This window comes from Stenella coeruleoalba (genome assembly GCF_951394435.1).
Source record: "Stenella coeruleoalba genome assembly, chromosome: 20".
Classification (NCBI taxonomy): Eukaryota; Metazoa; Chordata; class Mammalia; order Artiodactyla; family Delphinidae; genus Stenella; species Stenella coeruleoalba.
The window spans coordinates 38,358,711-38,429,462 of NC_137166.1; the positions used below are offsets into that span (position 1 = coordinate 38,358,711).

At 50.5% G+C, this 70,752-nt stretch overlaps 2 protein-coding genes across 4 annotated transcripts in view; both read left to right on the plus strand.

Annotated features, from left to right (window-relative positions):
- Positions 1–11,739: 11,739 nt before the first annotated feature.
- Positions 11,740–37,567, plus strand: VSTM2B (V-set and transmembrane domain containing 2B). 2 transcript variants are annotated; one of them, XM_079906997.1, is made up of 5 exons: positions 11,740–12,127; positions 12,680–12,864; positions 13,915–13,944; positions 15,216–15,687; positions 37,373–37,567. In XM_079906997.1, exons 1-5 carry the CDS (start codon positions 12,046–12,048, stop codon positions 37,459–37,461), a joined length of 858 nt encoding a protein of 285 aa, XP_079763123.1. In that variant the 5' UTR covers positions 11,740–12,045; the 3' UTR covers positions 37,462–37,567. The 2 variants fall into 2 exon arrangements, with proteins under 2 accessions (XP_079763123.1, XP_079763124.1); XM_079906998.1 differs by lacking the exon at positions 13,915–13,944.
- A 29,730-nt stretch (positions 37,568–67,297) lies between these two features.
- Positions 67,298–70,752, plus strand: part of POP4 (POP4 homolog, ribonuclease P/MRP subunit) — an 8,877-nt gene continuing 5,422 nt past the window's right edge. Inside the window, exons 1-3 of one of the 2 annotated variants that reach the window (XM_079908401.1) lie at positions 67,298–67,532; positions 69,266–69,318; positions 70,691–70,752. The exon at positions 70,691–70,752 is cut by the window's right edge and continues 96 nt beyond it. Coding sequence is in view for 1 of the 2 variants with exons in the window: in XM_079908400.1 (XP_079764526.1) it covers positions 67,526–67,532; positions 69,266–69,318 (60 nt within the window). In the remaining variant the exon portion in view is untranslated. The remainder of the gene's footprint in view (positions 67,533–69,265; positions 69,319–70,690) is intronic. The other variant, XM_079908400.1, reaches the window with a different exon arrangement.

The window sequence follows — 70,752 nt, forward strand, 5'->3', positions numbered from 1 at the left end:
CACTTCCCACCCCTCCAAGGCCACTGCTTCCCTGCAGCCAGCACCTCCCCAGACAGTCTTTGGGCTCAAACACTCTGGCGCCAGCACAGGTAAGAGACCTAAGCAACTGCAAAAAGAAAAAAGCCCGATTCAAGAATAACATTCTCACCTGAACTTGAAATGGAGAGAAAATTCAGGTGAGTCTGAAAAATCCACGAGTGTCGTACCTCATAGATACCTCCGGTCTCACAAGTGTCCCCACAGCTGGCACAAGGGTGTCAGTGTCAGTCCTGCGTCAGTGTCTCCACAGTTCCAGTGGGAGGGTGAGGGCCACATCAAAAGTGTCTTGCCTCTGGGGCCTCGGCTGGGACTGCTAATGAGGCATACTGGACCCCGGGGTCACATTTAGCCTGAAGACCCCGTAGGGTTTATTTTTGTTGTGAAATCAACTTTTAAAAATTAGATTTTTCATAAAAACCTGGATTTCTAGCTTCATCTAAAACACTAGAACATCAGGCCTCTCAGGGTCTGCACTGAGCAGTGCCCCCCACCAAGGTGGGGTGTGACAGCGAGGGCTGCCCTGTCCTGGGTACTCCCCAGCACCTCTGGGACCAGCTGCCTCACCCCTTCCTCCTCTGCCTGGCCCCGCAGGCCGGAGAATCCACATGCTGAGCTTCAGGCCTCCAAGAGAGGCCTGGGACTCAGCATGAGGGATGAGGGAGTATCCATGCTCTGCAGGCAGGTGGGCCCTCTTCTGGCCACCCCAAGCCTGTCCAGAGTCCCCATCCACTCCCCCAACCAGAGCCGCCAGGCACAAGATGGAATGGCCCAGAGGAAGGAGGAGGAAGGGAAGCTGGCTCAGACTTGCAGTCCTTGGAGAGAGGAGAACCATTAAAAGGAGAAGAGGAAGGAAGAAAGGAGTGAGCTAGAGTCAAGGGAGGGAGAGAAAGAGGAGGAAGTGAGGGAGGGGGAGGGGAGGCAGGACAAGGAGAGCAGAGTCTCCTGCTTCCTGTTCGCCAGCCCCCTGGCCACAACTTGCCTCCCTGCCTATGTGTGTACCACACACATGCTCCACTTGCACACACACTGTGCACACACTGTCTGGGCATAGGCACACCATTTACACACACCCATGCTGTCTGCTCACACCAGCAGTCACTCATCCAGGCAAACACTGCCCGTGCGCACAGAGGGCAGTCTGTCTGTGCACAAGTGCCCCATCCACACACACAGACACACACACATCCTCCCTGCACATAAACACACCCAGCACGTGCCTACCACCCCTGTCCTGAGGGCGCAACCTGGGACTCCAGTCCGTGGAAGAAGGGTTGGGGTAGGAGGTCGGGCCCATCGGAGACTTGTGGAGACAGAGGCTGCAGGATGTAAGAGGACGCGCACAAGCGATAGGGCCTGGCCATGCTGAAGGCGGAGGTGGGGTGGGCTGCCGCCCCAGTCTGAAGGCCAGGCCCAGGACTGCAGGCAGGTGTGGGGAGAGCCATGTTCCTTCGTCACCCCAGCCCGGGTTACTCCAGGTGCACGCGGCCATTCTTTCTTACCACGGAGCACTGCCAGCTCCTCAACCAGAGCGCCAGACCTTTCACAGCTATACCAGCCCCTCAACCTGGCCACCCTGGTCTCCCTCCACCACCCTCAGCCGGGTGGGCTCTGGAAGCCCTCCTACCTCAGAGAAGGCCCACAGTGGATGCTGCTGCACTCCCGTGGGGCCAGACCTCCCCGTCCCCGCACCAGGGAGCTCCACACGTACTCAGAGCCCCTGCGCCTGCTCCTCTGTGTCTAGGCTTGATTTTCCCCCACTGGGCCATGCACACAGCAGGTGCTCACTAAACACTTGCCAGGCTGAGCTGAGTCTCTGAATACCACCTCTCTAAATGCCACGGCACAGATCAAAACCTGACAAAAATTCTTGCACCCACACTCCACCCTGGAATGAGTAGGACTGGAGAGGGCAGGGCCAAGCCAGAGAGAGGAGGAGAGGGGCACAGGCTAGTGAGGGTCGGGGCCTGGGGTCTCCCCAACTCAGACCTCTTCCCAAACCAAGAATCTCATTCAACAGTTTTGTTTTGGTTTTTTTGGAAAGAGAAAAATGACATTTTGAAACATGACTGTGAAAAATTAATTTAGGTCTGAAGCATCAAAGACATTTTGTAAACAAAACCAGGGCATTTTGTGGCTGGCCACTGCCTGAGTTTAAACCCCCAGGCGCCTTGGCCCAGCCATGAGTCCCCACAGGGAGAAGCAGCCGCACCCATCCGAAACTGCTCTCCTGGGGAAAGTGCGGCCTGACTCCAGAGCCCAGGGGGACAGAAGAGTAATCACACACGTTCGAAGCCTTGGCAGCCCCTGGCTCCCCAGGCAGGGTGTCCTTTTGTCAACTTCGGACAGGAACACAAATCTACCTACCACCACTCTGGATTGGCCTTGATTGGATCAAAATCCCATTGGAAAACAGGGGTGGGGAGACAATAAAACCTCCAGAATTGATATTAAACCACTGACATTTCACAAACCGAGCAGCACACCGGCAGCTGCCAGTCTAACGGCAGGAGGAACTCTAAAGGGGCAAGTCAGGCATGAAGGTCACCGCTGTGCTGTGGAGCCTCTCCCAGGCCCAGGCGTTAGCACCGAGGGGGCAAAGGGCTTAGATGGCCAGGGTGGGAGCTCCTGCGTGACAGATCTGTCCCTTCTGCACCCTGTCTGTGCGCTTCCCCAGGTGCACCCAGGCAGGGGACGTGAGCTGACTTCCAGAGTCTCCCAGACCAGACGCTCTGAGGCTCTGAAACCAAAGATGATGTTGAACTCAGAACTTGTGCCCATTCCCTACTGTACCTACTGTAGCCCCAAAGCGGGGAGGGGCCACCATCTAGTATGAAACCGGGAAAGGTCCTTCAAAAACAGCCTGGCTCTGAAATTCTCCGCGAGCCGTGTAACTGCCCGAGCTTCCTGCCACATGCCAGGCAAAGTGTCCAGGCAGGTACAGACAAGCGTTCTTTTTCTGCAGATAACTCCACTTGGGCAGGAGCAGGGAGGCAGGCTGAAATATGGTGCCACCAGGACCCTGGCACCGGTCCCTGCCGCTACAGTGAGCCCTCCGGTTCACTCCCAGGCTCTGCCAATCCCAGGCACAGACCTTCGTGTGCTGGCCTTGAGGGGAAGCAAGAAGAGGAAGCTCTGTCCAGAGATCAGGGAGCCCAGGAATTCACTCCAGAGATGGCATATCCCCTGCTCCCTCTCAGCGCCCCCATGCTGTTGGCAGACGTCACCAATCCATGACAGCACGCTTCCCTGCAGAACCCGGCTGTGCACCCCTGCTCTCCTCAACCAGAGCCCCAGCAGGCACCACCACCTCACAGGAGTCAGCCTGTGAGATGAGAGCAGGTCTAGGCCTTCCTGAGAAGAGAGCTTAACCCAGGCACGATGGACAAAACGCAAGGGCAGCCAAGGGGAAGGAAGAGACCATGAAGAAGGCTTACTGGAGGAAGAGGGTCTGGCTGGCTGGAATCAGCCAGAAGAGTGGGGTGGACAGGCAGGTGAGCAAGCCTGAACTGCTTTGGCAGGACCACAGGGGGCTGTGAAACGGGACTCGAGTCAGCATCCTGAGCTCAGCCTTGGGGCTTCTAGGTGGGGCCAGAAGTGAGCCTTCCCCCAGACCTGCAGGGGCTGCCTCAGCCCAGGATGGTCTCAGTGATGGAGAGCCCTGCTGCTTCCCCTCACCCTTCAGAGCCACTCACGACACCAAGTCCAGCACCACTTCAGCCCACCCTGCAGGGAGGGAGAGGGAGCCGCCAAGCACCCGGGAGCCTCCTGTGGGCCACAGTGCCTCTCACTGGCCCCAAGGCCCCCATAGGGATGCTCTGGGCTGAAACTTCTAGGTGGTGGCTCAGAAGGATGTGGAAGGAAAGATGCCAAAACCTTAGGGACCTGGAAATGAAGCCATCTGTAAGCCCAACTGGCATTTCCTGAGTGGCTCCTGAGACCCAGAAATGCAGAGGATACTGGACCATAGTCATCAGCATAAATCCCCCACCATGACAATTCACAAAGCTGCTTCCCAGACTTCAGCTCATCACTTCCCACAGCAGCCCCGGGAGGTGGGGATCCTGGTGACCTCTGACAGGGGGAGCTGAGGCTCAGCTCAGCATGGCAGAGAAACAGCCAAGATTCCCAGCTTTGACCATCCCATCACTGCCTCCATAGCACTGTGCCCCAGGCCTCTGGGCTCTGTGCCTGTCTTGGTTCCCTGACTACATGATGCCGAGTCTTCAGAAGGCTGACTGGTCAAAGGTACTGGGAGGTCACCAGAGGGGTCACCTCTGGCCCCCAACAGCATCTCCAGTGGAACCATCAAACAACATCTCGCCAAGGGGGAGATTCTCATGGGTCTAGAGAAAGCATTGGAGCCAGAGACCTGTTTTCTAATCACCATCCTCACCATTAAGGTGAAGAACACTCATGGGGAAATGAGAGTTTTACCTCAAGCAGATCGATCCACTCAGATCCATCTGCCCCAGCCTCTTAATTCTCCATAATGTCAAAGCAACTTTTGGTTAAGTATACAGTCTGTCCTGTACTAAATTAAACTAATAGATCCAGTGGGAAATAAAACCCCAAGTGTATTGCAAATATTAAAAACACACAACTCTCCGTGGGTCTGTAAGATTTACTCTGGCAAATAATTGTGTACATAACACACACAAAGGCTATAATAAAATCCATCAGAGGACACTCAGCTCTACTTATCACCTCCCCCAATAACACCATCCCTCCCAAGTGCCCAGGCTCAAGGAGAGCCAGTCAAGACCCTGAAAAGCCCCATCCAACATTGTCACAACACCAAAGTCAGATAGGCATGCACTTTAAAATGTGAACTGTTGCTGTTAGTACTACATCCCAGGTGCTGAGTGATCTGCTGTAAACACTTTATCTTAAAATCAATCCTTCTATTCACCCTCTGCAGTCAGCACGGCTGGTATACCCTTTTTACAGATGGGAAAACTGAGGTTCCAAGAGGGCCAAGGCAAGACCAGGATCTGAACCAAAGCCCATCTGACTCCATAGCCCTGGACACCACCTTGCTCTGCTTTGTTTTGTTTTGCATTTGTCTTAACCATTGAGCAATGGATAGCCCAGGCCATGAGGATGATGCTCATCAGAGATGGTATCTAGAGGCCCTGGAGCCTGCCCACATACTACTATTCCTGCCAACTCTGGCCTAGCACCATGGGCATCTCCATGGAAGGTGGGGGAGGGAGAGCAGATAGGGCAGAAATTAGAACCCATATTGCAGTTGGAGAACCTGAGGCTTGAGGGCTTTCCCAACCAAGCCCAGAGGTCCAAAGACCTCAGCAGGTCAAGGACCTAGGAAGGATAGGGTGAGGCACTCTGCTGGGGACTCGGGCACCATGTGGTTCACCTGAAACCCTCACACCTTTTTTGGGCCAGGTGTGCTGCTATTTTGTCAGAGCCAACTCTCAAGTGCAAAGGGAGTGGAGAGAAGAGAACAGTGACAGGTGAGGACTCATCAAAGGCCCCTCCTTGGAGCTGTGTCCAAACAAGGAGCGGTCTGTGGCAACTGCCTTGCACCTGCTCCCAGCTTCCAGACCTTGTCCATCTTTGAGACCTCCAGTTTCCCTGCTCCCACCCCTACCTCATGCTGCCATCAGGGTCAGATTTCCTCCTTGTCACCTCCAAGCCCAAAGCCTTAGCCTGTCCTGTCCCTCAACTCCACCCGATGATGCTGTCACTGGACTCTTCTCTTTGTCCCCAGACCTGCCACCTCCCATCCTTGCACCGGCAGCTACTTTGGGATGCTGATGCACCCAAACCCTGCCCCCACACTCAGTCAAAATCCTGCCCTGCGCTCAGGGCTGAGGAGTTCAGGAAGTCTTCCCAGGTGGGATCCACCTACCACCTCCCTGAAGGTCCCCTGCCAGGGCTGGGGTCACTCTGGACTGGATTTGTATTCCCACTGGGCTCTGAGCCCCACTCTTCTAGGCCCAGAAATCCTTACTGTGGCTACAAGGCCCCGCATGCCCTCACCTGCCTGCCCTCCTAGCCCCACCTGAGCCCCTCATTCACCACGCTCTGCTGCCTCATACCCTCCAACCCCCTTTACCCTACCCTTGGCCTCGGCATTTGCCATGCCTTCTGCCTACAGCACCCTTCCTCTCCCAGGTCTTTGCCTGGCTGACACTTCATATCTTCCCTGACCACCGGGACTCCCACTGTGTGTGTCTGTGTGTGAGAGCATGTTCGTGTGCGGGCTGTGGGCTGCACGTTACACATCACTGGCTGAGAGGATGAGGCTTAGTTTTTGTTTCCTCTTTGCGGGTGTGTCTCTGCCCCCTTCTGGGCTGAAATGCAGGCAGGATGAAATGTAGGCAGGATGCTGTGGGCTCCCCAGCACCGGGCACACAGTTAAATTGGTGCCCACAGATATGCATTGGATAAATGAATGAGGAGGTTCTCAGGACACGTTGGCTAAATAAATGTTTGAGGTGAAACAGGCTCTGCCTGGAGTTTCTCTCCCTTATTCCATCTCTCCAGACAGTCTCCAAGTCCCAGCAATCCTGTCTCTGACGCAAACAAATAGCCCCAGGCTCAGGGAACCCAGCGTGGTGACACTGACACAGCATCCATGGGCCAGACCCTGGGGCCTGATAGCTATGGGTCCCCAACTGCTGCCAACCCAGAACAAGCTGACTGCAAGTCAGGCCCACTTTGCGGTGTGCACACAGGCAGGGGCGGGCTCACCTCCCTGGCGGCCATGAGGCCTGTGAGAGCAGAGGGCCCTCTCTTGCCTCTGTGCCATTCAGGGGCTGACGCCCCACTGTCTTTCTCCTGGAATTCAGGGCAAAAGAGGGCAACAGGAACCCAAACTGTGAGCTTCCCCACTTGCCCTCCCCGCCTCGGAGGCACTCCATCATCAGCTCCCTCTCATCATCCAGGACAGAGACCACCAGGGCACAGAGAGGGCCATGCCACTGCCACCCCCACCACCCCTCAGCTGCTGCAGCTGACCTGAGGCGTGCCCTTGGAGGGGAGTCTCTTGGGGCTAGACTTCAGGCCTTTATCCCCTGACACTAATGGCAAGTGAATGACTAAACTGGCCAAAAATAAAAGTCCCCATAAATCTGATCTTTTCCTTTAAGCTGTAGGGGACACAGAGTGTGGCCGGGATTATTGATGGAAAAGTTTATGGATGGACTGAATCTTAAAATCAAAATACATTACGCAAAATCAATGTTGCTGTACGTGGTATGGGGAGGACAGGAAAGGTCAGCCGAGAGAAGACTATCGAAACCAAAACTCTAAGAGGGCCTGAACATTAAAATAAATTTTGAAAGTGAGTTCCAGGAAAACCATTTACTCAGGGCTGTAATTTAAGGGTGCTTTCATGAGAGGCTGGGCAGTCTTTCTAACTAGCACTTTTGAAGCATCTTTGAGAGTCCGGTGAATTCATCCACAAAATGGTATTGACAAGCACTGCATACCTCAACTCACAGCCCGATCAGAACAGCGTGTGCTGACGGTGGGCGTGAGTTAGAGAGCTGAGGATGGGCACAAGCAAGCCCCCAGGCACTGCCAGACCGTGGGTCAGGTGGGTTGAGTGATTATTGATCACATTACAGGAGGGCTCACCTCCAAGTCCCTATACACAGCGATTCTGAAGGCATTTCAGAGCCTGTGGATGGAGAGAGGGAGGGAAAAACCGTGTAGCGCAAAGGATGGTTGTCACTACCTACTGATGAGCACTCAGGACTGGGGATGCAACGGTTCTGAAATGCTCTCTCACAAATCCATCTGTGGGAAACGAGCTTCATTTCACATGGCCAACATTACCTCTAAAGAGGGCATCTTTGTGGAAACGCAAGGGACACTAGCAGTTGGTAGGGTTGAGTAGCTGTGTCCCCAGAGAGTAGTTTTCCTTAGGAGAAGCAACACACATACTCCATCACAGATGCCTTCCTTAGAGCTTCCAACTGAGACCACATCCCACCCTGACTCAGTGAGAAGGAACTGGCTTCCTTGCAGGAGTGGGGGCCAGCCAGGCATCGGCAAGGACTGGTGGGGGCTGCTGCCTGGTTTCAGCTCACTGATCCTCCAAATGGCCAAAGGGCTATAGGTGAAAGAGACAGAAGTCCCTGCCCTGCCCATCAGGAAAGCAGGAGCAAAGCACTGCTTCTTGACACTTCCTAACAGTGCTCCTGGTTCCTACATTCACGGAGCCCTACGTGTGGGTCAGCCCCAGCTGGGAGTTAAAGACACAGGGAAGAAAGATGCAGCCGTGGCCTCACAGTCTACGAGACAGGACAGAAGAGCAAACAGACCCTTTCGATACAGAGCTGCTGTGCACCACTGAAAAGCAGGGAAGAAGATGCACAACTAGCTCAGACCTCACCGGGCTGCCATCAATCAAGGCAGAGGGGCATTACCTTCTATACCAACTCCAGGTACAAGGACCACAGTCTCACCTGGGGTAGGGGTGTTTGGGTTAAGAATTAGGACCCCAGAGTAAGACAGACTTGGGATGAAGCCTTACTTAGCTGTGTGACTTTGGGCTAATTCCTCAAGCTCTCTGAGCTCAGCCACCACATCTCTAAGATGGGTGAAATCACAGTGTCTACCCACTGTTATAGGGTTTACATGAGCTCATTCATTCACTCCACAACTATGTATTGAGTGCCTACTGTATGCCAGACCCTATTCTAGGTGCTGGACATACATCAGGGAACAAAGCAATCAAAGAGCCCCACCTGAGTAGAATCTACAGACCACAAACAAGAAACACCATAAATAAGGATATTGGATCGTATGTTGGAAGGAAGTCAGCACTAAGGAAAGGAGAAAAAGAAGAGCAAAGAGGGATTGGGAGTGCTGGAGGTGGGGGGTGGAAGAGTGCAAATTGCAATATTAAAATGGTGGTCCCAGCAGGCCTTATTGAGAGGTGACTTCTTAACAAAAATCAGAAGAACGTGACAGAGTTAGTGAACCAGGTAACAGAGGAAGGATCATCCCAGTCAGACGAAACACCTGGTACAAAGGCCCTGGGGGTGGGAATACACTATGTGAGTGGTATTGTAGGAAGGAGGCCAGTGCGGCTAGAGGAGTGTGATCAGGAAAAAGACAGAAAACATGAGATAAGGACAGAGGAGGTGGAGGTGGAAGGCAGATGGTTTGACCTTATCAACCACTGCACGGTCACTGATGTTTGTCCTGAATGAAAAGGGAGCCGCTGCAGGGTTTTGAGCAGAGGAAGAATAATCTGAATTCTGTTTGAGAAGGATTGCTCAGTTGTCATGTTGACAACTAATGCATGGAAAGCGCCTGGTACATGAAGAGTATGTAAAAAAGTATAGCTATTATTCTTATTAATAATAACACCAACTCATGCAGTGGGAAAGAAACACCTTACCCCACAAGGTGGTACAGGTTTACAAGATTCACAAACCTTAAAGTAAGCGAGGTATAACTCCCTCTAGCTGCAGGAATTCTCCCCATGTGCATCCCTGATCACTGGCCATCCAGCTTGACTTGGAGCTGGTATCAGGACAGGAGATCGCTGCATCTCCAGGCAGGCCACTGCACAGCAGGCAGCTCTTGCCATCATAATCCTGCTTGGACTCAGCCCCCAAATGAATCTGCTTTCCTAGAATCCCACTGGTGTCCTGAGTCTGTGTAGTACAGTGCAAGTCTGCCCCCTCCCTTTAGAAGTTGAGGACAGCAATGGGGCCCTGCAGGGTTTTACATTAAGCGATCCAAGGGTAGTTTCTAAAGGAAGGTGGAATTATCAAGGGAAAGTCCCCTCTTGGGGGGTGGGGGGTGGGGGAAGTTGAAAGGGCAGAAGGCAGCTGGCAACTGCTTCCTTGGGGCACCTGGAGAGAAACTGTAGGAAGAAAAGGAAGTCCCTAGACATTCCTCCCTTCGTAGCCAGAGACCTTGGCTAACAAGGGCTCAATAGATGAGCAACAGTGGTCTGAGTGGCCCAGATGAGATGCTGAAACCCAGGCCTAGGAGGGGTAAATGGCCCTGCCCAGGGCACCCCGCTGGTAAAGACATGGCTTAGAAAGGGCCTACGGCTTCTTCCCCCCACCTCCGCTTCCCCCCACCCCCCACCGTGAGCATCCTGGACCAGGTCAGCTGCTGGTATTTGCCCAGTCGTTTTCCTTCTCCTTAGTTCTTGGGGAGCCCTCTGGCAGAGCCTCCAGGAAGGTTAGTGAGCAGGGATAGCAGCCTCGTGAATCTGCAGGAGCTCCTCTCACCCCAACCTTAGGTCAGAGCTAAGAGGTTACAGACCAGGGATAGCGACAGAGATACTGAACTCCACGGACTGGGGTCTCCCTTGAGGAAGGGAAGCAAGAGAGAGCCAAGCCGAGGTGTGGGAGTCGCCCCTACAGCAAGGTGCCCCTCCAAATCACAAGCCCACCCCACGCTTCCCTTTGGGGACCAGACTGCACCCCCGCAGACGGCTGAGGAGGGAGAAGGCTCCGGGTGAAAGCTGTGAGAGGTGCGGGTTGCGGGGGGATGCGAAGCCAGGGGATGGGCTCCGGAACGCGGCTGTGGACCCGACCTTTGCCTCCTGCCTCTTCGGGATACTCCCCTGCACCTGGTAAAGCGAGGGCCGCGACCCGCGAAGAACAAGTGGGGACGCAGTGGTCAGCGAACAAGGTGCAGGAACCCCACCCCCGCCCGGAAACCTCCGGGGCCTTGAGTCGTGCCGGGCGCTCCCCCACCCCACCCCACCCCCGCCGCCTCTGCCGTCACTCACGGCTGCTGCTCTCTGGCTCGCTCTTGCGCTCTCCGCGCCACTGGCACCTGCTCGCCGGGCGCTCTGCGCTCACTTCTCGTTCGCACACTGCAGACTCCCGGCGCTACCGCCGTCACCCAGCCTCGTCCCCGGCCCAGCACAGCGCTCCGCCCTTCTCCCGGGCCCACGGCGCCCACCCACCCGCCATGGCCTGGGCCTGGGACAAAGAGCGGGGCAGCTTATTGCCCAAACCGGGGTAAGAAGTTGAGGGCGGGGGTCTGCGGAGAGGGCCTCGGAACCCGCGGGGCGCAGGGATAAGCGGCTGTCTCCGGCTCTGGAGGCTGGAAAGAAGCAAGGGAGAGTTTTGGTGGGAGGACCCCCAGCCAAAGCGGGTGCGGGGCGCAGCTGCGCTCCAACCAGAGAGACTGTGGTCCCTCCAAGCGACCGGGGTGGGGGGGGAGCGCTCCGGGGCGGGGGCGGTGCCTGCTGTGGAAGGGGAGAGGAGGGGAGGGGAGGGGAGGGGAGGGGAGAGGAGAGGGGAGGAGAGAGGAGGAGAGGGGAGAGGAGGGGAGGGGAGGGGAGGGGAGGAGAGGGGAGGGGAAGGGAGGGGTGATGCAGCGGTGGAGGTGGCACAGTGCCCAGCCACTGACAGCCCCCTCCCTTTCTCTTTCCCCTCCCCCACTCCTGCCTCTCTCCGGCTCTGGGTCGGCCGCGCCGGACCCTCTCTCCCCGGCGCTGCGCTGGGTCGGACGCCAGGTCTGCGCGCCGCGGCTGAGCGCCCACTTGCCTTGCAGAAAGAGCCGAGGAGGGACCGGCGGAGGCGACAGCGGGAGGGCTGGGCGGGAGCCGGAGGAGGTGGCAGTCGGGAGCCAAACCAGAAGGAAACTGAGAGGCAGAAGCTCACGGCTCCGAGGCGCACACTCTCTTGGCCAGGGATGGGTCCCGGGGCGGCCCAGCCCCTGACCGGCCCGCCCGGCAGAGACTGAATTGCGGGTCCCCATCGGTCCAGTGTATAACCAGAGAGAGGGAGGCACGGACCGATCGCCAGTAGCCTCCCGGCGGGACCTCGCGTTCTGCGCACCCGGAGCAGCGCCCCCAGCCGGAGCCGCGCCGGGCAAGCCGGCGAGGGAGCGGGGCTGATTGGCGGCCGCCGGCGGCCGGGGGAGGGAGCGCCGCGCGGGGCCATGGCAGGCTCGGAGGCGTCCTAGCCCGAGCCCGAGCCGGATCCGAGCCCGAGCTGCCGCCACAGCCGCCTCTCCGCGCCCGCGCTCCCATCGCCGCCGCGCCCCCTGCGGGAGATGGAACAGAGGAACCGGCTCGGTGCCCCCGGATACCTGCCGCCGTTGTTGCTGCACGCCCTGCTGCTCTTCGTGGCCGACGGTGAGCGCGGGAACTTTGCTGCCGCTGGGGGCTCGGGGGTCCTTGCCGGGGCCGCCAGAGCCAGCCTGCCCTTGTCGCCGAGGAGGAGGAGAAAGAGAAGGGGAAGGCTTCACAGTCTCCAGCAATCCCGGTGTGCAGCCCAGGCCCGGCGGGGTAGGGGGTGGAGAGAGGCAAAGGGTCGCCGCATCGCTGGCGCCCGCGCCCGGGTCGTTCGGAGCCGGACCGGGGCTCCAACAGCGGACAGGCTGCTTGCGGGGTGCCGGGAGCTGGCGCGCCCCAGCCTGGCTCTGATAGTGCGGCCAGGCGCGGGGAAGAAGCGTAAGCCGCCCCTGCTGCCCCTCGCGATCTGGAGGGAAGCAGCCTGCAGCTGTAGCCGGTCTCCCCTGCGGCCCGGCAGCTGCTCGACCGAACTTTGCCAGCGCCTGGGCCACACTAGTAGCTGGGGGGTGGGAAGCACACGGCCAAGCGAGCCGGGGACCGACCGTCTCTCCTGGGGTTGCCCCAGGCCTCCGCCCCACAGCTGGTCACGCCTCTCTCTTCCCCCGCCCCCAGCTACATTTACTGAAGTCCCCAAAGATGTGACAGTACGGGAGGGAGACGACATCGAAATGCCCTGCGCGTTCCGGGCTAGCGGAGCCACCTCGTATTCGCTGGAGATTCAGTGGTGGTACCTCAAGGAGCCGCCCCGGGAGCTGCTGCACGAGCTGGCGCTTAGCGTGCCCGGCGCCCGGAGCAAGGTAACCGGCCGCCCACGCGGCGCCCGTGCTCACCCGGCTCGTGTCGGGCGGCTGGGGTAACCCGGGCGAGGAAGGCAGGGCGCCGCCCTGTGGTGCAACCCATTTCCTACCCTCCCCATGCCCACAGCACCTTCAACAGCAGCATTTGTTACCCCCAGATCCTGTTAATTCACTTCCTTCGCCGGAAACCTCCCCGAACTCCACGCCTAGCCCCTAAGAAGCCGCACCTCATCCAGTTCACCTGCTTTTGCTGGCTGCAGGCCCAGAGGCTGATGGGTGCTGGGTGTTGAAAGAAGACCCCTTGCTGGGGCCGGGCTTTCCCTGCCCTCTGCCACTTTGAGGTCCCCAGGGCACAGGGCCAAGGAGTTAAGCTCCTCTGGGCTGCGTTCCAGAGGCCGGCAGAGCACGGTGTACAGGTTACCTCCAGCCCCCGCAGGATCAGAGGGACTTCCCCCACTGCCCATCTGCCTCTTAAACCACAGTCTCTAGCACTGGCGCTCTCTCATTCTCATTCTCTCTCTCTCTCTCTCTCTCTCTCTCTCTCTCTCTCTCTCTCTCTCTCTCTCTCTTTCTCTCTCTCTCTCTCTCTCTCTCTCTCACACACACACACACACACACACCACCTACCTACCCTCTACCCAGAGTCCCACCCTTAGTTGCTGCTCACGTCTCCCACTGGGTCCTGTCCAGATACACCAGCCCCTCCATCCAAGGGGTTTAGAGAAACACAGCAGGGAATGAGGATGCTCCTCCGGAGGGAAATTGGCCTTTCTTCCCACCGGGTGGCAATCCAGCCTCCCCTCTTTGGCAGGCAGGTGTGCTAGGGCAGCCCCTCCTTGGCCGGGCGCCATGCTAGCTGCAAGCCCTGCTTCCTTCAGGGTAAAACTCCTGAAAATCCTGATGTCCTTCGTGCCCTCAGCTGTGGCTACCTCCCGAGCGGTTTCGAGTCCCAGCCCGCCTGCGGAGGATCCTCTTGCAGGAGGCTCATCTGAGTTCCCTGAGCCTGAAGGCCGACAGCCTAATATCTCTCTCTCCCTCTTTGCATTTTAGGTAACAAATAAGGACGCAACTAAAATCAGCGTAAGTGTTGAGCCCAGCGCGGGCCGCGGGAGACCCCTTCTGGCCGCTTTGCGCCCCGCAGCTTCCTCCCTTTTAGAAAGGCTCAGCGGACGTGCGGTGTAGGGCCGTGCTCGCAGCCTTGCATTGTCGGCTGCTTGGCGTGTCGGAGCGCCGTCCGTCACCGGTAGCGGATAGGGTTCTCTTTCGTGTAAATCAAGGGTCCCAGGCCTGAATCTCCTTCCTCCTCTGTACAGTCACCTGTAAAATTCCCCTTCAGTCTCCTTGCCCTAGCTGCGACCGGTGCTTAGGCTTGTGGCCCCCACTCGTGCCCTGCACACACCCGGCGCTCCGCTGCAGCCCTCTCCTCCGCCTGGGTTGCGGGTCGCGGTGCCGGGGTGTTGTGGGCTGGCTTGGGGAGTTGTGGTAGGGGGAGGAGTCTTGCCAGTGTTGGGGAGGAGACGTGCCCAAGCTTTCCCAGCTGGAGCGTGGAAGTATCAGGGCCTGGAGACGACCAGGTCTTACGCTCGGTTCAGAGGTGACGGTTCTCTGGGCGCTCGGTGAGGGCTACAAAGCTGTTGCTCCCTGGCGTCTCCACCAGGCGGCAGGGAGATGAGCTTTGTCCGGAGCTTCATGCTGCCGCGGAGAGGCAAGTTCATAAGTAGCAGGGACGGAGCGGGTCCGGCAGCAGCCTCTGCATCACCTGCCTCCTTGGGAGGGCGGAGGGTTAGCTGAGAAGGGCTGGAGCCGGGAGCAGGTATATATGCGCACTCTGAGGGCAAGGCGGCTTTCCTACGGACACCACCCCGGTCCACCGGATTCTAGAATTAAGGAACGTTAGTGCGAGTAGATGTGGAGGACCGGACGTAAGGCCATACCTCACAGTGGATGCGGGGCCGAGCCTGAGGTTTCTCCAAGGTGCCAGAGGGAGGAAGAAGGGGTGGGTTCTGCGGCTCTGAAGGGAAAGCTATGGGAAGACGCGAAGGTAGGTTTGTATGAGCAGTGGGTGCAACCTGAGGCACTCCTTTAAGATATGGGGCAGCTGGAGACTCGATGCAATGGGCAGGGCCACCCAGGGTCCACTCAGAGTTGGGAGCTCCATACCACTGGGGAGCCACGGGGGTGAAGGAAACCTGAATCGTGATGATGGGCAGAGCCGGGTCTGAGAAGTGTTGGGGTGCTGTGGCCTGGGAGCGCCCTGCGGGGCTGGGCACAGCTGCACTACGCTGGCCAGGAGCGCGGATTACGGGCCTGTCCATCCCGGCCTCTGACCCCAGCCCCCCGCTCTCTTGCAGACCGTGCGCGTCCAGGGCAATGACATCTCGCACCGGCTGCGGCTGTCGGCCGTGCGGCGTCAGGACGAGGGCGTCTACGAGTGCCGCGTGTCGGACTACGGCGACGACGACACGCAGGAACACAAGGCCCAGGCGCTGCTGCGCGTGCTCTCACGCTTCGCGCCACCCAACATGCAGGCCGCCGAAGCCGTGTCCCACATTCAGAGCAGCGGCCCGCGTCGCCACGGTTCCGCCAGCGCCGCCAATGCCAACAACGTCGGCGCCGCGGGCCGGGCCACCTCGGAGCCCGGCCATGGCGACAAAAGCCCGCCTCCCGGGAGCCCTACCGCCGCCCCGGGTCCCGGAGTCCCCGAGGCCGCCGCCAACTCCGCGGCCCACGCAGCCGCCACCACTGTCGCGGCCGCGACCGCTGCTTCCTCAGCGTCACCGCCACCCCGTGAGGCGGTCCTTCTGCGCCAGAGGCACGGCTCAGGTAAGGGCGGCGCCGAGAGGGCGCGCTCGCGCGGGGGTGGCTCTCGCCGGAGGGGCGGTCCAGCTCGGGTAGTTTGCGGATGCAGAGTCTTTGGTGGTTCATCTGGGTGCGCCCGGGAGCGTTTTCCGCAGCCTCGCTTCTGCGCTCTTCCTGCTGTTTTCCTGCCTTCACTGTTGGCCGCTTGGAGCATTCGGGACGTGTGTTTATGAGTGTGCGCGCTGCCCAGCCAGCGACTTCCCGCTACACACGGGCTGGAGGGAGGGGAGCCCTCCTTGCGTTGGGAGAACTGAACCCTGCGGGCTGCCCTCCGACGGCAGTGGGCCTGCTTTTCTCCTGGAACCCTTAGCGCCTAAAGGGTGGGCACTAGCACCCAGTCTAGAGTGAGAGGAGGTGGTTACAACTCAGGTCTGGTAAGTCTGGCTGGTGCCTGACCGGACTGAACAGACATACTTTGTTCAAGCCAACAAGGGTGGCCTGGCTGTGTAGGCTCTGCTCTCCTTGGCTACCTCCAGGCTGGTCCTAGACACAAGCTCTGCTATAACTCACCACTCCAGTCTGCTTTAGGCCCTCGTCGTGGGGGGTTGGAGGTGAGGATGGAGCCCTGCTATTGTTAGAAGGGCACCCAGAGGTTAAGGCCTGCTCTCCTAGGGAGCTGAGAGGGTTGGGGGAAGGGGAAGGGAGTGATGTTGAGAAGGGAGTCAGAGAACAGAGAGTAAGGACAATGGACTGACTGCAGAGCAGGCAGGTCTGGAGAAGGAGGGGCTGCTTAGCAGTGGTGAGGTTTTATGGAGGGTGGAAGGGCCTACTGCCCAATGTGCCCTTCCTCCCAAGGCATCCCCCACTCCCAACTCAAAGATGGGGCCTCAGAAATGAGCTCAGCCCCAGTACTCACTCTCTGTGTCTGACTTTAGGCTCATCACTCCCTCTCAGTTTTGTTTGATGCACAGTCCCATAGAGAGCATCTCTACTGTCCTTGCATCACTGGGAGGCTGGGCTCTGGGACAGTCGTATATAAACCTACTGGGGGGCAGGGAGCACACTGTCATGCCCTACTCTCATGGTTCTTAAAGTACAGACCACCTGCCACCAGCATCAGCACTTTATAAGGATGCAGGCTCCTGGGATCTCCTGCTGAATCCGAGGAGACAGGCATCCTAGCCTCCCTCCCTGGCTGATTCTTAAGCCTTCAGACCCTGCCAGTTGTCTTCCACATCGGTTCAGTTGTTTCTCACGAAGTTATACTCCCTGTGGGAGCTTCTCCATGTGGCTCAGACTGCTGGCTACATCTGGAGGCCTCGTCCCCCTTAGGGTCCACAAGACCTTCCCCCAGACTGTGGGGGAAGGTGGGTCAGCTGGGAACCTGTGGAGGTCCTCTCCCCAAACTCCCCCACCTGTCTTGGAGCTTTCCCCCATATTAGTTTAAGATAATACCAGTTTCTGTGCAAAACCTCAAAATGCCAGAGGCTTAACACAATTCAAATGTATTATTTCTGGTTTACATCACGGGGGGGGGGGGGGGGGGGTGGGGGGTGGGAGGAGTGGCTCTGTTCCATGCAGTCATTCAGGGACTCAGGCTGACAGAAATTCTACCATCTTTAAGAGGTGGCTTCCAAGCTCACTCTGGGCATCAACATACAGCCCACAAACAAGGGAAAAGAGAATGGAAGCAGCTCTTCTCAACCCAGTTCCCTGAGCAAACCAAGCCCTAGGGCTCTAAGGCACACATTGCATGTGATGAATTGACTTCTTTCTTATGCATTTAGAATGGATCTAGTTATCTGTCATTCTTGTAAGATTGAGAAAATGGCCACTCAGATCATTTTGGTAGGGCTTAATTCTCTCAGAGAAAAGCTGATATGGGGAATGACAAAGGAAGTTTTTAAAGGCCAGGCCTGGTAAATGTTAATTCCACCCTCATCCATTGGCCAGAACTCAGTCAGATTGTTCAACAGATGCAAGGCAGGCTAGAAAATGTCCTCAGCTTGGCAACTGTTATCCAGCCTCATCTATTCAGGGTGGAAGAGGAGCCTGAATCATGGGGCACGTAGCCATCTCTGACTAGCACACAGTACGTATACTGGAAAAGCGCTTACTCACTTGCAGGGTGACTGGCTTAGTTGATGAAGAAAACACCCTTCTGCCCCATCCCCTTGGGCACTAGCAAGTAAACATGTGTGTCTTGAGCTGGAATATTCCTCTGGGATATCCCCTAGACCATGAGTAGAGCGGCAAAGCAGAGGATTTGGAAGGCCAGAAGCCCAGATATGCATTGTGCCTCCTTCATTTACTGGCTGTGTGACTTTAGGCAAGTGGCTTACCATCTCTGAAAGTACTTCTTTCAGAAATACTTAGTAATCCCTGACCTCAGAGGGAACTCAGAATGGAAATTGCTGTATAAGGCTCATTGTTATCACCAAGGCCATTATCTGCTCTGGCCAAAGAGGAGAGGTTGAGGGAGATGAAGCTGAGTGGCTGGTGGTTGGCAAGCTGTGGAGGGCCTTGAATGCTGAGTGGAGCAACAGGGATCATTAAAGCCTTTGGTCAAGGAAGCGCTATGTGAAAAGAGATCATTCCTGCTTGAATCTCCCTTGCCCCCTGGCCAGAGCCTGACCCCCTGAGCCTAACCAAGGCTGACCTGACTATGCCTGCCATGGCTGGTCAGATGTCCAGTCTCTGGGCTCGACCACAAGGAGGCTCCACGGTAACTCATCGCTATAGCAGGAACCCAACCATGGAAGGTGGCATGGACAGTGCCCTTCTTTCTGGAAGGTCCTCAGGTTAGCCCAGTTCTGATGGCACCTGCCAGCCACAGGACAGCATATTAATGCCCACGTGGATAAGGGCAGCAGCCCAGGCAGGCGACTCCTCTGCCCTCCCTGGAGAAAGCACAGCCAGCTGGGCTCCCACCAGGGCTGACAGGGCAGCGCAACTAGGGTAGGGGTCTGGTGGCCCCTAAGGTCTCTGTTGCCCCAAAACCATTGCTAGCTCCTGAACAGGCCAGTAACCATGCAGACATATCTCAGAAAGAACCCCAAATTTCTCTCCATCTCCAGTTTGGAAGGCCAGTAAGGTGGGGCCTTCAGCTGGAAGACCAAAAGGCTTGTAACCTCCACTCTCCAGGTGAGCTCTTGGGAGAATCACTGTGCTGTGGGCCCCTCTGTGTCCCACTCTGGGCATGGAGAAGTGGATTAGAGGACTTCTAATCCACAAACATACCTGAATGGCTTGATGCCAAGGAGGGACCCATACCATCTTAAGTGCCCCATCTCGCCTCACCACTCAAGGCTGCCAAGCCTGTGGGCTGTGGACGGAATGAAGACTGCAGACTATGTTATGAGTCACAGCATTAGTAACTTTTCTATAGGGCTGTGTTGTCTAGCAGTGCTTGGGCCTCCCGAGCCTCCCTGGGATGCAGCAGCCCAGCCAATCACTCAGAGCCACCACCAGCGTGAGTCAGAAAGGGAGCTCGAGGCGGTGACCTCAGTCTTGCTCCCCCCGCCCGCTGTCCCCACTCTCCTCACTCCACTCTCAGTTCTTAGCAGCTTAGAGGGGAGGGGACGAGGAAGGACTATTGCCCCTTGGTTACCAGGCAAGGGTGTTTGCAGAGTATAGCAGTGAGGATGCTGGCGAAGCAGATGGCACACTCAAGCAGAGTCATGGAGGAGACGCAGTGAGAGTATTTTTTAAAGGTGTGAACAAGCTTAGGACAGCTAAGGATGAGAACTGGTCCCCAGGGCTAGTAGCACTGAGAGCCACTGGCCTAAAAGGGCCTGAAAGGGGCAAGGGGAGGGAGCAATTAGCAGAACCCAGAGAGGTTAGCTGGACGGAGAGGCCTCCCTGAAAGAGCTGAGGCCTTGGGAGAGGGACACAGCCGACCCACAGTAGCCCAGCAAGAACCTCACTCTTCTCCTGCCCTCCAGTTCCCTGTCAGGGCCTCCCATTGGCCAAACCTTCCTGGGCATGGAGGGTAAGGGTACCAGGTGATGCAGGCTATACAAGCCAGCTTCCAGGGGCTCAAAGCAGAGTGGAGAAAGCCGACGGGTGGATCTGGAGGGACAAAGGGAATAACCCAGCTCTCAAGGGAGGAAGATGAATTCTGCCCCACCCCAACTCCAAGACAAACCCAGAACTGAGTTTCTAATTAAAGAGGTCACATAAGGCCTGGGTTGAGTGGATACACTAGCTGTTTCAGATTGGCAACCTCAGAGTTGGTCCCAGCCCACCTCCCCAGACAATTGTTAAGCAGTTGCTCCTGGGAGGAAGTCAGAAGCCCCAGACAACACTGTGTTGCTGTGTTTTTTAAGCAAGCCTCTTTACTAACGCTACGAAAGGGATGAGGGTCCTTACTCAGAACTTCATACTTCAGCTACCGCACAGCCAGGCCAGAAAAGCCTTCCTATGCTCCATACATGCCCAATGTAGCCAAATACATATTTGCACTAAAAGTTTATGTGCAAAACTCATTCATTTCACATCCCATTTGTCAAAAGACATTTTGATATTTGTGCTTAAAAATAACATGGGCTAGATTAACACAGCAGAGCCAGCACAGGGGATTGGGCTCCTTCTTAGCCATGTTCATAAATCTGACTCCTAATTAATCTGAACACTGAAAATATTTCATGAACACTTTGTTGCTGCCTGCCATTTCCAGAAGAAAAAAGAAAGAAAACAAAACGGTATCTTCCAGATAAACCCTTCTAGCTGGAAAGTTGCCACAGTGAAGCCAAGTGTGGCCTTAATAGAATACAGTTTGCAGCTGAAATGCCTTGTATGTTGGCAAGAGGTTCCCCTCTGCAGGGACCTGGGGATCAGCTCTGTGGCGTGTGAACCTATAATTAGCCTTGGGGCTCTGGCTTCGAGAAGAGCCACCATGGCCCCTACAGAGAACCAGCTGGATGTGGCAAACTGCTGCCTGGTGCCCACACAGAGAACTGGCTCTCAATATCTCAATTAATAATGAGAGAAAGACAACCAAGGCCATAGGTGTGACAGCTTTAGAGAAACTGTTACTGCTGGGAGCCATCAAGAGGAGCATCCTTGGGTGTGGCCATGGCAACCGTAAACCATGACCGAAGGGGACTGTGGATAAGGTGAAGGCACTTACTCTCGACCCATGCCCCTGGTGGATGACAAAGCTGGCGGAAACAATGCCACTGTGACCAGGGAGAATCTCCTTGCAGTGGGAAGGGTCTCCAGCTAGGCCAGCAAGCCAGGCGGCAGTCACCTGGTCTTCCCATCTCCCTAGGCCCACAAGGACCTGAAAACCATCACCTTAAATAAACAATCCACTCTTCCCTCAAGCTCTGATGTGACACAAGGATCATAATTAAAGAGAAAATAAATCTGGCAAAAATCGTCCCAGAGAAGAGAAAGTGAGGCTGTCTGAGCATCCTGAAAGAGAAAATTAAAGGATTTCATAAAGGAAATGGCTGAGCCTCACAGCTGACAGGAGGCACCCACATCAGTGGCAAACGTGTGTGATTATCAACTACATGGTGTCCCCTCCCTCGTCTGCCAGTCCCATGGTTGCCATGAGCAGGAACCAGTGATTGCAGTCACAGACTCAGCTCAGAGCATCAAGGGCACCCATGGAACTCCAGGACAAAGCTGTCTGTGTCAGTGGAAGTCCCGAGGGAGGATAGCCCCAATCCAGCTGAGGCAATCAGAGGAGGCCTCCTGTAGGCAGTGTGTGATTTCAGGCTTGAAAGAGGCTCCTGGGGCTTTGTCCTCCTGCTTAGGTCAGTCTTGGGGAAGTTTCTGGAGGCCTCTCTTTTCCTCCCCACTCTGTGCCCCATGGATTGAGAAAGTCACACCAAATGGAAGGGCCTTTGTCCATCACCGAGCAGTCAGTCGGCTCACTGTGCGGCTGTTCTCTCAGCATCAGGGAGACCCCAAATTAAGGACGAAACAGCTGCACTAAGGATTGTAATAATGATAAATAATACTTGACTTTCACTGAGTACTTAGTGTATGCCACACACACATCTCACTGATGTCCCCCCTTTCTGCAGTTCCCCATGACTCTTTCTGCCCCACTTCATCCAACAGTCCCCTCCCCAGAGCCCAGACCCTTTCTTCAGCCAGGGTGGCAGCCCCCTGGGAAGGGCGGAGAGCCAGGCTTTCTAAGTGTCACCGGGAGCCGAACCCACCAAGAAGCTTCTCATTAAATATGCCAGGCACACATTTTAAAAGCTCTGAATATTAAGGATTCCCCAAGCATCCATGGGAATAAGTGAGGTCAAGAACTTTTGTAATATGATATTGATTACTTCTGCCCCATGTGGACAGAGGCAAGGGCTCGGCTGTGGGCTAAACCTCTAAGCTTTATGGCAGATGCCAACTTGGTTTTAAGACACCTTTGCGGCACAAGGAAAAAAAAAGTCTCATCTTTTCTATTCCCCCATGCTTTGCTGACGGTTACTAGGCATCTCTTGGAAACTCCAAAGCAGTGAGAAGCTTCATTTTGTCTTATGTAAGGGCTGCAGGAGAGTTTAAGATTACAAGCAAACAGGCCCAGCACCTACAACTGCTGATCCCTACCTCTTCCTTATGAAGGATGACAAACCTCCTCCCCTGGGATGTAGCTTCTGGGGGAAACAGCCTGCTTGGTGGTGGTTTTCGTGCTCTCAGGGAAGGTGTGCTATAAATACAACATGGATTACCCAGTTCGGCCTCCTCTGGGTTAGGGTTTAGCTGCCATTGAACAGAGAGCCGTGCAAGCGGCTGCAAGGGGTGCTGAGCAGCAGCGAGGGTGTGAGGCCGACCGGGACCTCACTCGGGCCCCCTCTCACGCCACCCCCTCCATGAGACAGCCCTTGAGGGGCAGGCCTTGTGAAGCCTTGTCCTTGCATCTGCAATCCTGGGTGAGGCTATTTCTGGAAAGTACTGGTTGTTCCATTCCATCCTTACCACCCCCCAGGCTGAAATATCAAAGCTACTCTGGACTGGCTTCTGGTCTTTGTGGTTCAAGGAGAGTGTTTTGGGGGGCCCCACCATTCACCCACTCAACCACGCCCTCAGGCTCTGCTCCGTCCATCTCAGAAGTGACCACCCTTCCAGAGGGCTACTCATGTGTGAAGGCCAGCTGTGAACAGGGCACCTCCCGAGTGCACCCAGCTGGACACCCAGCACTGTTAAGGGGGGAGACCATGGTCAGTCAGGGCCTAGACAAGATCTCTTAAAGGAGCTGCCCATGATGGTGGAAAAAACAAAACAAACCTGAGAGAGGCTGACAACAGTTCAGGAGAAAGTGTTACCACTTTTCCAACCACTTAATTCTTCCTCTGCATCTCACACATTCAGCTAGCTGTTCAGCTAGCTGGCTAGTAGGCAGGCCAGGGTTTGAATGCCAACCAATCTCCCTATTTCTGGGACTTACAGAGCTCCAGCCACCCAGAAGTCACAGTACATGCCTCATTCTCTCACCCTTCGTAAGTACTGTGCTTCTCATTTTCCACATGAGTCCAGCTGCTTGCATTCGAATCCTTGATCCAACGCTTCCTGCCTCCCACATGCAAGTTCTCACGCCTGTTATCATCTGGATGGCACCAGTGACCGGTGCCAGAAGGCAAGGGGCGGGATCAGAGGAGATAATCCACAGAAAGAGTGGAGCTCAGCACAGGGCCTGGCACCTAGAAAATGCGCAGTAGATGCTGATCTTATTATCAGCGTTATTCGTGGGAATGGCACTGACTGGCCAGGGTCGTTTCATGAGGCCTAGGGGCTCCGATCTTGAGACTTCGCTCTGAGACGTGTCTCCCTCCATGCACTGTGCATGTCATGGGGCTAAAGGAGAGGAGCTGATGGAGCTTCAGAACAGAAAATGCCCTCAGATTGCCAGTGGCTCAGTGAGATGCTATTTTTGTCCTTTCTCCCTCCGTGCCATTTGGAGGGGGGAGGAAAGGAAATGGGGCTGATGCCACGTCCTCATCCTTGTGTGGTGGCGGCTATTTTGCATGAGTCAGGAGCTCCTTGGTGAGCAAGGACAGGTTCACTATGGTTCCTCGTGTCCCATCTGCACATTGCACCATCACATCTGTGCACCTGGACCCCTAGTGACGGTCAAGCAGCCAAAGAGCCTCCAGGGCCGGCCTAAGTGGAGAGGAGGTGCCCAGTGTCCTCCTCACTGGGACTCTTAGCATACGAGATGGAACCACTTGTGTGGGGAGGCCGGCTGCCCCGCAGGGATGGGCGTGTCAAGTGATGGGGCTCGGGCCACTGTTGCCGGCTCAAGCCTGCACTGTCTTCCACCACGTGCTCTTGCATTTTGTCTTTCATATCCATACCTGCCTGGATCCCTTCGCTGTGGCTCACTGAGCCTGATGACTGCCAGTGAAGGTGCTGCTTGGCACCCAGGGACCAATGGGGAGAGGGTAGGATGAAGAGCGGGCTGCATGCAGAACCAGGAGGCCAGGACCCCTTCAGGCCCCACATGAGGCTCATCAAGAAGGAGGTCTGCCTGCCTTTAACGGATGGATATAGCCAAAGGTCCAGAGCCCCTCCCTCTGCTGCCACACCCCCCCCCCCCCACCGCTGCCTTCGGCTCTCCTCAGGAAGGTCTTGGTTTCCTTTAAGCCAGGAAAGCCCAGCTGCAAGGTCAGTCCCCTTACAATGACACTTATTACAATTGATTATCACACAAATGCCGCTTAGCTCAGAGAAAAGATCCTTAATAAACCCCCGGGGAGATGGAGCTGACATAGTTCCAGGGCTCATTCTGAGCTGGGGTAGGGGTTCCTAGCTAACTATTTCTGGTCTGGCTAGGGCCAAGGGGTGGGGGCTGCCCAGGGCATCAGATAGACCCCACCTCTGCCTCAGGGAGGAGCTGATGGCCCAGCAGTGGTGGCCAGACTGAGCAGCAGGTACTCTGAGAATGAACTCAGGGCTCAGCTGGGACACAAAAGGGGCTCAGAAAAGGTGCAGCCAGGGTGGGTTGGTAGTGGGGGATCACTCCACAGAGGGAGGAAGTCTTCCTGACCCTGCAGCCCAAGGGGTCTCATCCATCCTGAGCACTCAGAAGGGCCCCACTGCTCTCTTAGGCCCCCAAAGTTTCCCTCCTGTCCTGGAGTCAGTGCCTGACTGAGCACCCCATCCAGACTGATGCCCTGGGAAGGCAGGCCCGATTCTTTCTCATGTCTGTATCCCTACCACCCCACATTCACATTCACTGGGCATGGCACTGGTTTGTTCAATCATTCATTTACTCGTTCATTCAGAAAATGTCCATTGAGCATCTTATGTGCAAGAAATATGCTAGGCACTGAGAACACAATGTGAATAGGACCAACAAGGTCCTGGGAGTCAGAAGAGGGAGAGACAGACATTGATCAAACGGTCACATAGCAAGTAAAAATTTGCATCTGTTGCTGGCACTCTAAATGAGGGACCCATGGGCTATGGGAACTAAGAATAGGGGGATGTGACCCAGTCAGGAAAGGGTCCCTGAGGGAATGACACTTAAGCCATAATCTGGGAGATGATTAAGAGTTGGCTTGAGAAAGAGAGAGAGTAGGGCCTTCCAGGAAGCAGGGACAGCATGTGCAAAGGTCCTGTGGCAAGGCCTGACAAAGAGTTACTATGACTAAGGCAGAGAGAGCAAGAAGGGGTGCAGGGGGAAATTAAAGTCAAGAGTAGTTCAGGGGTTAAACCCCACAGAGATGGAGGCTTTGGCTTTTGGCAACGGATGGGGAGCAAGTGGCTGGCAGGGCATGATGCTTTTTGAAATGACACCCTAGCTGCAGTTGTGGAGAATGGAGAGGTAGCAGCAGAGTGGATGTGGGGAGAGCACTTTAGAGCCAGTGATCCAGCCAAGAGATGGCAGGGCTGGGACTAAACGTTTGGATGGATGAGTGACGGGATGGATGGATGGGTAGCAAAATAAGTATCTGATGAGTGAGTGAAGGGAAGGATGTGTGACTGGATGACTGAGGTTGGGGGTGGGTGGGAGGAAGGATGAATGGACATGTGGATGGGTAGATGGATGGAAGGAATGTGTGGGAAAAGGGTGTAACTGGGTGGATGGATGGGTAAGTGGGGGATAGAAAGAAGGATGAGTGGATATGTGCATGAAACACGGATGGGAAGTTGAGTGCATGCGGCATGCAAGATGGGCCTTGCAGGAGGAGTGGGGCTGGGGCTGCAGACGTGCCTAGGGTTCACATTCCCCACACCTGCACTCTGCACACTCAGTCCACGTCCTCCAGGAAGGGGAGGCCACAAGGAGAAAGGTCCCAGGTGGTGGCATGGCACAGACTGGCTAGGCCCAGAATTTCATGCCAGGTCATGCTTCTGCCTGCTGTCCCAGGCCACAGAAAGGACGGGTAGAGCAAGGGGACACAGCCAGTCCCCAGCCTGCCCCAGATCCCCGAATCCCTCAATCTTCAGAAGATACCTCTGTCACGCGCTGTTGAGGGGCAAGAGCAGGGGACCCCTCCTTCTGCTGGACACTGGGCACTCTGGTGGATGTAGCCTGGCCAAGACTTGATGACTATTGCACATGTAAAAGTTAATATAGATATATTTTTTCAAGCATTTAAAAAATCAAATCTCCAGGTGGGCAGATGAATAACTGTAGTCACGTTAAAGACTAATGTAACAAAAAATACACAAGGCAATAATTCATAATGCATTCTATTCTACAGAGTCATATTTTAATGTGTGACATATCCTGGGCAGCTCCTCTGTGCTAATTTTTTTTTTTTTTTTTTTTTTTTTTTGGTGGTACGCAGGCCTCTCACTGCTGTGGCCTCTCCCGCTGCGGAGCACAGGCTCTGGACCCGCAGGCTCAGCAGCCATGGCTCACGGGCCCAGCCGCTCTGCGGCACATGGGATCCTCCTGGACCAGGGCACGAACCCGTGTCCCCTGCATAGGCAGGCGGACTCTCAACCACTGTGCCACCAGGGAAGCCCACATGTTATAGAATTTTCAGAGCACTATCCCTGGGTAATTAAAATGTGTTAACCTTTTCAGTTAAATTGTTTCTGAAGAAAAGTCCTCAGTGTGAAACAGAAAGAAATATCCAGGTGTCACCGAGGTGGAATCTAGAGGAAGGAACTGCTGTTGTGTCCTTGCTGTGCTGGCCTCAGGGACCTGCAGCCCTTCTCCCCTAGCCTTGAGCTTCCAGTCTGTCATTCCTGCTTTTTCTTGGCCAGGCCCAGCTCCACTGAGTGGGACAAGGGAGACTGAGGCCTGGACCCACACAAAGAGAAGCCTGCACTGAGCAGGCATTAACTGAGTGTTCACTGTTTGCCTGACCTGGGGAATTTGGGGCACACTCTGCCTCAAGGGACATAAAGGCTATGGAGGGGACAAGTGGGATTTAAACAGGGCTGCAATGCTCCAAAGAGGGGAAGGGACCACTCACTTGAAGCCCTGACAGGTCTCCCTTTCCCCATCTGTGTAATGGGCACCCCAGCACTCCAGCATCTACAAGTCCATGAGTTTTAGGTCTGGAAGGGGCCCTGGAGAGTCTCTAATGAGTGGTTCCCAAACTTTGTTCCTTGGAACCCTGGGCCGCCAGCCCTACCTCCAGCTTCAACCAGAGCAGTTCTGCCTCTAATTTTTTTTTGGGGGGGGGTTGTGTGGGTTTTTTTCCACACTGCCCGGCATGTGGGATCTTAATTCCTCAACCAGGGATCGAGCCCACACCCCCTGCACTGGAAGCACAGAGTCTTAATCACTGGACTGCCAGGGAAGTTCCCCCTCTAATGGTTTTAAATATTGGGGTTCCACGCAGCATTTAGCTTGAAAAAGGAGTTCCACTGCTTTAAAAGATTTTAAAACAACTGATTTAGACCAAATATTTATATATATATATACATGCAAATATATAAATATATAAATTATACAAAATATACAAATACATTTTTATATTTTTATGTATATAAATTTTTTTCTCCTAAGGGAAAAATTTGAAGTGGTTTATAAAGCTGCACGTGGCATAATAGAACAAAAATTATTTAATGAAGAAATTGGAATAAAGGGAAAATGGTGAAATTCATTTGAGAAAAGGTAGACAAAGAGATGTGTGTACACAGTCTTGGGCAGTTGAAAGGTCAGATAGCGATGGGCCTCCAGCCCCAGAGTGTATTTGGAGATACAGCTTGTGTTTAAGATGACAAACATGAAGCATCTGGCCGATGTCTGGCGCACATCATGCCTGCTTAGACTGCTGGGGGCTTCTAAGAAAGACTCCCATTCATTCGTTCAACAAATACATTGTGAGCACTGCAGGTGTGGGCAGGGTGCTAGGTGATGATGGGTTTACCCACTGGCAGAGGAGACAGGGGAGACAAGTCCCGGCAGGATTGAAGCTGCTTCCCTGAATTTGCAATTCAAAATGATCATTCACCACAGGACTTGGCAAAAAGAGGACTCTACCCCTGTCTTTAGATTTACAGTCTAAAGACAAGTAAACCGCAGTGGCTGCCCAAACACAGCCCAGCGTAAATGTGACTTGCTCCGGAGCCCATGGGACAAAGGGAGCCTCCAGCAGGGCCAATCCAGCAGGGCCAAGGAGGACGTGGTGTCTGAGGGAGCCCCATGGAGGGGAGGGGCAGGTGGTGAATGAGAGGACAGGGGGTAAGCAGTGTGGAAGGATGCTGGACCCGGAAGGGAGAAGTAAGGGTGCAGGGGGGCTGAGGAGGGGCCCAGTGAGGAATTAGGTCTTCAGCCTAGATGAAGCCTCTAGGGGTTTAGCAGGGCGGGGGTATGATGTGTACTTTGCATTTTAAAAGGGCACTCTGGCCTCTGGCTAGGCAGTTGCCTGGCTAGTTGGGTTAGTGGCTGTGGAGAGCCCAGTCAGGAGTACTGCGCGGCCAACCTGAGCGCTGATGTGGTAAGAGGGAGGGTTAAAGGACCAGGGCAGGGGTGGGCCTGGGGCAATGTGGGTCAGGGCTGAGAAGCCGACAGATTAAGAGCTGTCTTGGAGGTCACCTTGTGGGTGTCTCTGGGCTGAGCTGCAGAGGATGGGTGGGTTCTGGGCAGGAGGGAACAGGAAAGGGCTGTCAGCACCAACAAAGACCTGGGGGGGCAGGAAAGTGACGGCACGTGTGGTCTCTGTGCAGCAGCCCAGTTTGCCTGGGTCTTGGGGCACCTGAGGCAAGTGTGGAGGCAGGTGAGGCAGACCTTTCCCCGAGGGTAAGGTCAGGAAGGTGTCCTGGACTTGATTCGAAAATACCAGGGAGTAAACTAGAGATAACTCCTCTACTGCCTACCAGCTGTGCAACCTTAGGCAAGTCACTTTACCTCTCTGTCTCACCTGTGGAAGGGCATAGTGGTTCCTACCTCCCAAAGCCTCCTGAGAGGGTTAAAGGAAAGAATTCTCTCAGCACCAAGAACAAAGAACCACAGGCCTATTTGCATCCCGCAGCCTCAAAGTTTAAAGAATATGAATGGGCAGGTGGGAGATCCTCCCCTGAAGACGAGGCTCAGAACTGAGAGAGACCCCCCCACCATCCCTGCCTGGGAAGTACCCTGATACTGTGGTCGGGGCTGCCCTGGCCCTGCAGACACCAGCCGCCTAACCGTAGGGAAAGGCCTGTTAACCATTTTCATTAAGTGGCACCATTAAAGGATCATCTGGGGCAAGACTTCATTTCAAAGGAATTAAGAAGCTGGAAAGGAGCTAGCAACAAAGTTGACCACATTAAAAAGCCATTATAAATGTTAAAATCCAAAAAAAAAAAAATCTCATTCCCATGCTCTCTCCCTTAGAAGCAGCCTGGAGCTGTGGTCTAGCCGAGGCACTGTGGGCAGAAGAGTTCTGACTCTTCACCCCTGAGAGTTGGTGTGTGTGGTGGTTACGTGTGTGGACAGAAGCCAGATTGTCTGGGTTCATGTCCCAGATCTGCCATTGATTTTAGTGTGGCCTTGGTAGGGCTGCTAGATTTAGCAAATAAAAATATCGGACACCCGGTTAAATTTGAATTTCAGATAAACAGTCAATAGTGTTTTAGTATAAATATGTCCCATGCAATATTTGGGATAAATATATACTTAAATTATCAGTTGTTTATCTGAAATTCAAATTTAACTGGGCATCCTGTACTTTATCTATCAACCCTAGGCTTTGGGCAAGTCAGTTTACCTCTCTGGATCTCAGTTTTCCCATCTGTAAAATAGGGATAAAATAGTAATTCCTGCAGTAAAGAGAATGGGATTTCAAGTAACGTGCTTGCCACGGTGCCTGGCCCCAGCAGGAGCTAGCCAGGTTTGCTATCATTATCCTGAAAGTGCTTGGCTTGGTCTACTTGAGCCCCGGATGTGGGTGGGGCTGCTTGCTGGGGGCAGAGGAGGGGAGGAGGCCTGGGGCCAGCCCTCTGGCACCTGTGGTTCCACCATGGCTGGAGAGGTAGGACATGTGAGGAAGCCGTTTATGGGGCTGGGGGAGAAGGGGACACGGGCAAGGGCCATATGAACACAGACATTCATTTGTGCCAAGCCCTCTGTGTCTGGGTGCTCAGAAAGGGCTGCCTGGAGGAGGCGCACTTGTTCCAGGCTTAAGGTACAGGTCAGACCCAGAAAGAGAAAAAGGAGGACTCAGTGGTTCTGCAGGGTGAGCCTGGAGTGCACTCGAGGTGCTGGCAGGGAACAGTGGATCAGAGCGCATGACTGGTGGCAGAGGAGCAGTGAGGGTGAGGTTGCTGGGGAGGATTACGAAGCAGCCCCAGCAGTGGCACTGACATGGTAGCACTTTCTCCTGAGGGCAGAGAGAACCCATTGAAGATTTGCCCCTTAGGGATAGTTATCCAGGTGCGTCAGAAGGTGGGAGATAGGCACAGGGTGGCAGTTGAGGCAGGAAAACACTTTAAGAGGTCACTGCTGCACTGGGGCCATGGCAGGGGAGAGGGCACAGTGAGGCGTGGCTAAAATAAGCGCGACCCCTTTGTCTGCCCCCTTTCAGCCCGGGAGCACTCAGGCTCTTCCCACTGCCTAGACAAGGAGGCTGCCCGTGGGCATCACTCCCAGTAGGCATGCTGTCACCCACCAGGAGGACAGCTTGTTCTCAAACCCAGGAGCCAGCTGCCTAAGGCTGGGGTAGGACAGGCCAGCAGAGCAGGGTCAACACAGGACTGAGGGACCCACATCTCATCCCTTCTCTCGCATCTCCACATCCCACACTTCCAATTTCCTTTAAAACCCAAGGCCATTTGTTGCTCCTAGTTTTTGCCCTAGTTACCAGCGCACATTAATCTTATGGCAGAAATTAATTCTGTCCAATTCCATTAGTGCTTGATTATTCCTTGCTGACTCCCTTTGAATAAATATCCATGAAGAGGCTTAAATTAAAACATCAACAACGGAAGTAGCCTCTTCCAAGGTGGCATCTTCCCACCCAGCTGCAGCTGGGCCACCTGGCCTAACCAGCACAGCGTGCAGGGGAGGGCAGAGAGCCAGAGTAGGATGGGTGCAGGTGGCCATCAGGAAGCCAGGAATGTCAGGGCAAGGAGGGCTAGCTCCCCATCATCACACAGTGGTGTAGGTTTGAAGTCGGCTTGAAAGCCAGGCCCCCTGGATCCCACACCAGAGCTGGCTCCAAGGTTGCAAACTCAGTCAGCCACAAAGGGCCAAGTGTGGGGGATGGAGGCGAGTGAGGCGGGTTGGGAAGGGAGGCCTGACTGCACAGGGGGCCAGGGAGGTAACTGGAAGCCTCCCTGTGCCCAGCTGAGGGTCAGGAGAGAGCAGTGAGAAGGAGATTCCTGCAGAGAAGACAGCTGCTGGTCGTGTAGCTTGGTGACTAAGCAGGCCCAGAGCTGCTGTGTCTTGGGCCTTTCCAGTAGACATTCGGATCTGTGCTTTTAGGTAGAAGTCTCCCACATTTTACATGTTGGATTATAATTTACAGTTTTTAGAGCTCTGTGTGCACCAAGTCAGACCCTTCTGCAGTCCGGATTGAATCGTCAAGTGGCGACTTGGTGCCTTTCTGTTGCCCCTGGGCTCTGTGACCTTACGCATCTCCCCTGCAGATAATGGCATGGTGCTAACCGTAGCCAAGATGACTCCTAAGAGCTCTCTCTGTTCTACTCCACAAGCCCCTGCAAAGCACAGAGAGACTCCTTGTACCCTGGCCCCAGGAAGCTCCAAGGGGAGCCTTCCTCTTTGGCTGGGCTTGGCCACCACCACACTCACAGCATGGGTCCAGGATGGAGCTGGGTCAGGGCTGAGGGTGCAGGGCCAGTGATGGGAACAAGGTGTAAGAGCTGGTCTCTACCCAGCTGCCCCAGGCAGACAAACCGTGGTTTCCATGATAAGCGGATGTCCAAGTCCAGCCCATAAAGGCCAGCCAAGCTCAGACTGTTGCCACTTGGGAGGTGTCCATCTTCTCTCATTCTCAGATGGCAGCAAAGGGGGAAAGGAATAGAATCCAACATCCACGCTGAAAGAACCTCATCCAGGGCACTCCATCCACTTGGTTTTCTAACTTTTTTAGCCAAAAAGCACTTATTCAAAAGACATGTCATGACAGCACAAAATGCTGAATGGACATAAGTGGGCTTGCTCTTCTTGACACAGAGGAGGGGTCTGTCCTCCAGACCCTCATCATAGTCCTGATGTTAGGATATCCATGCTTACCGGTGGAGTGGCTTTGTCCTCTGAGACTGGACTAGTTCTCTTCTGGCTACCTGTACTCAACATGGGAATATTCTAGTGCAGCGCTGGAGGGGGCAAGGGCAAACCCACAGAGTGAACCTCCAAATTTGCTTAGGTCGTAAGAGCAGAATCAGCCTGTTAGCCATTCCTGCATGTGGAACCAGACCTCAGATGTATCTTAGTTTTACTTACTCTTCTCAAACCTGAAATAAATTTTTAGTTTTTAAGCTATAGCCAAAACAAACAAAACAAAAAAATACAGCCTTTGGGCAACACCAGACTCTGAGGGGCACTGTTTGCAAACTCCTGACCCAGATTGGCCCCTTGGCTGCAGCTCCCAGGCCTGCAGTGGGGAAGCGGAGAGGCTGCAGCTCTCTCTATCCACAGCCTGCATGACAGGTGCTGCAGACCACAGCCGGGACAGAAGTTACCCTTGAGACCAAGAGAACCATCCGTGATCCTAGAAGCGTGGGCTGGGCAGGTGGAGGGAGGGCAGTGTCTGTCCTGGCTAGCCATCCTCACTGGTCAGCTGGGGAGCAGCCCACCACGATTCTGATGCCTGCAGAGTGCAAGTGGTCCCCTCCGTGCCTTCAGGCCTGTAGGAGTCCAGCTACCACCTCTGCATCCCCCCAGGAACCAGACTCACAGCCTTGGCCTCCAGACAATGTGGGCAAAGTGCGGATCCCAGAGGGTGTCTGGAGCCAAGCCTCCTCCTTCACTTTCATCACTAGGTGATAAATGGCCCCAGAGGTTCCCTGTTGTTTTCTAACATGGTCTTTGGAGTTTTGCCATTGCTGGGTAAATAGAGAAGCAGGATTTTCCAGTGGAAGCTGCTTGGACTGGCGCCTTTGCTGTGCCCATGGGTCTGGGTGAGCCCACATTTTTGGGAGCTCCTTTTAAATGGCTCTGGCGTGAGTCTTATCCCACTCACCATCCACATGATAAAAGTTTATATTCGCAGAGCAGCTTTGATTTCTTTAAGAATGATTAACAACATGGTGATATTTGTTTCATATAAAGAGTGAATCAGCTACTACTCCATCAGATGCTTCCCTCACCTCTCAAGCAGACTGATTTTCCAGCTTAACCGTGACATAAGCAAGCTTCTGTGTGTTGTAGAGCTGTCCCCGGTACGCCTTAGGAAATGGGGAAATAGATAGATTGTTAGCAACCAGTCATCACAGCAGCCTCCACGTCCTCGGGAACACCAGGAACACAGATCTCTCCGTGCCGCATGATAAAAGAGGCCAAGATAGGAGGTCCTGCCTCAACTGAGGCGCCAAAGGCACCCTCCTGGCCCCTGCCCTGGAGGGTCTAGGTGAGCCCTGACAGCAGTGGGCAGTCCTAGCTTGCTCCAGAAAACAGTGAGAACAGGGACTAGGGCAGCAGACGCTGAGGGGTCGGGGGGGAACAGCCAGGTACTAGACAATTGTCAGTGGCCCTCCAAGTGGATAGTATGTGGGGAGGGGGACAGTGGGCTGCCAGACTCCTGCATTCTAACCCATTCTGATGTGGAGACCCCTCTTCCTCCAGGAGCAGCCTGGAAGCCAGTCTTCCTTGGTCTGCCCTGGCTCATTTGGGTATCCGATGGGTGATGTAGCAAGAGGTTCCAAAACCTGAGTCCTCCTTTGCCCTGAGGTCCAGGCATGTCGGTCCGTCTTGAAAACAAATGCTTGGGGAGATAGTTTCCCCTGCTTATTCTATCTTGGAAAATGTTTCTCTTAAAAGGAGGACAGGGCTTCCCTGGTGGCGCAGTGGTTGAGAGTCTGCCTGCCGATGCAGGGGACGCGGGTTCGTGCCCCGGTCCGGGAAGATCCCACATGCCGCGGAGCGGCTGGGCCCGTGAGCCATGGCTGCAGAGCCTGCGCGTCCGGAGCCTGTGCTCCACAACAGGAGAAGCCACAACAGTGAGAGGCCCGCATACCACAAAAAAAAAAAAAAAAAAGGAGGACAACCCTCAAAACTGGTTCTTCTCCAACACTTTTCAGAAAAGGAACTGTGTTGCCCGTTTCATTGACATTTTATTCACTTCCAGACTGTTTGAGGCCCTTTTGTTTACATGATTGTATCTATCAATGAGCTTTTGTTGTGTAACACGAGACCTAAAACTTGGTGGCTTTGGTGTGACACCACAGTCATCTGTTTAGGTCATGATTCTGCGGGTCAGCTGGATGTTTCTCCTGCAGGTGTCTGTCAGGCTCATTCATGCATCTGTGGTCATCTGCCCTTTCATTTGGGGGCTGGTTGGTCTAGAGGGACCTCTGCTAGGATATCTCCTAGCTCTTACCCTGCAGCAAGCCAGCCCAGTCTTCTTCACATGGCAGTGGGTGCCAAGAGCCACAGAGAAAGGGCAAGCCTCAGTGCACTTTTCAAGCCTTTGCTTGTTTCACATTTGATACTATTCATTGGCCAAAGCAAGTCCTGTGTCCAGCCCCAGCGTGAGTGTGCAAGGGCACTATCATAGAGTGTGGACACTGGGGGCAAGTAGATGAGGGAGGATGGGGCATTTGTAGCCATTTTTGAAGTCTGCCACTACGATCTTGCTAATCTGGACCCCAGCCTGGTGAGACATGCCCTGCACATACTCGTTTCCTGGAGCCATGCATATGCACATCCCCATTTTATGGAGTGTGCCACAGGACCCAGAGAGGTGAAGGGTGTTGCCCAGGTCACACAGCAACCTGGCCTGGAAGCTGTCCTGGTGCCAGCCCACTGCCCCATACCACCTCCCTTAGTCCCCTGTATGGTGATGCTGGGTCAGAGAGAGGATGAAGTACCACCCAGGAGCCAAACCTAGCTCCCCCCACCCCCAGACATCCACCAGCAGAGACACTGAAGACCCTGGTGTCCACCCTCCCCAGATATTGGCCTCTGGGAGCCACCAGTCCCATCCTCCAAGCCCCAGCTGCTCCCCCCTTGGCCCAGCACAGTGGCAGACTGGTTGTTTCAATCCAGGGTCTTTTAAAAGTCTCGTGCAATTTTTAAAAATTTTAAATGTGAGTAGGTGAGACTGTAATAGTGGAAAAGACAAGTCAACAGTATTTGGAGGCAAATTAAAATTTCTCCTCCCTTTTCCTGTGCCCATCGTTCTGCAGTGTTCACCTTGCCTGGCTCGCAGCCCATTTGCCATGCCTCCTGCCCCTGAGTGCCTTGAGGATCTGGAGTTCTATTGCACACACACATCTGCTTTTAAATGCCTCACGTGCTTGTTTCTGTCTCGCCTGCATGGGCCTGAGTGTCAGGGTTTGCAGGAGCAAAAAGATCGGCACCAGGAGATGTGGAACCCGGTGGGCCCGGTCTGGCCACATGAGCCCTGTGTGCCCAGGAGCCAGTGCTCTGCTGGCTACATCCCTGTTTCCATGCATCTGAGCCTCGGTGAATCCACCCAGGCATCTGGCCATCCATCAACTAGTCCGTCACTGCATCCACCCTCGTCCTTCCCAGAGACACGGGCAATGAAGAACAGCAAAAGAAGACCCAAGTCTTTGGAGTGACCACACCGTGGTCCTCCCCAGTGACAGATGGCAACAGGCAGGATGTCAACTCGGGCCAAGCTGCACGGAGGGCCAGGAGTGACGACTGTGTGAAAAATTAATACCCCAAGGGAAGGTTAGCACGTTTGGATTCTCCAGTCCTTGTGCTTCTCAGTGGGGGCTCAGAACTATGTGCAGAAATGATTGACCTTGGATAAGACAGGCACGGTGGATGGTCTATGCCCTCTTTTATTTCAGATCTTCAAACACAACCCTTGTTTTTTGAAAATGAACAGATGGAATCCTGGCATCTCAAGCCAGAATGGTCCTGGATCATTTGTCCAACCCCCTCCTTGTACAGAGGGGAGACTGGGGGCCAGGACACAAGAATGATTTGGGATTGAGGGAAACACCTTGGATAGAAAAGACAAATGGCTCTTCCACCTGGAAAGGGGAGGAAGTTGTGGGTTCAGGCCCAGCCTTGTCAGGGAAGCCACAAATCTGGCCAGCCTGGCAGCAGCTCCTGCAGGTGGCTAAGTGGAAGTGGCCACAACCTCTGTACCATCTGCTTGGCACAGGGAAGGGCCTCCTGTGTCTCTCCTCCCAGGTACGGAGCTCCAGCCCAGCTGGCTAGGTGGGGTGAAGGGAGGACAGGCCTCCATATGTTGCAGGTGAGCAGGGTGGGGCTGGAAACTGCTTCCACGGATGCAGCCCGATTCTATGCAAGTTAGTAGTGATGTCCCCAGGGTTTGGGCAGTACCTGGGGCGTGCACGGTGCTTCTACATTGGCTCCTCTCGGTAACCCTGGAGGGAGCATCCCACTCCCAGGTGAGAAGCCTGGAGTTCATGGGTAGGCTTTCGCCCAGTTACACAGGAGGCCTTCCAACCAGATGAAGACCTTATGACAGACAGATGGGGAGCTGAGCAGGCAGCCCAGGTGAGGAGGATGAAGGCACGGTGTTACCATCCCAGGAGTGGGCCAGAGGCTTGGGTTGGAGGCCACACTGAAGGAGCAGATGGGAGTGACCTCCCAACAGGACAGTGCTTGGGTCACTCCTGGGGGGCCCTGGCCCACCCACCTCCACCAGCCAGTAATTGCTGAGCACCCCACTGTGACCCCAAGGGCTGGACTGACAGTTTGTGGAAAGGACTCATGCACAGACATCAGGATGCCTCAAGCGGGATGTTTGTGAATGCAAAACTGTGCAGTTCAGGCAGGAGTTGGAGGGGCTGGAGTTGTGTGCAACCACGGAGTCTCTCTGGAGGAGTGGGGAGCTGGGCCTTAAACACTGAGGCCACTTTGCGGCGTAGTCTTGCGGGTGGGGGTGGAGAGGGAGCATATTGTCTTCCTATTCAACTAAAATAATGTTTGGATTTTGGATCTACTATCTAGCGCACGCCCTTCAGGCAGGGGCACCCCTGTGTCTGACCATGGTCAGCTCCTGTGCGGTCGGTAAATAGGAAGCGAGCGCAGAGCAGCTGCGTGCCAGCTGAGTACCAGCTGGGTGCTGACATCAAGAGCCCAGCCGGGGGAGGGCTCATCCTCCCTCATCTGTGCATAGGCCACTGGGTTCTGGTGAATCAGGTGTTAACCCTGTCCCTCTCTCGTCCCCTGCAGGCACCGGCCCTAACTACGCCGCAGACCCACTCCTGTCCCTGCTCCTGTTAGCTGTACATAAGTTCCTCCGCCTGCTGGTGGGCCCCTGACAGACTCGCCGTCCTGCGCTCCTGAGTGGGCCCGCGTGGCTGCCCAGTCCCTGGGTGAGGACTGCGTCGCCAGACAGACACAGACAGACTCAGAGAAGCATGACCAAGTTCACGTGGAAAATAAATAAATCATATTTTTGGGGAAGTTACACAAATGTAGACCACCTAAAATAATGCATCTAGTTTCCAAATAAGATGGAGTTTGGACCATGCAGTATGCATGGGATCAATGATTTCTCTATTTTAATGTATTTTTCTTTTCTAAACTTTTCCTCCAAGTCTTCATTTTGCACGAACTGTTGAGCAGTTATCTTTAGGATACTATGTAAAAATGTTGGGTTAAAGCCTTTCTGACAAAGCAAAATATTTTTAGTAGATTATTGTGTTTAGGAAATTTTTAATTTACTTTTTCCTTTGGGGGCTTTTCTCTTTTTTTATTAAAGTAAATTATTTCTTTTGAGACATTTTGATTAAAAAAAGATACATCTTATCATAATTAAAATTCACTGTCAATAATATTTATTTTTAAATAAAGATTGGAAACAAGGTCGGACACTTGTTTATAAACTGTATTGTATAATGCTGAATAACAGTTGAATAAAAAACAACTTTGAAATAACCTTTCTACAGACATGTATGAATGTTAAGCCTTGGTGCCCAAAGCAGCCCGAATGCTGAACGCCATGACCTCATGGTCTCTGATGCCAGCTGCACCCTCGGCTGGCTGTGGCTCAGCCTGGAGGACAGCTCAGGGCACCCGGCCAAGGCCACACTGAGTAGACCGGAGTGCTTGCCCAGCCTCTGCTAGGCACAGGGAACCTCATGGAACCAGGAGTGAAAGGCACCCTGGCCTGGGTCCTGAAGGAAAGGCGTTCCTGTCCTGGGAAGAGGTGTGATATAGATTAAGAACCATTCTTCTCCCTTTTGGCTTAACTCTTTGTGCAAATGCATTTGCCCAGTTAGAGATTATGCACCCAGGTGTGATTACTGTTGTTGGACTCAGTGCTAGTTTGAGGAGAGCATCTGGGGAGAAGGTGGGGCATTCCACACTCTTTCTTCATGCATCCAGAGATTGCTTTGAGCCTCTGAAATGTGTGTGTTTGGGGCAGGTTACACATGTCTTCAAGAAATAGACAGGCTCTAGGCTCAAGATCACATGAAAGCACCAGATCCCATGGATTCGTTTAAAACCTAGCCAGTTTTTAGACAAATGTGCTTGTCACTGACGTTGCTCACCAAACATCTCTATCTCTTCACTGGCTGGCACGTGATTAGGACTGTGCCTCTTGGTATCCTGCGTGGGATACCAAGAAGGTGGGGCCGTGTCACCAGCTCTGGCCAGCGAGTTGTGAACAGAAGGGGCATGCACGATTTCCAGTCCCAGACATTGGTTTGCTAATGCAAGAAGCATTCTTTTACCCTAATAGGATGACTGGCAACTTTCAAGACAGTAAATGCTCTGCCAGCCAAGGTCCCAAGTTTCTATGATGGGCAGAGCCTCCTCTGCTGGCCAGCACTGGAAATGCAGCATGATGAGGTATCAACCTTGGCTGTTTCAAGCCACTGAGCTTTGGAGTTGTTTGTTATTGCAGCATAATCCAGCCTATCCCTACTGATTTAGCAAGGTACTGCCATATTTATTTGAGAGGAAAGAGAAAATAAAAGTGAGTTTGGACGATCCTACATGTGCAGAGAGCCCCAGTGTGGAGCTGACATACTGGGATACCTGTGAGAAGACAACCTCGGGCCAGCTGTTTCTGGTGGCTACGTTAAGCTGATTCACATTTCATTTATATTGATCAGCACCAGTTGAGTTGTAAATTTAATCATTTTGTCTGGTGGGTAGTGATTCTGTCCAGAAGGATCATCTCTGTTTATAGTTAACTCAATACTGCTGCAGGCTGTCATGTTAAATACAGGCCCTCTGTGCTTAACAAGAAAAAGGAACTTCCTGGAGGCCAGGTTGAATGGAAGCAATGTGTCAGTGATGGGCTGATGTTGTGCCAGATCGCTCTAGGGGCCAGGAGCCGGGGAGCCATTTTGCATCACCAAAACCAAATCCCTCTGCATACGTGCAATCAGCCAGGTTCCTACCTGGAAGCAACTGGTCCTGGTGTGATGTGTGTGGGAAAGAGGAGGCAGGGGTGCTTTGGGGAACTGCTCCCACGGGCTGCCCCTTTTCAGCACAGAGAGACAGTGTCTCGCACCCAGAGGAACAAGCCCTTAAGTCTCTCCTTGGCGATCAAGGACTTCTGGGAAGGAAGTCATGACGGGGCTTGGCAAGTTCCCTAAAGTGGGAGCTTAACTGCCCCCCCGCCATAGATGAAAATGGAAGTCAGACTAAGGAGGAATGAGTGTCCATAGGAGGCAACAGCAAATCCCTCTGACCCTGGGACACCCATGGCCCAGCATCCCTGCTAGTTTGGTGCCTTGGACTCAAAGGAGGGAGAAGTGAAGTGTTCCCCTGCAGATCCACAAAGCAGACAGATGGGGATCTTGGCACATGCTCTCTGGGGTCCTTTATGCCACGCTCCAAGATAAGGACAAAGACTGAATAGCCTGCATTGAATTTTATGGGATGCATACAAACCAGGAGGGCCAAGCACCACTGAAAAGGGAAAAGGTGGGATTGGACTCACCACCCAAACCACCTCTTCCTTTGGATTTTAGTTCCAGCCCAGGGCAGATAGGGGTCCAAGGACAAGACAATTTATTTCAGTTTGGGAAGGACACACTGTGGGTGATTCAGGACCTCTGGTCCCAGCCTGTGAGGACCACCCACTCTGCTTGAAGGGACTGTCAGCATTGCAACCAACACCAAAATGAGGGCGTGGAGGCAGGAGGGAAGAGGAAGGAGGTGATGGCGGGGCAAACTCCAGCCCTGCCAGAGGCGGAGCGAGAGGGTGGAGGAGGGCAGTAGGGGAGGCGAGGGGGGAGCAGCCCCCGCATCTACAGTTGTGACAGCACCTCCTGTTGCTGACCCACATGGGCCCTTCAGACAGCAGGTGGCACTTCAGGGCACAGCCTTGGGGGAGGGACAGGAATTCTCAGTCTGACAGGAGGTGATGTGACCAGAGCCAGGGGCATGCTGTGTTTTGAGTCTATCACCACCCCACAATCTTAGTTACAGCTCTGAGTCAGAACAAAGAGCTCTGTCTGACTGATTCAAGACTGGCCTTGGTTGGAGTATAACCAATCAAGCCGTTTGTGAGCTGATCTTGTAGCTAAGGTGCTTCTTACACAGGCAGGCAGGGGTACCCGTTCTTATCTTTGCATTGCTTCCCCATACAGGCCCACCTCCACATCAGACAACATTGGCATCCATTTTGCCAGGGTTCAGAGGGTGCAACCCCTTCTTTTTCTGGATAACAAGAGGCAAGAAGCTCAGTGCATCTGCTCCCTGTGTCCGTGCATGTGCCTGCTTAGCAGTCTGCTGCTCTAAACCCTTTCCTTCCAGAGGGAGGAAGGGAAGGATGCAGCAGTGGAGTGACCCACCCTGTGCACCAATTCAGCCAACCTGGCTGCACAGTGATGCTGCGGCCCTGCAGAGCTCCCTGCCTTCCTCAGCCCAGAAGAAACTTTATCTCATCCCTGGGACTCCAGGGGCCCTAGAATGCATGGAAAACCCATGTCCTTTAGGAGGGACCCATCCTATTTTGTGGCTGCAGACACAGCACGAGGTAAAGTCTAGAAACAACACTGGCAGTGACCCCTTTTAAATGAGAAAGAGCCATGGAGCACTAAAAATACATTTCAAGTCAGAAAACATGACTTCACAGCAAGTCTAGTCTGCCAGCAACTAGCAAAAAAACCAACAAAAATCAGATTTGTTCCCTGGATCTAATTTTTTTTAAGGGGGAAGTGATAAGTGATAGCTCTTATCACTAAGTAATACTCTTGGAAAATATAGATGATATATCTTTTAGATTTTGAAGTCAGGGAGGATTTCTTAAATAAGACATCAAAAGTGGTCACTATAAAAGATAAGATGGATAATTTTGACTGCATTATAATTAAGATCATTTCTCAAAAGCCACTGTAAAGAAAGTGGAAAGAATTCATGAAATACAACCAACAAAGGATTAGTATCAAGCATGTATAAAGAACTCCTAGGAATCAATAAAAAAGCACAAATAATACAATGGGAAATTAGATAGGAGACATGAACCACCATATCATGGAAGAGAAAATACAGCCAGAAAATATATAAAAAGGTGTTCAGCCTCAAAGTGATAAGAGAAATGTGAATCAAAGCCACAATGATTATGCCCACTCAATTATCAACAATTTAAAAAGTTTGACAGTACCAAGTGTTAGAGAGGATGTGGATCACAAGATCTCTTACTCATTGATTGTAGGAGGGTAAATTGGTCTAACGTCACTGGAAAACACTTTGGCACTAATTCTTAAAACTGAACATCCACATACCTTGTGGCCCAGGAGTTCCACTCCTAAGTGGCAAAAACTCTTGCTCAGGTTTGTAGGCTCAGGGAAGATGTAAACAAAAGTAGCGGCAGACCCATTCACATAACCTGGAAACAGACAAGTCCCCACAGGCAGGAGAATGGCTGAATCTGCTGTAGAACACACTGATGGCATATTACACAAGAGCCAAAGTGGATAAACTACATCTCAGCATCTATTAGTTGAAAAAAATAAATTACAAATGATTACATATAGTATAATACCCTTTTTATAAAGTTAAAATCCAGCTAAAACCAAGAGATAAAGAATCTAAAAAGGAAAGTAAGGGAGTGATGAATATGGATACCTTGGTAGAGGAAGGCAGGAAGCGAGTAGGGAGAGAGGAGCCCACAGGTGGACGCAGCTGATTCTCATGATCCTAGTTTTCGAATTGAGTGGTGGGGTAGGGAACTTACTGTATTATTTTGAATGAATGAATGATGCCATACAGGAATCAATGCTGAGAGCCTATCATAAACAAGGACAGACCTTCTGTGCAGGTGAAATTAAAAACAAAAGAAGCCAAAAAGACTGAGACCTACCAGGGATTTATATTAAAACAAAATAACTTTCCCTTTCCAAGCCCCCAAGACAAATGCATATCTTGATCTCCCACCCAGAGGTTGCAAACTGGCAGTTCGTGGGCCACACAAGGATGTTTGGCCTGCACAAGGATTTTTATTATTACTTGACAATATTGGGAACTCTCATGTAAAAATCAAATTTCTGGCTTCTCTTGAAAAAAATCATAATATGGGGCCCACATTCCCACATGGTGAATGTGTCGGTGCCAAGCAGTAGCTGTCCCCTACAAAAGGACAATCTCCCCACTTCCCTACAAGCTCTACCACGCCCCATCACCTTACGCAGCCTGCTCTATGCAGATACACAGTCTGTGAGCACCTGCAGGAAAATGAGTATGCACCCAGATCCTTTGCCATCTCCATCCCGCCTCTGCCCTCAGCAGCCTCTGACAGCTGTGGTCACTTACAGGACCAGAAAGCAGCCATTCAGAATGCTCCTCAAAGAGGCTGAAGCAAGAGAAGGTTTAGGGTTCACCAGAATCCCATTCCCAAAGCAGGTAATGGATGTTTTCAAGTACCATGTATCCAGTTTTTTATTTAAGCACACAGCAAAGTTCAATTGGATTGCAGATAACCTGAGTTTTCTTTTCCTTGCAAATGCTAATTTTTCTGTGCCTTTTGTTTTTAGTAAATTATAGTATACAGAATTCTCCATTTTGCTTTGGAAGGTCTGCGGTATGTCTGCAACACAATCTACCAACATACTTTATGTAACTAATTCGGTTTGCAGCTGAACAGATTCCTGCTCCTTGAACACCAAAAGCCTTGGTCTTGTTATTCCAGCTCCCTCCACTCACCCAGCTCTAAGCGCTTCCACGGTGAAAGTTTGATCCCTCCACCACCTCCTTCCACAGCTTCCCCGAACTGGGCCCTCACAGATCATCGGTGCTTTTAAATAAGGCAGAGCACAGTCACTTTTCAAAACGTTAATTCCCATAAAATGGAATGTCAGTTTTACACGGAAGGCTCTCCTTTATCAGCAAAAACTGATTCCATTTGACTGATTAATTGTCCTTAGTACTGTCAAGGCTTCCAGACCAGAGGTGATGGCTGGGGAGGACGCAGTGTTGTGATGTGGGCACTCCTGGACTGGGGAAGCCAGGAGATTACAAATGCACAAATAATTAATTCAAATCAATACAACGAGGGCTTCAGGCTGAGAGACATTCAATTATATTGTTCAAAGAGAAGATGCTCATCTTTAGCTAGTCTGCTGCATGCTGCAAATGATAGAACGTTTTTAATTTGTATGGCAGGGATGTTAATCTTTTGCCATGTAATCCAGTCCTTGAGGCACACCATGAATATGTGGCACTGGGTGTATGAGGCTCCCTGAGGAGGGCACTCGATCAAGCCAGCGCTGGCTTCCCTGCCTGTCTCTTTATCTCAATCTCTCAACACTCAGTTAGGAAATATACGACAAGCCAATAGATGATGGATGACGATGGATGGATGGATGGATGGACGGATGGATGGATGGATGGGTGGATGGATATGGAGGCAGAGATAGAGACAGAAATTTTCAAAAATGATCAGACACAAAACCCCCAACCATAAACAGTTTATGACTTCCAGATTTTGCCTGATCCAGTAGCACAAATAAATCCCAGAGGAATTATTCACATCCCAAAAGGAATCACTTTAGAATTCCTTTAAGTAGCAAGTTTCTGTAGCATGTTTAAAATAGGATTTGAACCCCAACTTTATTACCCAGAGAAAGTGAAGCACACTGCAAATATTAGGTTTGGAAGGTTATACATCAAGGAGTTAAACGTTTATGTCTCCACGGTGGGTGGGATGATGTATAATTTAATGCCTGACTGTGAGGTTCAACTTTTCTGTGATGAACATTTATTACTTCTGTAATAAGATAAAAGCAATAAAATATTTTTAATTAAAGAAAAGACAATTTCACACACACACACACACACACACACACACACACACACACACGAAGATTCAATTATGAAGGTATAACTTCCCAGTGGTTTTCAGAAGAACGTTTACTCTATGGAGAGGCTCTGCAGGAATGTAATTTTTCTCACACCTGGCTCCGTGGTGGCTGGGAGTGGAGCAGATAGCTGAGGCAGGGAGCCTGAGGCACACCTGGGGTGGGTGATCTACTACACCTGCCACCGGCAAAAATGGATCTGTTTGGCCTAAGCAGGGGAGAGGTGGCAAACAGGACTCAGAGGAAGGGGAGTTTAGGGATGTGGGGTGTCCTGGGGGCCAGGGACCCACAAGGTCTGCAGGGCCTGGACATTAGTTACTTGTATTCGTTCAACAAACACATTGATTATTATTCTGTAAACTGCCCCATATAGCAGAAAGAGATGAATACGGAAGGATTCACCCCCACCCCATAAAGGAGCTGGTGGTCCAGCAGGAGGGATAACACATCCACAGTTAACTGGAATTTTAAGTTGGACCATTATAAGCACAGAAATGGGGTAGAAAGGGGCCCCGAGGGAGGAATAATTAATTGCGAGGAGGTGTCGGGGAGGGATAGCAAGGACTCATCAAATGTTAGTGGAATTGAATTGAAGTGGCATTTGAGCTGAGACTTACGAGGCCTCCCTCCCTCTCCCCAGTGCTTGGAGAGTCCTATCAGACCAGACACAGATGGATTTCCCCTACCACCAGAGCTGCTGTCATTTGGGCAAAACTCAGTGCTTTTTCACAAATGGCTGTCACCAGAAGTAGAGGCCTTATTATATCTCTTTCCAAGATGTGTTGAGATATGGAAACAAGAACCAGTGAGTCTCAGGGTGTCTGAGCAAAAGGCAGCCATGTGGGGGTCTCAGAGCCCACTCACGAGCATGGGTCTGGACAGGGCTGTGACAGGCAGCAGGTGCAGAGCTGAGTCAGGCACAGGGAGTGGGACCCGTTCTGAGCCATTCCAAGCAGGCGGTGCCTGGGAGAGACAGTGCTGCACCGCATGAATCAGAAGGCACCTATAATGAGGGAGACAGATGTGGTGGAAGCCAGGCACACCACAGATCAAAAATAACAAGGAAAACTCCAGTCAAATAAGACTGAAGAAACGTCAGCTCTTCTGCTCTTAGCTTTGCCAGAGCCGGCCAGTCTGTGCACAAAAACTCACCTGGGAAAACAGAAACATGAGCCACGTGGAAATTTTGCAAATGAATAGGCGGATCCAGGTCCAAAGGATGTATTTGTTGCCTTTGTAGAAAACTAAAATCAGTCAAATAAATGAGACATTTGCCACTTCCCTCCTAAATTTTATAAGATAGGGACTAAGAAAATGATCTATCCGGCAGGAAATATTTCAGCAGTTGGTTTTTATTTATTAAAGAGCTGCACGGTGTTTGGCATGCTACAGTGTGCGTTTTCTACAAAATAGAAATCGTAGAAAGAAGTCCATAAAACTGGGGAGAAAACTCAGAGATTTTTGTCCTTGCTTGTTAATATAAATAAGTTCTCGGGCTTCCCTGGTGGCGCAGTGGTTGAGAGTCCGCCTGCCGATGCAGGGGACACAGGTTCGTGCCCCGGTCCGGGAGGATCCCACATGCCGCGGAGCGGCTGGGCCCGTGAGCCATGGCCGCTGAGCCTGCGCGTCCGGAGCCTGTGCTCCGCAACGGGAGAGGCCACAACAGTGAGAGGCCCGCGTATCGTCAAAAAAAAAAAAAAATGTATATATATATATATATATATATATATATATATATATATATATATGTTCTCAATTTCCCAATTTATGCCGTTGGTAAAGATTAACAGGGAAGTTTCGCTGGAAGATCATTTGCTCTTGCCACTTGAGGTGATAATTTCAGCCATTCCAATTTGGGGGCATCTACTACGTTCCCACATCTGGGGAACTTAGGCACAGAGGGGATGGAGATGTGACTGTCAGTATGTCCTGACTGTGATGGGTACTTTCTGGGTCACATAGGACTTTGCCTCAGCCCTCTCCGACTTCACACAGCTGTGGTGGATGCTTCCAGACAATGACTGAGGCCCCACCTCAAGGTGCAGCCTGTGCTCTCTGCTTTTCTACCAAGGGCTTCCTCTAAGCTGTGGAACCTGTTTCCATCAAGAGAAGACACAGCAGAAGCACACTGGGGGTGGGCAGTGCCCTGGAGGATCCCATGGATGGATGTCCCTGCCTCACCATCCTCAGGCGGATCACTCTGGAAAGCATTCTGCCTGCTTCTCAGTGTACAGCCAAGCTACGCATTGTCAAACACATCTGCTTGTCTTCTATACCCACTGGCTCCCTTCGCTCAGGGCACTGCAGCTGGTGAAAGTACGCCTATTATACATCCACTTACCCAAGGAGAAGTTGTATCCCTGCCCCCTGTCTCTCTCTCTCTCTCTCTCTCTCTCTCTCTCTCTCTCTCTCTCTCTCACACACACACACACACACACACACACACACACACACACACACATACCAGTCCTATTCCAAATTCCCAGAGAAGGGCTCTGATTGGCAAATCTTAGGTCAGATGACCAGCCTTAATCTAAGTGAATGTGGTAAGGAGCTGGGGTCATGGTATCCAGTATGGCTGCCAGCCCTACCCCATTCTGCTGGTGAGGGAACAGGGTGCCACTGTGATCTGGTAAGATATTACAAGGGATCCATTATTTCTGTGCTTCTCACACTTCTCTGTGCCACAAGCCACTGGAGAATCTTGTTAAAATGCAGGTCTGGGGTAACAGGTGGTACTGATATGAGTGCACAGTCCATACTTTGCGTAGCCAAGGAGGACACACTCAGCCCTCTTCAGTCTCACTAAGTAAGGGCCCGCCCTCCCCACACGTACTGTTGAGATATGATAAGAAGTGAATTGTCGATGACATTTTCATGGGCCTTGTTTTTACACAGGGACATTTAACTCAGCCTACAAACCAAACCATTAAACTTATAGCCAAGTAATTACTTTTACCAAGTAATGATCAAATCAGATAACATCAGACCCTAGGCCTGAGCCTTACCCCATAATCTGCTAGGGACCGTGATGAGAACATCACGGATTAATTAAAAGCAGTGATTTTACATTTCAACACAGCACTTTTGGTGTGGTCACATCAACTGGCCAAGTCAAAGTGATCTGCTTCATCTGTCCCCTTTACCCAGTCCCTGGAGTGTGCTCAGCTGTCCATCCTGGCCCCAGCCTCTGGCAAATCTCATTCCCCTACAGCCCCCCTTGCCTCCATCTGCATCTGTTCTATCCTGCCCTGTCTGTGGCCTCAGTGACAACCAGTACCAGGTGATCCTATTTCACCTGCTCTTCTTGGCTGTGGCCACATGCCCCTCACAGCCCTTCCCTGCTTAATAGCCAGCTAGGAGATGGCTAAGTTCTCTGGCTAAACCACCATGGGGTATAGGGGGTGCCCATTTAGGGCCGCAACACAATCTCAGTGGAGAGGCTACCACCCGAATGCTGCAGAGCCTGTCTGTAAGGCCCCACAGGGGCCGGGGAGGACCACCTGGCACTGTGCTCCATGGGTAAGGCTGCAAGAGCAGTGCGGCCTTGACACCTATTACTCAGCATTTCACATGGCCCCTGTACCCCACCTTTTTGTGAAAACTCTTATATACCTCTCTTCTAGGAAAAGCCACCAAAGGCAAGTTTCCCAGTTCATAGAGTTTAATCTTTTGTAGGCCTGGCACCAGAGCCAGGAGTTTTCTTCTCAGTAACCACACCCAAGAGTAGCCTACACCTCCATTAAGAAAGCCATTTCTGAGAAGGGAGCCCTGTACTCCCCCAGGGAAACCCTCTTCCCAGTTCAGCAGCTTGGTCAGGACTGGTCCAACTGCAAGTAACAGAAAAACAACTCATGTGATGAAAAGTACAGGCATGACCTAGGGTGAAACACCATTACCAGGCTCTATTCTCCCTCCATCTCCCAGCTCTGTCTTCCTTGAGGCTCACATGGGTCCTGGGCAGGCCCCTCTCCATGTGGTAACTCCTGTGGCTCCCAGCCTGCATCCCACTGCTTTAGCAACCTGTGGAAAGAGACCACCTCTTTCCTTAAAACTCCAGCAAAAATCCTGGGGTTGCCTCTCATTGGTCTGGGTTGGGTTATATGCCAAACCTAGAGCCAACCACAGTGGCCAGGAAGATGTGGCACTCTCACTGGCCAACATGAGTTATAAGCCTCTCACTAGAGCTGAGGACAGAGGGTGGGAGAAGAATGTTCCTGAAGGGGAAGTTGAGGGACTGCTCCAGAAGAAGGCAAGCACATTGTAATTTGGCTAAAGCAACTAGACCTCTGGGGACAATGCATAAGTTCTTATAATTGTAATTATTTTACATAATGTTATATAAGCCATTATCCAACATGCCCAAGAAGTAGCAGGTCATGGATAATCCTATATTTCTGCTTAATATGTTGGGACCACACACACAACATCCCCAGATTACTGAATGTCTTAGTTTGAGTCACCCCAGATTCAGCTACTGGGATAAAGATGTGAGCAAAAGTAGTTTGTTTGGGAGATCATGAAATATCTATAGGGGAGAGGGAAAGTGAAACAGGGAAGGAAGGCTGTCGATAAAGGGTATGTTACCAGGCTAGTTACCATGATGGGAGATTGAAATTAATCTCACTGGGGAACTCTGGAAGACAGCAAGTCACACCTCAGAGTTATCCCACCCAAGGAATGAGGGAGCTGCGGGTTTTAGACACCAACTCCTGTTATTGTTGAGAACTGCTCCCGGAGCTCTTCTGGCTTACAGTGCCCAGTGACAAAGGAGTCCTCCGGGAAAGAGATGCAGGTGCTGGCTATTGGAAACGAGGCTCACATGCACTAAAGTGAGAAGGGTAACAGGACATGGGCAGGGAACCAACAGCATCCGCGATTTCCAAAGGCTGACTAGACTGAACTACATTGTTTTGGAGGTACTAAAGTCACTTGAGAATGTTTCAATTCCTCCAGGTCTGTAATAGTAATACCATGTACCATTGTATCAGGCCCTTTACAAAAACATAGTAGAGATTTTTCATAGGTAGAATATTGAGTAAAGTCACTTTATGAGCTTTAAAAGTTAGAAACGTGTTCTTGGGCTTCCCTGGTGGCGCAGTGGTTGAGAGTCCGCCTGCCGATGCAGGGGACACGGGTTCGTGCCCCGGGTCCGGGAGGATCCCACGTGCCGCGGAGCGGCTGGGCCCGTGAGCCACGGCCGCTGCGCCTGCGCGTCCGGAGCCTGTGCTCCGCAACAGGAGAGGCCACAACAGTGAGAGGTCCTCGTGCCGCCAAGAAAAAACAAAAAAGGTTAGAAATGTCTTCCTGAATAATGATACTTTTTTCCTCTTTGATATTATTCTAAGAATTTCAAAACATTTTATAAATAACATGGTCTCTAAGCCACCCCAAGAAGGGAAAACTGAATTTCAAGGTTTTTTCTAAAGTCAATTTCTTTTTTGAAAAGATCCAAACTGGTTGCATAATCTTCTGGAGACAATGTAACTGACAGATTGATTTTTGCACTTTTTTTTTTTTTTTTTTGCGGTGCGCGGGCCTCTCACTGTTGTGGCCTCTCCCGTTGCGGAGCACAGGCTCTGGATGTACAGGCTCCGGACACGCAGGCTCAGCAACCATGGCTCATGGGCACAGCCGCTCCGCAGCATGTGGGCTCTTCCCGGACCGGGGCACGAACCCGTGTCCCCTGCATCGGCAGGCGGACTCTCAACCACTGCGCCACCAGGGAAGCCCGGATTTTTGCACTTTTAACCCAGTTGTTCTGACTTTTGATGAGATGCCACCATAACAGATACAGAATTTAGCCTCTCGCAGACTACCCTGGCCAGTCCCCAGAGCTGGGCCCCAACTGTCTTCATCCCAAAGAGGTAAAAACTGGAGTTTAAAGAAGGGACACTTTGCCCCCAAAAAGTCCAAGCCGAGGGTTTGATCATGACACCGAAGTATCTTCCCAGCTGTAGGCCATTAACCCACATGCACAGGGCACTTTACCATTTAAAAGGCATGTGACTTGTGAGATGGGAAGGACATGGATTGTGAGTTCCACTCCACAGACTCATCCAGGCAAGGGAGTTACCAGGGTTGATGGAAGAAGTAGAAACCAAACTCGACTCTAAACCCACCCAGTCCTGGCATATAGTTCTTTCCAACTACACCATGGGGCCCCAGATGTTTGGTTTCCCAAGCGTTAGTAAAATTATTAGATTGAATCATCCAAACTTGCCATTCTTATTGGTCAAATGATGAAATAAAAGCAAATTTGCCATTTTTATAGGTCAAAACAGTCAAATATTAGCAATTTCATATGATTCGACTGAATACAAAACAATCTGGCAACTGACTTTAGTAAGCAAGAACATTGGGAAAAAAACTCCATTTCAAACAGGTAAGACTATTTTAACCAAAAATATAGGAAGGTTCCTGTCTCACAATGTCAGACATGAAGCACTTGCTGTGTTGTCTGCACTGTGCTCATCAGACCAGCCAGGGACCCACGTCACTCTGGGGTCTCCAGGCCTGACTTTCTCCATCTTGACAAAGAATGCCAGGGAAGCCCATCCTGGGGCCACTACCATGGAAACTGTGCTCCAGGCATAAAGCTCTGCTTTAATGGCCCCTCCTCCATTGCACTGACTCAGCACCACCCTCCCCCACCTCCCCAGGAGAGGGAAGAGGGTAGAAAGTACAAGGTAACTGTCATTGGGTCCCCAGGCACTGCATGGCAAAGCATCAGAGGGGCTGCCCAAGTGGCAAGAGACATGATCCTTCTGTGGAACCACCCCCACTGTACGGTGGGGACAAGCAATGTGGACACCACGAGGGCGAGACCCCGATGCATCTCAGAGGATTATGTCTGTTTATTCTTTCTCAGCACTGAGCTCAATATTTAAATGAAGCATTTTTATGAACGAGTCTCACAGATCATCATCTCTGCTGCATTAGTTCTAATTGCAGTATTGCTTAATTGCAAAGCAATAGAGTGTGTAATTTGGGAGCTGTAATGCCTGGGGAGCCAAGAATGATTTAACTGTTCTTGCAAAGTCCAGAGTTGGGAACACTGTCCTGAGGACAGCACCAAGAGTCCAGCATCTCTCTCCAGCTGCCTCATTGGACAGTTCAGCTCTCTCCACATCAGGGAGGTGGCAGAGAACAAAGATCCCTTGGATCGTACCTCATGCTACCCTTGCAGCAGAACCTCATGAAGAGATGCAAAGTTTAGGAACAGTGTGTCCACTGTATGCCTGCTGCTGGGCTGCATGAGCACCTGGGATGCCAGATGAATGTGGCTTAGTTCCTGTCTGCAGGAGAGCCAGTCCAGTGAGGGAAAACAGACATGTCAACAGAGCCACTCAGTGATGGAGATGAGCTGAAGAGGTTTCTTCACACAGAGAAGCCTAGACCTGAGTCTCCAAAAGAAAAATTTAGGTAAATAATGAGCTGTGAGACTGAGTAGGTGCTCACCAGTTCTTGCTTCTCTTGGGTGCAGTTGATTTGTTGAAAATATGCTGCTGAAGCTGCTAGCAAGGAGGTAGGGGGGAAGCAGGGTAGGGAAGGGGAGAAGGCAAACAAGAATGATTGATGTGACTGCACATGAAAGTCCCAGACTCAGCCTGACCCATGGGAAGCTCTGGAGCATAAATTACATCTTGGAGTTTGACCTGCCTCAAGGCAAAAACGCTGGTCTTTTCTTCTCCCACAGCAGTCAATCATGTCTCATGTCACACAATATTCTCTACATATATGGGAGGAGGCTCTGGTAAACAAGAGCAGCCCACAGAAGGTTGCAGGGGCCATCTGTAAGCAGAAAACAGACAGATGCTCAGGGATAGGTGCATGGAGTTGATGAAAGTGACCCAAGAGCATCAAGGTGGGCCAACACCCAGTCTGTAACATGAAGTGACTCGACTATGGCAACGAGATGTGGATGGAAGGGAGATTTGCCAAATCCAGCCTGGCCATAAAACTCCAGGCACAATTAGCCATTTATCTGCTTCCTTTCCAGTTTGTGCAAGTACTCCAACTTTGTTCATCCTTTTAAGAATATTTTAGCTATTTTAGGACCTTTGCAATTCCATTCAAATTTTAAAATTAGCATGTTGGCTTCTTAAAAAAAAACTTCTGGAATCTTGATTGAATTTTTGACCATGTTGAATCTATAGGATCAAGTTGGAGAGAATTAACATCTTAACAATACTGAGTCTTCTGATCCATGAACATGGTATATCTCTCCCCATTTATGTAGGTCTCTTAATTTCTCTCAGCAGTGTTTTGTAGGTTTCAGTTTACAGCCTTTGCACTTTTTTTGCCAATCTCTAGGTGTTTCAAAATTTTAATGCTAATGTAAATTATATTATTTTAAATTTATGATTATTGCTAGTATATAGGAATACAATGTACTTGCTAAAAGTGAATAGAAATGAAGAGAAGTGCATAGAAATAATAAGAATGGACATCCCTTTCTTGTTACTGATCTTACAGGGAAAGCACTTTGTCTTTCACCATTAAGTATGATGTTAGCAGAAGGTTTTTCATAGAAACCCATTATCAGGTTGAGAAAATATCTTCTATTCAGTTTACTGAGGATTTTTATCATGTTTGTGGATTTTATCAAATTATTTTCTACATCTATTGAGATGATTATATGATTTTCCTTTTTAGTCTGTTTAAGGTCAATTACACTGATTTATATTCAAATGTTAAACTGCTTGCATTCCTTAGATAAGCTCCACTTGGTCATGATGTATTCTTTATGTTTTGTTGGCTCCAATATGCTAAAATTTTGTTAAGAATTTTTGCATCTATGTTCATGAGAAATCTTAATTTGCAGTCCCCTTTTCTTGTATTGTCTTTTTCTGGGTTTGAAATTAAAGGTAATGCTGGCCTTACAGAATGAATTGGGAAGTGTTCCCTCGTCTTCATTTTCTAGAAGAGTTTGGATAGAATTGATATTACTTCTTCCCTAAACGATTGGTACAATACCCCACTAAAGCCACCAGGGCCTGGCGTTTATTTTGTGGGGAGGTTTTTAACTACAAACTTAATTTCTTTAATAGATATAAGGCTCTTTGGGTTATCTACTTTTTTTCTTGAGTAAGCTTTGGTAATTTGTGTCTTTCAAGAAATTTGTCCATTTTATCTATACTGTGGAATACTGAGTATTTTTCCACTCTGGTCACTGGGAACATGACCTATTTGGGGCCTGTATCAGTTCCAGAGATTGTTCTACCTGCTTCTTCCTGGTGGTTCTTCCAGTGGCCTCAAGTACTTTCCTCACATTCACACACTGACAAATACTCAACTAAAGACTTGAGCAAATTTTCAGGACCCTCTATCATGCTCTCTCCATCTCTTCTCTGGTATTCTTCCTGCAAATTCTAGCTACTTTGCCTCCCTGAATCCTCCACTCAGCCTTTCAACTTAGGGAAACCACTGGTCTCTGTGTGGACTCCGTCTCCCTAGAAACCCACTCCAGGCAGGAAGCTCAGGCAATCTGGCCTCACCTCATTTGTCTCCCTTCTCTCATAGATCACTGCCCTGTGCTGCCTTTTATTCAATGGCTGAGAGCAGTTGTTAATCCATTTTGTCTGTTTTTTCTTTTTTTTTCTTTTTTTTTCTTTTTTTTTTCTTTTAGTTGTTTGTGATAAGTTCAGTCCTTTTGTTCTGTCATGGTCAGAGGCAGAAGTCCATTTTGGACATTTTGAAATTGAGGTTCCTGCAGAATACCCAACTGCAGATATCTAACCAACAGTTGTAAGTAATGGGAGAGGTTGGGACCAGAGATAAATATTTGGGAGCAAGTGCATAGAGCTAGTAACTAAAACCATGAGTGCCACTGGAGAGAGTCTGTAGCAGAGGAAGGACAGTATCTTAAAGGCAAAACCCACAGAGGCAGGAACACAAAGGAGACCATGAAGTAGAGAAGTGGAAGAAAGAGAGAACTAGAAGAAAACTCATCAGAGAATGAGGTTGTGGAACCCAGGGCTTAGAGAGTTTCAAGTAACTGAAGGGCTCCAAATATCCAATGCCCCAGAGACCTACACACAGGCACATACACAGAAGGGCATACACAGGCACAAAGCCACCCATGCCTTGAGTACATTCTGTGCTGTAGTTTTGTGTATGCTGCTTCCACTGATTTTGCCAATATGACAAACTGGTCCCCTTTACCAGAGAAGATTGCAGTGGGGGTGAATGAATGAGATGGGAGGAAGTGGTATAGACCATATTTTCAAGAAGCTTGGCTGACAAGGGAAAGAGATTAGTAGCTAGAGGATGACAGGACCAAGGCCAGGGTAGAGGACACTTTCTGCTCAGTATCCAAGTCTTCAATCTGTGCTTGGGAGGAAAAGGCAATTAACAGGTAGAGCCTGAGAGGTGGAAGAAAGGATAATTGATGGAGCAAGATCCCAGACGATGGGAAGGAGAAAGGAGGGAAGAATGGGTACCAAAGCAATGAAGGTTGAAGACTAGAGAGAGAACAAGTCTGCAATCCAAGTACCACTCTCCCTGTTTGCCAAAAGAGGTTGACAAGACACAGACAGGTCACATGCTAGACTATGACAGCCTGACCACAAACCCCAGATTTGTTTCTACCAGCCCAAGCCTACAATTCTGAGACCTGTCCTCAAGGCTGCTGGCAGATGTCCCATAAATGCATGGATGCAGTGGACATCCATGCATGGTACTCAAGACCACAGTTTAGGACTACCTTGGGGCACTCAAATGGTGTGACATACAGACACTAAAGAAATCCATTCTCCACAGCACCTGTACCTGAAGCATCAGGTTCCACGTAGGAGAGGTGGGTCCACCTGATCTCTAAGAAGTAAAAGTGTATCATATTGACCGAATATGGCAATCCAAACTGGTTCAAGCCAAAACAGAATATATGGGCTGGATTTGGCTGCAGCTGGGTCCAGGGCACAGAAGCATTAAGGCCTGTCCTCTTCTTGCTGTCTCTCAGGTCTGCCTGATGCACAGGTGGCTACACATGGTGGTGAGCCCATGGCAGCAGGTCCACCAGCTCAACCAAAGTACCGGAGTTGGCCTGGCCTGGATCATATGCTCATTGGAACAAATCGCCAGGGCCAGAGGGACTAAATGTGCTGGTTGGGTGAGCCCAGGATGGACTCACCTTCATTGGATGCACGTGGGCTAAGAGCAAAGAACAAGTAAGCTATTCCTAGGAGGGAGGCGCATGCTGGGAGGCATAAATAACTAGTGTCCTCTACAACTAGAAATCTGAAGGGGCCTACTCCAAGGTGTCAGCTCTGGAGGGACTGCTCCAGGAATGGAAAACACAGACACAAGGAGCCATGTCCTACGTGTGCATCTGTGATGGAATGTAGTCCTCATAGGATATGTGTGAGAAGGAGAAAGAGTAAGCCACAAGCTTGGAAAACAACGTCATTCTAGAAACACTGCATTTTTCAGACTGTGCATATGTATGCTTAGAAAACAGTGGTCATTAGCTTCTCCTCAACCTTTGAGCCTGCTGCCCCTTTCATTTCACTTCAAATGAACCCATAATCCCATCTCAAGAATTCAACTGGAACTAATTCCTTTATTAAATAAACTTCATTTGGGGCCTCACTGCCATGGATCTTGGGAGAAAATCCATCTTGCTTTTGCAGAGACCAATCTAGGTCAGCAATGCAAAAGCTTCTTTTTTAGAGAGGTGAACCTCAGCTTAGATGAAGGGCCGAGGAAGCTTCCACACTGATGGTGCAAAGTGAAGAAGAGGGAGTAATCACATGGAAGCCAGCTCAGGGGGCAAACAGAGTGCACAGCCACCTGCTGCTTCCCCTGTGCCCTGCCAGGAGAGCCCTCTGAAGCAGGGGCATCTGTGTTCCCGAGCAGGCACCAGCAACACCTCCAGGGCAGACTCAGAGCTCTCCCCACTGGCGGGGACCTGAGGCAGAAGTTCCAAAAGTAGTCCCTGCAGAGGCTGTCAGTTTGATCAGGAGTAAGAGTAGAAGGGATGAACCAAACACTTAAAAATGGTTAAAATGGTAAATTGTATGGTATGCATATTTTATCATTCAAGTAAATAAATAAAAGAGAAAAAAATAGACAGGGGAATTGAGGGCTCGGTTCTCCAGTCCCGGTGCCTCTTCAGGCAGGAGACAGCCCTGTGACAGCCAGCCCCCCAGATAGTCCCTAATGACCCCTGTCTCCTGGTATTGAGTAGTACTGGCTTATGCAATTAGTTCATTGCAGAAATGATGATGTCCTTGGAGGGTAGGTCATAAAAGATACTTCAGCCTCTGCCTTGCTCTCTCTTGCATCGTTCACTCTGGGAGAAGCCAGCTGCCATTTTGTGAAGAGACTCAAACAGTGAGTGGAAAGGCACACACAGCGAGGAAGCAGGGACCCCCCACCCATATCCATGAGAGCCCTCCTGGGAGCAGGTCCTCCAACCCGAGTCAGGCCTTCAGATTACCGAAGCCCTGGCTGGCATCTGGACTGCAAGATGAGAAACCGTGAGCTAGAACTCCTCAGTTAAGCCACTCTCAAATTCCTGACCCACAGAAACTGAGATCATAGATGTGCTTTTAAGCCACTCAGTTTGGGGTACTCTGTTATGCAGTATTAAGTAATATAACTCCACTTCCAGTTGCAGGCTAACAAGTCTTGTCTCCTTGCTATCTGTCTCATGTTTGCAGGACTTGCTCTCCCTCAGTGCCACGACCCCTCCCTGCTGGATGGACACTTCTGGAGGGCAGGGACCAGGGTGTCATTAATGCCCTCTGCCTCTCTACATCCCCAAGTCCCCTGTGCACTGTAAATGCTCAATAAACATGTACTAGACTAACTTAAATTTCTATCTTTCTGTAGGGGAGAAACCTTGTGAGCATAGTGTTTCCTTCTCCCAGCAATCCCTTTCCGTAACTCAAAATGAGAAATGCAGCTGTTTAATTAATAGAAAACATCTCAACCCAACAAGTCAGATCACAACAAATTTGATGTGATTCAGGGGCTGCATCTTGCAGAGACAACAGCTGCTTGCAAAAGAATCCACAAGTCAATGCAATCAATTTCAGGAAATTGTGTCCAACCAGCAACCTCAGTACCCCAAGAAGGACCTCACTGCGGCACAGATCAGCAGCACACGTCTGCTTAACCATCCCTGCCAAGTCACAGGCTTCAAACAGCCCATCAATAAGGACTTAACACATTCCCACCACCACCTGCCACACCACCAAGGTGTCAACGCAAAGCCCTTGGGAGAGATGTTGGGAGACAATTCCTCATGAGCCTCTCACATTTCTGCACATCTGGTGACAAGGGACCCTTGAACTCCAGGTTTTACCCTGCTGGTTCTTGAGCAGGAAAATTACATATGTCTTCAGCCATTGAAGAGTGTCACTGAGAGCACAGGAAAGTGTTTTGATAAAGGGTCATTGATTGATTGGGTTGGGTTTGTTGGGGTTTTTTTTTCCCAAGATATACAGAAATCTCTTAAGAAAAAAGTTAAGTTCCTTGGATCGTTTTTCTTAGCAGGAGTTAAGTAAGAGTCTACAGGGCAGAGAGGGGAGGAAACCTGGTGTGCCCAAGCAGAACTAGGGAAAATTGCCCGTGACTGTGAGCCCACTGAAGTCTCCAGGACACCTGCCTGGAGGGGTTAATCAAATTTGCCCAACCTCCAAAACAAAGAGACTACTGACCAAATCACCATGTTCCTCTGCAGACACGGTAGTCTGAACCTCTTTGAGCAGTATCTTAGTCTGCTTGGGCTGCCACACAAAATACCATAGACTTGGTGGCTTGAACAACAGAAATCTTCTCACAGTTCTGGAGGCTGCAAGTCTATAATCAAGGTGTCTCCATGGTTGGGTTCTGGTGAGGACCCTCTTCCTTGGCTTCTAACTGTGTCCTCACATGGCAGCAAGAGAGGGAGCAAGCTCTCCAGTGTGTCTGCTCATAAGGGTACTAACCCCATCATGAGAGCCTCATCTAAACCCAACTGCCTCCCGAAGTCCCCATCTCCAAATACCCTCACACTGGGGATCAGGGCTTTGACATATGAATGGGGCGGCAGGGTGTGTGTGTGGGGGTGGAATTCAGTCCATCAAGGCAGCCTGAGGTCCTGATCCCCAAGAGCTCCCAGGACACCCTCACAACTACTGATTCATCCTAGAGCACTCCTGGACCCCTCAAGCCCAGGGAACCTTGAAAACCACCTGTCACCGAGTGGGGAATAGCAACATTATCTACAGTAGGTGGCTGGTTATTCCATTTTTTAAATCTCAAGGGAGCAGGAACCCTCCTCACCTTCTCTCAACCACTCAGTGTACCCTGATGGTCAGATTGGTCAGATCATCTGAAGACATTCCTTTTTGTTTTCATCTAAACCCAATTTCCTGACTTTTTGGTCTCACTAAAAAAAAAAAACAAAACAAAAACCACTTGGTTATTCTAACAATAATTTCTGCTTAAAACCCCTCTAAATTGTTTTAAAGTCAAATAGGCAGTTGGAAGAAGGAAATGTGAAGGCACCCCCATGACCAAGAGTTGTAAGACAGTCTGCCATTATAATTCAACATCAGGCAAAAGCAGTAAAGAGGTGAGATGTCACAGGAAAGGAACCTCCTCAACTTAGTGTCTGAGAATCCAGAAACTTCAGCAAAAACCAGGGACTAGAAAAGCTACCATAGCAAAGGCCAGGCTGGACTAGAGTCTTCGAGTCAACTGGGCCCGTCGTCTATGGCAGTTCCCCCTCCGTCACAGGGTAGCGTAGTCACTCCATAGCAGTGGCTTTGACACTTGAGATTCCCAGAACCCCGGGGAGACAATGCCTCCTGATCCACTTCCTGGCCAGCTGTCTAGAAACGTTGCACCTTCACTCACACGATAACAAGCATTTCTCACGAAGGTGAAAATAACTCGGGCCCATATTCAAGACCAAAACACAAAAAAAATGACATTAAAAAAAGCGATAGGTCAACACTCAAACTAAAACCCTAGAAGCTTTGACACAGCTGTCATCTTTCACAGTAAAGTTTTCTCACAACGGTTACAAGAAATGGGGCTTAGAAAATAAAACGTGCTGGAGGGGAAGAAAGAAGAAGCTCATATCTGGGGTAGAAGCAACAAAGGCTTTCCTAAGCTCTGCTGTGTCATTTGTCCTTCTCAGCACTAGAGGATTGGAATGGCCTTTCAACTTGTCTTCAGAGTCCACCTACCATTTTATTATCTGATGACTAGGTTGGTAAAATCAAATCTGGACACCCTTCAAGGGTGCGGTTTCCGGGTCCCACCTGCTGATACACTAAACAGGTTTTTCCCTTCCAGTTAGCCCCTGATGAGGGTATTGATGTACTGAAAATTAACATCACTGATCTTCAACCAAGAATATGGTCAACAAGGCATAATTTCTTCTGATCAATGCTGCTGATCAATGACCTAATAAAAGGGGGTAAAGAGGAAGGGCTTCCTTGGCATCAGAGTGAATTTATGTGCCTCCCATGCAGCACTTATATACCTCAGGACTGTTCTCTGCTCAGGATTCCACCTAATAACAGATGACTTTTCAAGCCCAATGAGAAATTTGTGCTGTGTGTTTCCAAGGAAATCATGTGTGTCTCCAGGAGGGAGAAGAAGTCAGCACCTCCTGAACCAACCAGCCTCGGGGCAAACAGAACTTCATGCCTGCTACTGCTGGGTAAAGCAGAGTGGCCCACTGTACAGAAGAGGCAGGCGCTGCTGGCCCCCACACCTGCCCCTGAGTAGTCTTTGCATACCAGTAACCAGAACCTCCATGGAGAGAAGCCCAGGGATTCATGAAGAAGGAAAACAATTGACTTCTCCCCAGTTACATCCAAGTGAGATAAGTCAAGCTCTCAAAACACTCCACATCAGATGATATTCTAGGTCCAGGTTTTCACTGTGAAGATAAATGGGCAAATCAATCGAGTGTGTGGTCAGTCCCAAGTCTCCCCACTTTTTAGCTCTTCTCTATGCCCTCGTCTCCCACCCCATCCTGACTCCTCAGTAATGGCTCAGCTACCCCTAGAGTTCACCTAGTCACCTGGCAGGGTTAGCCTCAATAGGGATATTTGCATTTCAAAATAAAGCTCTTGAGAAAGCAATGCTCTGCCTAAAAGAATGACTCTCCATGGTTGGAATTCCAGGCACTCTGGTTCCCTGGGGGCAGGAGCTTGTTTGTTACCACACCGTTCGGGGTGAAAGGGTGGTATTTTATGGTGCCCCTGGAATCGCACTGCTTAGGAAGCCACCTCTTCGGCCTAAGCATGAGGTGGCCCCTCTCTGTGCCTTTCAGTTGATTTCAGACATTCAGTCATTCGTGCCTCCTTCCACAAATGCTCTCAAGGGCCGCATCCAAGCACTGTGGCTGCACGAGATCCTGACGTGCCTGTCGGCCTCTCCTCCACAAGCGCCGGCTGTCCCTTGATAAGAAGGAGGGAAAGTTGCAGTCAAGTGGTTCCTAACCCAGATGTCATGAATAAATGTCACCAGATAGTTTCTAACGTAAAAAATAAATTGGTAGCAATTTTGCTAAGTAACTTCAGCTCCCTTTGTCTCAATTCCTACCGCTATAAACACAGAAAAGGACACTTTTCACATGAAACTCATGAGCTTATGTCTATACATCACTGCCCAGTGTCATGTTATTTGCTCCTCAGGTATGAGTATCTCTTTCCATGGTAATAACAAGGTCACTGGGAAGATAATCATTTCATAGTAAAAGGAAAAAGGGACACCTCCAAAAACAAACCCGACAGGAGTGGTACTCCATCCCTCACCTTCCTCTAGGCAGCCCAGTCGGGAACAGGCCACAGTCTACCGCAAATCCTGCCAGCAGAACCGCTCCTCGCCTCCTCTCTTTACACCTCGTTAATGAGCCATCAATTTCAGAATGTCATTGACAATCACACCGCTTCCACAGGGTCTCAAACTTCTCTCTCCTTTAAACTTCTATCTTTTTAAACCACTTGACTCTGTAACTGTCCGTTCTGGCACAGAGGGTGTTGATCAAAATCAACTGTTTACAGAGAAATAATCCTAGCTTCTGGATGTCGGTGCTTTGTAGTACCACAGGCTGCAGTTCTTTGAAGTGGCCGGTAAACCGGATTTTTAAGGGGCTTGGAGGGAAATAACTCCAAGACTTGAGGAAGAAGCACCAGGCCACTGATTCAATCCTTGTGTTAGGCTGCCATCTAGTGACAGATGGGGATATCTGCTGCGGACCGTGGGCAGCTTTTACCTCCAACATCCTAAGTTGGGGGAGGGGGGAGTAAACCTATAAATAATAAATGCCAATACAACCTGTCATAGTCCAAATGGCCAGATTAATTTTCAAGCCATTCTTCTTCAAACGTCAAGAAACATCATTATATAGGAAAAGAGATTTCAAAGCAGACTCAATCGTTGTCAAAAATCTGAAGTATGCCCTATCATTGGCACCTCCAGCCACCCCCTCCCTCAGGTTCTCCCAACAGTGTCAGATGGACTGAGGCCCTTCTCGTGGCTCCTATGGGCAAAGTGTGGGGGACTCCCTCACAGCCATCAATGCTCCAAAAGCCAAGGTCAGCAGGCTTTCATGTGTGTGTTGGAGATGTATCCACCATCACTACATTTAGCTCCTGGGGGTCCCCACTGAATCCCAAGACGTGAGACAAAGGAGCCACTCCACGCTCACAAAGAGGGCTGCAGCCCCCCCACCCCCAAGTCCTGACTGCTCTGAAGACCAGCACCATGGATAAAGTGGGGCCTGGTCACCAATACTGCACTGACAGGCAGAGATGGAGCCTCATGCATGTGGGTACCGAGAAGATGGAAAACAATTGAGTCCAGCCTAAATGTGGAGCCACTCTCCCATTGGCAAGCTCTGCGTCCCAACTTTTCTGATGCCTGAGGCTGCTCGGAGAGCTTCTGGCCAAGTAAAGCGGCCCTCAGGACCCAGAGCACACAGAGAACCTTTCCGGGACCTGACCCCTCTAGCACCGGGTCATACAAGAGCTGCAGGGAGGCTGGTAAGAGTCCCCAGGGTTCCCTTAAGCAAGACACAAGGGCCTAGAGAGGGCTCAGGGCTTATGGGAGATAAATATTTATCAGATGATTTAAAAAGAAGGGGGTGTGTGGTCTGGGAACGTATTCTCAGTAGTTATGAAAATGTTAAGTGTGAACATGCAGGCAATCACAGTTGCCATCACAGGGAACAATGAAAGTCTTTTTCAGCTCAGAATTTCCATGTGTCAGCTGAAATTCTCCATCTTTACACTCATTTTGTCCCTCTTTTTCTCTAAGCTCTTTGATTATTTATTGTATAATGGTATTTTAAAGGCCTTGTCTTTCAGTTCAAATAGCTGGGTCATCTACAGTTCTGTGGTAGTGACCATTCTTTTCTCTTGATTATGGTCACAGTTCCTGCTTCTTTGCATGTCATATATACTGGGTTGGGTTTTTTTTCACATCTTAAGCTGTATGGTGTGTATTAAAGAACAGAAGAGAGAAGACTATCTGTCCCCTACCTCCCACAGGGCTTTGACTCAAATACAAAACCAGGTCTCTTCACTTTTCAGCCCATCCCAGTTCCAGTTTGGGGTGATTTTATATCAGCTCCTTCTCCCTCCCACTTTCCCATATTTTGGACCAGAATGGACTCACACATATATAAACACACAGCTCTTTGGCCAGAAGCCAACGACTGCTTCCCCAAAGTTGAGCCCAGGGCAGAACAGGCAAGGAGAAATAGGAGCTGCATGCACACATGCCCCATGAAGCTTGCAGTGATTTCCCTGTAAATCCTTCAAGTGCCCCAATAATTACCCCATAAATGCAGTGAAGGAGACCTCTTAGGACCCCAAAGAGCCTCCTGTGCATTCAGATACTCCACCATGGAAACCAAAACCAAGTGTTTCTCAGTGGGATCAGCTCAGAGTGAAACTTCTTTAGGGAACTGGGCAAATCTATTAGAGATGTATTTTAGACCTTGGGGATCAAGGCAGCCTTGAAGTGTGACTTCTGGTTGTTGACTGAGAAATCTGGCTTTCAGATACTGCTATCTGACCACACATGCCAAGTGTGTTGCCAATAGCAACAGTCCTTACTATTCAGAATCCTAAATGGTCGGTCTTAAACTGACTTAGAGCGCAGTGCTGCCTCTTTGATATGGCATCCTCCCGTAAACATCAGTCCTTTGCTTCTTGTAGCCAGAGCACCCAACTACCCAGTGGGAGAGGGTTTGCCTGGCAGAAATGTCCAATGTCAGCACTCGTACCTTACTGCCTAGTCTCTTCATTCTGTCAGAGTGGACAGAGGGCACTATTAAGCCTGAGGAATGACTGCTAGTGCCAGTGTGTCCAGGTCCCCACCACCACCACCACCATTCCCAGCTCCCCTTGTCAGTATACCACCTCTGGACCAGGGTATAGACCAAAGGTAAAGCAGGGCCAGGGAAGTTCATAATTTTGAGCCTGAGGGACTGTTCCAGCTTTGTAAGGATTAAGATAATGATGGCTATCATCTCTCAAACCGTACTGTCTATGCCAGGCCACTTGAACATGGGCATCATTGCACTGGATGCTCAAAGGCACCCTAAGAAGCAGGTACTGCTGTCAACCCATTACAGACAAGGCCTTACTGTTGTAGAAAAGCGGCACAGACAGCCCTTATCCCTCTTTAATCACTTAAACACAGAAGAAAAATTTACATATATATGTGTATATATTTATGTATATATACGTATATATGTGTATATATATACATATATATATAATATATACAATAAAATGCTGACTTTAACTTGGAGGATTACAATTTTCATTGAAAACAAAGCTTTACATGTTCTCATTGCAGGTGTGCTGGTATTTCTTCAGGATCATTACCTTTTCTTACACTTAAAGGAATGGCAGAAAATCTACTAGAAATAATGTTTTTCTTTCATCCAAAAGTGGAGGAAAGGGAGTGCAGAAAAAATATTTTTCCACTGTATTGTCAGAGGCATTAAATAAATGATTTCTATGGATTTAGTTGTGTTTATTTATATGGAGGTCCTAATTTCCATAGATATGCACTTATTTAATAGTTGAGGCTTAATCTTTTTCACTTTACATATAAAACTTTTCTTGAGTACTCAACCTAACAGCCTGAATGTCTTAAAGCAGCATTCAAAAGAAACCTGTACAATTAAAGCAAAATGTTAATTGTATAATCTAAGGACATAAGGGTGTTCACTATAGAACTCTTTCCATTTTTCTGTATATTTGAAGTTTTGGACAATAAGTTGTTCAGAGATAGAGGGAAGTCACCTGCAATGATACTAACAAATCTTGACTTCCCATGGAACTTTCACAAGGTCGCTAGTGGGAAAACATGTGTATCCATGTTTGGAAGTTTATCACTGATAGCTATAAAAAAGAAAACGAAATTTAAGAAAGTCTTATTTTCACTGAATGAAATTTAGAAAACAGACCAAAAAAAGAATCTCTGATAAGTTCACTTACACAGCTACAGAAACTTTCAGTATATTGTTATGCTCTTTCCAATCCTTTTTGTGTATATACTATTTGGTTTTATACGTTAATATTTTGCAACCGGGCTTCCCTGGTGGCGCAGTGGTTGAGAATCTGCCTGCCAATGCAGGGGACACGGGTTCGAGCCCTCGTCTGGGAGGATCCCACATGTCGCGGAGCAACTGGGTCCGTGAGCCACAACTACTGAGCCTGCGCGTCTGGAGCCTGTGCTCCAGAGGCCGCGACAGTGAGAGGCCCACGCACCGCGATGAAGAGTGGCCCCCGCTCACCGCAACTGGAGAAAGCCCTCATACAGAAACGAAGACCCAAACACAGCCAGAAAAAAATAAAAATAAAATTTAAAAAAATAAATAAATTAAATTAAAAAAATAGTTTGCAACCTTTTCAAAACTTGTATGTAATTTGTTAAATGGCTGTATGGTATTCCATTATATGTTATATAAACATAACATACTGTAGTTCCCAAACTTAATTACTCAACAGAGTCACCTGGGAACATTCTTTGGGACCCACCTACTAAATAAGAATCTCCAGGGATGGCAAGGAATATGAATTTTTGAAGCTTACCCTGCGATTATAATGAATTTAATTAACCTACATACTTCATGTGTTTAATCCACTATTTTCAAACATCAAGTAGTTTTCAAACTGCCGCTTAAATGACAATCACAATGATAACAATACCTGTAAGGACAGATATCTCTCTGCATACATATACAATTATTTCCTGAGGACAATAAAGTGGTTTGTTCGTTTTTTAAAAAAGACTTAAGTGATCAGGGAACTATAGAGTAACTGCAGCTCTGGGAGTGCTTACCCCACCACAATCAGGGAATTCTAGGGAAGACTAGCAGTCATCCAGGGCTGCCTTGACTACTCGAGAAGGGGTCAATTGGGAGTTAAGAGTCCTAACAACCCTAGAAAAACTCTCAGAGACAGAGGTCTGCCTTCTCCCTTATCTCCATAATCACAAAGGTCCTGCTCAAAAGGGCCTCCTTGAGTATAACACTGAAATTGGCTCTTGCTGTCTTCTGCTGCTATTTAATTTAATTAAATAAATAAATTAATTTTTTTCTTTTTTGCGGTACGCGGGCCTCTCACTGTTGTGGCCTCTCCCGCTGCGGAGCACAGGCTCTAGACGCACAGGTCCAGCGGCCATGGCTCACGGGACCAGCCGCTCCGCAGCATGTGGGTTCTTCCCGGACCGGGGCACGAACCCCCGGTCCTGCATCAGCAGGCAGACTCTCAACCACTGCGCCACCAGGGAAGCCCTGCTGCTATTTTAAAAAACAGATATGGTAGTTCACATAGTATGGATCCCCAAGAGCAGTTTCTCAAACTTAGTTCCATAGACTCCTAAGTATTCTCAGGCATCTGCAAGTGCAATACGTTTTGGTTTAAATGTTGTGTTTCAATTGTGATGGTAATATACATATAAGGTAAATGCTAGACAAGTCACTCAATTTCAGGGCCTGCAGTCTTATGTTTAAGATCAAAATGGCACAAGGTCACCACCACTTAAGAAACTTAAGTCAATGTTTCTCAAACTAGGATGCGTGGACATACTCCCAGGGTTCCCTGAGAAATTTTTTTTCTTTAAAAGGAGTTTATACCATACTGAAAGTTGAGAACCACTAGCTTAGAATACAAACCATATTGCTTTTCTTTTCCAAGCAGTACCCTGCCCATGCCCAGCACTCAGTAAAAGTTAAGACTGCACAGTTCTGTGTAGCATCGGGTCTCACCTAAGAGGTCTCCACCAGGCCTTGAAGCCACACTTCTTGAACCCTTCCCCAGGGCGAGAATCAATTCCTCGCCTTTTATCTTACTGACAAAAACTAATATGCTGGGTCTCAAGAAAACTTTCAGAGACTATCAAGTCCAACCCCACTCACACAGTACACAGGAAAAGTGAGGCCCAGAGATGCGACGTGCATTAAGTGAGATGACACTGCTAGCTAGTAGCAGAGACAAAACAAGAACGTAAGCCTCCTATACCAACTTCAGTGCCTCGGCTGACGTGTAGAGAGCACGATTAGGGATCGCACAGACCTCATTCCCACCACCCTTCCCATCCCATGTCCACCCTCCCCTGGTCCCCAACCTCCCTCTGTCCTCTCCAAGTCGACTCGCCTCACTCTATTCCGGGCCTTCACATGCATTCCACACTCCCCAACTCCAACCCTACTGCTTCTGGCCTTCCCTCGCCTACAAAACACACACTGAGAGAGCCCCACCAAGGAGAGACAGTTTCACAGCCCGCAGTAATTCTCCGCGCTGCGGAGTCCGCTCCGAGGCGCATGCGCCATCCTAAGTCGGCGCTCGTCGGTGACGTCACGGACGGCGCCATCCTCGAGTTTGGAGCTTGTGGCTCCTGATCCCCGTAGGAGCGTGTCAGTCTCTCAGCTTAGCTTACCGCGCGACTTCAGGCAGAAGGAACCTCTCCAGCACAGACTTTGACGAGAGAGGCTGTGGTGGTCGAGGGCTGCTGAAGAAAGTAGAGAGAGGTAAAGAGTGAGCGACGCCTGAAGAAGACGTCAACAGAGCGCACCGGAAGCGGTCCGAGAATGAACAGTAAGCCGTGTTGAGGGTCACGAAATTGGAGACGGGTGGGATGTTAAAGAGTCGGAGACTAGGTGTAGATACTGGTGGGTGAAAAGGGTCGCGGCGGAGTCCGAACGGATCTGCTGTGGAAATTGTCCCGCCTTACCTAAGTGTAACTGTGGCCCGGGGTCCCGGTTGGCCTGCCTAGTCTCTGAACTATGTCAGAGCTGGAGGCAGGTTCTCTCTGGGGGCTGCTCAGTAGTGAGTGAGTGGTGCTGGAGGTCGGCCCAAGGCCTTGGTGCGACTTGGCCAGTATCTCTCTCTTGGCGTGGTCAAGGCCCTGTTCCTCTCTGCAGCCCGGTTTCCCCTTTTGTAAGGTACTGATAATGATGCCTGCCCAGCCTGCTATTCTGTGAATCACCCTTGTCTGGTGTAAAGCGCAGGGAGCGTGCTGAGGATTGATACCACTAGCCCAAAGCTTTGAGAGTTGAGCAGAGGTGTGCCAAGGAGGGGAGCAAGCACCCAGGGCATTTAGAGGCAGGGGCATGACACCGTTAAAGCTGGATTTTAAGTTCCACCTCTGCCACTGCCTACCTATGTGATCAAGTTAAGTGTCTCAGCATATTTTAACTTCAGTTTTCTCAGTGCATAATAGGAATAATAACTCCTTTAAAGGATTTTTCAGAAAGTATAATGAGATAAAATATATGTAGCTTTTAATCAGGGGCATGGCAAACAATGAGGGCTTAATAACTGTTAGATGTCTATTGTTATAGGGAAAAAAAGACTTCTGGGTCTAATGCAAGGCACCTGTGACAGGTACAGAGTCATTCCTGGGGTCCAGGCCCTGCAAGTTGCTCTCTACAGACAGGTTTTAATCCCTATCTTCCATCTGAGAGAGAACCAGACTCTATATAAAACTTGTAACCACTTTGGTTTGCTGGTTCAAATGAACTCAGGGAAGCACAGTAGAGCTGGGATGGAATTTATAGAGCATGAACCAAATTTTCTAGTCTTTTGGCCCTTAAACCAGGCCTTTGTCTCATTCTTATCCCATTCACACCCATATTCTGTCCCCAATGCCATGGTTTTCTTTTTCAGACAAATTAAGAAACGGGAGTGTGAGTTTTTAAAGGTTAAAACCACATTGAGCAATGTGTATTTTGAGCTTGAAGAAAGAGCTACTGTATTTTATCAGTTTAGGACACCATCAGTTGTATAATACATCTCAGTTTCGTAGATATTAAAATGTGAAGAGTCTTTTTTAAACATCTAACAGTAAACAAAATGTAATAGTTCCAACTGTCTTCATCCTGGAAAGCCCTGTCACATAACTTTTAAATGATTTACATCATTAGACTTCTAGAGCAACTGCTCAGGCTCCTAACTTGTGGTATTTTAAACCAGGGCAACTCTAAGTATTGTCTGCTGAGCTTCAGTAGCATCTGAGAACTTGTTAGGAATGCAGGATCTGAGAGTGGGGCCCAAGAATCTACATTTTAATAAGTTCTCGGAGATTCTGACACACATTCATGTTTGAGAAGCACTATTTTAAGGCACACCATTGGAACTTCTAGCACGGATGTGGCTAGAGGGTAGGGCAAGAGGCATCCAAGAAAGCTTTGAAGCTGTGCTCATTGTACTACCCCCATCTTCTGTCTCTGAATAAGCATAGTTATTTTCATAGTTATAAAAGTCTTAGGTCTTATAGCCATAGCCAACAGAGTTGATCATTTCGTGTTTGTTTTCTTTAAATCCCCCAGGTGTGATCTACCATGCCCTTTCTCAGAAAGATGCAAAAGAGTTCGACATTCAGGTACAGTGCTTGGCAGGAGGTCTGGGAGCAACAGAGGTGATGCCAAAGATGGCTCAGTGGCTTCTTAACCGTTAGTGCTGTTTTAGATGTCCTTTCCCACATTTCACTCCCCACGTTTCCAGCAGACATGTTAGGCTTAATCAAGGTTTGTTGTTCTGCTGGCCTCCTTTCCCATTATACCAGAGTCAAGTTTGGTTAACTGGGATTTCTTGATCTGTGTCATCTCCCACTGTGTAGGGGACACTAGGCTATGCTCACCTGACACCTGCCGTGGCAAGCACTGTCATTTGACCTTGTTACTGTGCCCCTTTCACTCCTGAAGAGGGCAGTCAGATCACATTTCATGAGTGTAATTGATGGATCATATCTGGGTGCTACAAAGATTCTTTGTCAGTTTGGCAGAAGCTTCACTGGTGACTCGTAATGAGGGAGTTGCTTTTAAAATCAAGATTTTGAAAGAGTGATACACCTTAATTTGGCTTCTCTGTGAAAGATGGGCCACTTAGGTATTTAAAGACTCACATGTCCTCTTACAGTAATAATACTGATAATAATACAAAGCTGAAGCTGACTTCCCTCCTTACCATGGGCTCCCATGAAGAGCGTGTGTATCACATCTTTATCCCCACCTCCCACGCATCCACGTGCCTGCTTCTGCCCATGAAATGAGAGCTTGATTACTATTGACACATTAGCCGCAAGGTATTTGCAGCCCAGTTAGTGCAACAAAGGTCCAGGAAATGGCCCCGTCAAGAGGGAGGACCTCAGTAGACCGTGCTCCCCAGGGCTGTGGCAAACATGAGGGCAAAGCATCAGAATGAGGAATAGACTGGTGGAACTCCAACTTGAGAGACAGTGATGCTTGTTCTTTCAAGAATTACACACAATTTATGATAGTTACTTTGCCCAGAAGTCCTCTCTAAGTGCAGGTGCTCAGTCACAGTCATGTGATGCTCTGTTCTATGTGGAAAAGAGTGAACACATGGGGCTAAGATAAGATACGCTGACAGTTTATTTCCTCAAGTGATGCCAGAGCAGACCAGGAAAATAACCATGCTGCATCCACAGGCTGGAAACTCAAGTAAAGAGTATTACGATATGGCCGCAATGTCAAAATCCCTACCTGCTGTGGCTGGGCCCACCCTGGAGTGCTTGGTTATGCCGTTTTTCCTAGTGTTGGGGTCATTTCCTTCAAGGCCGTAGCCTGGCTCTACTCTGAGCTTGCCTTCATCTGATCATGACAGTTTAAACACATTGTCATACATTTCTCAAGGATGAGAGAAGTCTTTTTTTCCAAAGGTAATTTTTTTTGGTTTGTTTTGCTTTAATTTTTTTATTGTTGTGTTTTGTTTTGTTTTGTTTTTATCCTCAGAATAACCTCAGAGAGCAGGGTAGGAGGTTGGAGTTTGACGTGGCTGTTTTGTGTGGCAGTTA

What these genes read in the sequence shown, in the direction of transcription:
- VSTM2B (XM_079906997.1), top strand. Translation starts at nt 12,046, where the DNA reads ATGGAACAGAGGAACCGGCTCGGTGCCCCCGGATACCTGCCGCCGTTG. An exon ending in TGCCCGGCGCCCGGAGCAAG is followed by an intron (nt 12,865 to 13,914) that starts GTAACCGGCCGC and finishes TTTGCATTTTAG; the next exon opens with GTAACAAATAAGGACGCAAC. An exon ending in AGGACGCAACTAAAATCAGC is followed by an intron (nt 13,945 to 15,215) that starts GTAAGTGTTGAG and finishes GCTCTCTTGCAG; the next exon opens with ACCGTGCGCGTCCAGGGCAA.